Source organism: Papaver somniferum, chromosome 7 (assembly GCF_003573695.1).
Source record: "Papaver somniferum cultivar HN1 chromosome 7, ASM357369v1, whole genome shotgun sequence".
Classification (NCBI taxonomy): domain Eukaryota; kingdom Viridiplantae; phylum Streptophyta; class Magnoliopsida; order Ranunculales; family Papaveraceae; genus Papaver; species Papaver somniferum.
The window spans coordinates 215,188,317-215,260,405 of record NC_039364.1 but is presented as its reverse complement, the minus strand read 5'-3'; the positions used below and the strand labels follow the sequence as shown (position 1 = coordinate 215,260,405).

The following is a 72,089-nucleotide window of genomic DNA, read 5'->3' as shown; positions in this document are numbered from 1 at the left end:
AACCTGACTAACTTGCAGAAGTTAGGGTTTCGCGCCTCGCGCAATATACCAGACCATGCTTATCAAAAGTTCTGCCACAGCGCGGTAGAAGTGTGGCCACGCCCTAGCTTGTCGGCCCCACTTCCCATCGACCAATCAGGTCGCCCTAAATGCGCCACACGCATTCCGAACAAGGCCGGCCCCATGTTACCTGGCGACCCCCTTTACATCGACCAATCAGGTCGCTTTAAGACCGCCACAGCGCACTGGAAGTGTGGCCTCACCCTAGCTTGCCGGACCCACTTCCCATTGACCAATCAGGTCGCCCTAAAGGCGCCACACTCTCACCAGAAATGTGGTCGCAGCTTTTGTTTGGCAGGTTACTCCAAATTTGCCACCATACGTTAAAGGCCAAACACACCTTGGCAACACGCCATGCTACTTCGGCAACATGCCAACATGCTACCTTGGCAACACGCCATGCTACCTTGGCAACACGCCACGCAACCTCTCAACATGCCAACTTCGTGGCAACCTGCCATAAATAGCCACCCGCGACAATTTCTACCCATGTTGCCGTTTACACACTATGGCCTTGCCATAGTTCCTTTGGCATAGTCATGGCGCCATTTGCACAAAAGTAGCGCCATTCCGCAGCCGCACGCCACGTGCGCTGATTAGGGTTTCGACAAACCCTAATTTGAGCAAATTGCTACCAAAGCCAACAACGTTCCCAGAGCAACGGGATTGGCGTGGAAACAGGGCCGATGTTGCCACACCACATGTGGGTCCGACTCCACGGCGCTTTGTCCAGGCCAAATCCTTCCAACGGCACCAAGACTTGTCCGGTCCAAATCCTTCCAACGGCGCCAAGACTTGTCCAGGCCAAGTCCTCCCAACGGCGCCAAGATTTGTCCAGGCAAAATCCTCCCAACGGCGTCAAGACTTGTCCACGATCCAAGGTTAAATCATGATAGTTGGCTTATTGTACCACTGACCGAATTTTCGTACCAAAATATCTTTGGTAGACGGCTATGATTTTGTATCCACTAGTCGAGTCAAGGCCTACATTTGGAACATCAGTATGTAGAGGGGAAATTACTACTATTGTTTGAGTGTCGGTGCCATGGTACTAGATGTGAAATTAAAAGCTTGATGGGACAGAGTATTCTCAAAGTAAGTAAATTAATAGGTGGACTAGTGTCTTGCCCGTGCGTTGCACGAGATTAAATTTATCATGCCAAGTTTGTTTTTACTTTTCCTTCCAAAATTTCCAGGTTCCAGCTGACAATTAGATTTTGGAAACTCTTGGATTCATGACTATCAGAACATGCCAAAACCCACTAAAAATGACATTTACAAATTTATATTTTTCTGAATATTTAACTAAAAAATAACATGAACAATAGAAATTGTTTAAATCTGTGACTAAAAAATGACATTAAACTGAATTGTCCGAATATTAAATAGATTTTTACGTAAAACTTAGACGCTGACTAACATGATTAGCAGCTGATGAAAACCTTCATACCTTAGACATCAGTTCAAATCTTGATTGGCCAGTATAGAACAAAGTCCTTTGCATATTTATGATAAACAATAAAAATTGTCTACACACAATAACTGATCCGGAACTAACACGGGTGTCAAAAAGAATCACACAAACAAAACTCAGATGATGTATTTACTGATACAATGGATACCATTATTTTCTTAATTGTTAACACGGTCAAGTCCTAATACGGTCCCAAACTCTAATTACAAAAGTTTTTGGGACCCAAACTCAAAATTGGTCACAGAGTTAGGACCTAGAGTCCAAATAGATCTAGTTTACTTAATAAATAACCCCACATTATGGAACGAACTAAAAAGTCACATAAAAGCTAACTCATGATTGTAGCTAACTCTTTTATGAAGTTGGCATTTGACATCCAAATCAACTATAGTGTACAACTGTACATAAAATCAAAAGCCATATAACCACAGTGTATGTGAACTCACCATTCTGGCTCTTTCTCCCTTTTCCTCAGTATCTTTATCATCATCTCTATTGCCAACTGCTTTCCTCGACTCCCCTGATCGTTTTCGCTCAGTTCTTTCAAATGTTCTCTCTCTTTTCACTACTATATCATTCTTAGCATAATGAGATAATGTTATTAAATTTATATATTCAAACTACTCGTCCACAATTGGAACAAAATGAAATCTCTAAATAGCTCGATGGCAGTTAAAGTTGGAGGAATGATTAGGGAAGAATATCAAATGAAAAAGAATTGTTGAGGTTGCCTAATTTGTGCATCTATCATTTATTAATCCAGTGAACATAATGTGCTTCTATAACCCAAGTGACATAGTACTTAACTGACACTGGGTTAGTATTTATACATCTAACCATTCCAAAAGCAGTGCGGATCATATCTCATCTTCTTCATAAGCCATTGCCATCTAGAATAAAGTTGTCATTTATCTGCATAAAAGAGCAAGAATGCAAGAAAACAACATGACTTATCATTCCAAAAGCAGTGTGCATCATATTTCATCTTCTTCATAAGCCATTGTCATTTAGAACAAAGTTGTCATTTATCTGCACAAAAGAGCAAGAATGCAAGAAAACAACATGACTAATCATTCCAAAAGCAGTGCGGATCATATTTCATCTTCTTCACAAGCCATTGCCATTTAGAACAAAGTTGTCATTTATCTGCATAAAAGAGCAAGAATGCAAGAAAACAACATGACTTTACACTCAAAAATGTAAATGGCGGAATCTGAACTTTTTTGAAAAGATCAATGGATTACCATGAGTCATGTTTGTGGTTAAAAGTTAAAACTATTACATCCAAAAATGTCATTAGTTACACATACTACTAATATTGATAGTCATATTCCAGCATATATGATCTTAAATACAGTGTATTTGGCATATAGTCCCACCTCCAATGACTAATATAAGAGTTTGTACTGTACAACCCTTTTGGAGAGCTATCTGCTTGCATACAACTTAATATGAAGTTATATAACTCTAATGATCTTTTTAAACCGAAGCTTGTTCATTAATAGATACAAATGGGCAAGTAACCTGTAAATTCCAACTTTGTTTGTTGGGCATACAACATCCGGCAATACTGGGATCATTAGAACCTAGCTGCATGCCAAACAGTCCTGCAAAAAATTAACTGGTTCTGCTAAAAAGATAAAAGAATTATTCAAAAATCTTTAAATAGTTTATATAGTTATAGATGGATTTTTATTAGAATATTCACCTCAGGTCCTCAGTTATGTCCTGTTAACTTATTTCTTTGCTTCAAGCCTGCTTGAGATGGTGCAAGTTATGTCTTGTTAACTTATATCTTTGTTGCAAGCTTAAGATGGTGCAATGCAGTTAATCATTAAGATCACTGATATGTATGCTTGGTGATAATTTTTCCTCACCTATCTCTATAAATGATAAAAGTAAAAAAGATAAAAAAACACAAATTTTTATATAAGAAGAAGAGCCATAGAAAGTGATATTGAACAGAAAACTGAAATATTAAAAAAGTTGAAACCCAAAACTATTGAAAGTGCTCCAGAATGAAAAAGAGGAACTCGCAAAGAATCTTTCTTCTCGCAACGACAAGTATTCCAGATTAAAGAATCAAATCAAGATCACTGTTGCGAACTTTAAGAATGATGCTATGCATTTTCGCAATCAAACTTGAATTTAATCAGAATCTCGCAACAATAGTGCCTCAGCTAAATTATCAACAACACAACACAACAGCGTCACAGAACAATTTCAGAAATGACATAATAAACGACGTCAGCTAAAATCATGAGAAAAATGTGATGGTTCTGCGAAAGTAAGAGAGTTTGCGAGATTAACATTTGTAAGGTTGCGAGAATGTCGCAAGAAATATCCGAAAATAAAGGACAGATTAGCTGTCATCCACTATGTATTCCCTATAAATAGTCGTTCAGTTGTAAAGGAAGAAGATCTTTTTTGAGTGAGAAGCAAGTAAATAGGAGAGAGAAAATCTAGAGCAGTGGTTATTCTTGATTCTTTATCTTTTCTTGTAAGATTGTTCAAAGATTCATCAATAAAATTAAGATTGTTAATCTAAAATGAGTTGAATGTTAATGAAATCTGAGGGGTGTAGTGTAGGATTTCCTGCAACTACATAATGGCGCTAGAAACAGGGAACATTGAAGATTATTCTAGAAAAAATTGAAGATTAATATTGAGATTTGTGAAGATTTGGAGTGATTGATTAAGAATTTTACATAATTCTTGCAATTCGTTAACATTGAAGAAATGGCTAGAAGAAGAAATACATCAGAACAACCAACTACTGTTAGAAGAAGCAAGAGAATTGCTGGAAGGAAAGAAGTGAAATGGGAGAATCTACTAGAATGAGAAATAATGGAGAAAATCAAATTCAACCACCAGTTCAACAAACACTAGTACAAGGAAGGAATACAGATTATGATAGGGTGAGTATACACACTTGGCAATCAAATTCAGCAGAAGAAGTAGAAGAAGAGCAGCAAACCAGAAACCATAGACAGGTAGAGAGAAATCAAGAAGCAGATGAAGGAATAATTCATGGAGATGAGGAAATTGGAGCGTTAGAAACGTTGAGACGAAGAATACATGAAGAAAGAAGAGCTGAGGCAGAAGAACGTGCAAATCTAACAAGGCAAAATCACGAATTGAGGATGGAAAATATGAGACTACAGAGTAGAAGATCGAGAAGTATTACAAAATCATATTCAAGATCGACTAGAGAGATGAGGCGAAACTCACCCACAATTAATGCGGAAATAATATTCAAGAAGAAATATCAAATCCTAATGAAGAATCGCGAAAATAGAGAAAGACTGATGATCGTTACGTTCCACAAAATGAAACTTTTGATGATAGGCAAAATGTAGAAATCAAGAGAATGGACAACGTCAGGGACGAAATGATCAAGATGGCGAAGGGAATCGAGAGGAAGGAAGGAGAATTTTACATGAGAGAGAAACTCAAAGAAATCAACAAACGATTGAAGAAGAAATTGAAAGACATTATGCTGAACAAGCACGTTTAATTTGCGAACGTGAAAGATTGAGAGCGGAAATGGAAGAACAAGAGCTTCAGGAGACAATTCGCCAGAACAATCACGACAATCGAGAAAGAAGGCGTACACAAACCGGAATAACGGTAATATCAATGAAGAGTATGATAGTACAGAGGATGGCTGAAAGACAGCGAATGGAATTAATAAGAAATGAACAAAATCATGAAGGGGAAAATGAGAGACATCATCATATGCGAATTCAAGATAGAGATGAAGAAGAGAATCGCAGAAGAAGACGAGATGAGGATAATGAAGAAGAAATGCAAAATTTCGCGAGAGAAGAAAGACATGAACGCAGAAGAAGGGAGGCGAAATTAAAAAGACCAATGGATCAAAATTCAGGTGTAAATAAACAAATCTTGAAAGAATTAGAAGAAATGAGAGGAATGCTAAATAATAGAGGAGAAGTAGGCAGAAGACAGATGAGCTATAGAAGAAGCTGCGAAAACTCCATTTACAAGGGAAGTACAACTAGGAGGAATACCTCCGAAATGCAATTTGCCCGCATTAACCAGCATTTTTGATGGAACAACTTGTGCAATTCAACACATTAAAGCCTACGTGAGGTGCATGTTGCAATGGGAAAATCATGATGTATTATGCAAGTTTTGCATCCAGCTTAACAGGGGAGGCGTTAAAATGGTTCGAAGGTCTACCAAAGAATACAATAACATCCTTCAATCATTTGCAGACTACATTCCTGGGGGCATATATAAGTAATAATTCTTCGCGACCTGGTATTGAAGACGTGTTTGGATTAAAACAAAGGATTGGCGAAAGTTTGAAGCACCTAACTAAAAGATGGAGGACTATGTGTAGCGAAATGGCTGGCCGTGGATGAGAGATATCTTATCTTATCATTTATCAATGCTATGTTTGCAACCAACCTATTGTATATCCAAATTTTCAGAGTCAAGAATACGATCACAATGACTGAATTGCGAGAACTTCAAGAATATATTGCTCTAGAGGAAAGGCAAAATGAAATGGAATCATACCCAGTTGCGAACACCAGTTCACAAACAGCGAATGCAAGCTTATTACCCAAACTAATAAACACAGTGGCGACTTCGCAAGTACAACAAGAGAAGGTGACGGGTAACAATCAACAGAAACTGGTGGCTATGGGAAGCCGAGATCAAGAGGAGTATGAAAGAGAAAGAAATTTCTACAATCGTGGTGGAAATAAAAGATTCAAAGACTCGATCAGCCGCAAGAAACTTATGGAGGTCAAAGACAAAACTATAATAGAGGACAAGGAGGTCACAAGGTAGTATGGGAAGAAATCAAGATTCCACCTCTAAATGCAAGTGTGGAGAAAATATGGGAAGCTATAATTTTGATGGAGAATATACCAACACCATGGAACATGAGAACGGAACCACCTCCAAACCACAGAAGTCATGAGTTTTGTTCTTATCATCATTTTCATGGACATACTACAAATGATTGCATAAATGTAAAAAGAATTATTTTGAGAATGATAGATCAAGGAAAACTAAACCACTTTTTAGTAGAGTACCCACAATCTCAACCGTTGCCACCACCACCAGAGCATCTCAAAGTAAACACGATGAAAAATAAGGAAACATTCTTCATAGAAGTTGGTGCAAAAGCAAAGAATCTATTCTGTCACTCTATCGTACATTCATACAAGACAATTGAAGATTTTCATGACAATGTTTTGAGTGGAGTGTTCGCAAGAGATAACGATGGAAGAGAAATTATGAATATTGCGAAAATCTCGCCACTAGAGAATGGCTGAAACAGATTATATCTTTTACCGCAGAAGAAATCCCCGAAGGTGAAGAGGTACATGATAATCCATTGGTAGTAAAATTAGAAATTAATCCAAAATCGAAAGAAGATGAGGAAGCTGAAGATTCATGGGCAATTAAAAGGATTCTAATCGATACTGGAAGCTCTGTGAACATCTTATTTTATCATACTTATAAAACTATGGGAGGAAGAGATGATGATCTTATACCATCAACATATAAGATATATGGTTTTAATGGTACTGCCAACAAGCCTAAAGGGGAGGTTACTATGCGAATTCCATTGAAGGGAATATCTTGTGAAATCCTATTTTGTGTCATTGATGTAGAATCACCCTACAATGCATTAATTGGTCGACCTTGGCTACATGGGATTCTAGGTGTAGCTTCAACATTTCACCAGTGCATCAAATTCCTCACCCCAGCGGTGTAGGAATCATAAAGGGAGATTGGGTTGAAGGAAAGAGGTGTTACGAAACTGAGGTAGAATCTGCGAAGGAAGAGCAAACAAGAAGGAAATTGGCGACAAAATCAAAGAGACACAAAGAAGTGAGATTGATGGTGGATGCAATCGAAGAAAAGAAGAAGAGATGTTGCGAAACTAATGCTAGCTCAGAATAAAAAATGTGAACATACCACTACCAAGGAAGCAGTAGCAGAAAATAACAAAGAAGCAGAGGATGGCAAAGGTAATAAAATAAGAATGTATGTGATTAATTGTTGCGACACTCTCGCAATAATAAAATTCTCAAAAATACATTTTATTGAATGACAAAATTGAGATTGCGAAATGCAAATATATATGATGCGAGAATCTCGCAGAGATAATGAATTTACAAAGACAATCAGAAACAATGACAAAAGAGAAAGGGGCGAACCTTTATGGCGTACACCCTAGTTCGCGAATACAATTTCGCAAGAGGCAAATGTAAGACCTAAAGTACGTCATATAAGGGGGTACCTGTTGCATGGCTCAGGGAAAGGCTACACCGCCACCGGAACCTGAGTCATGGAGATTTGGGGTCAATAAAGCCCATCCGGGAGAGGCACCTTGGATTCTCAGCTTAAGCATATGACTTAGGTTGGGCGACTAAGGTAATAAGGACTCTCCCAAGGAGTGCAGAATCTGATCAAGGCGCCGAGGTACACGGTTGAGTCAAGAGTGCCAGGGGCGTTGAGCGTACCTTGCCATTCTTGACAAGTCTTGGCTTATACTGCACTCGGCCCGAAGAAAACCCCACTTAGGGTGCAGTCTCGTAACCATAAACCCTATAGGTAAAAGGGATAAGAGGCTGCGAAAACAACTGGTTGTTGTTAAGACGGATGGGAGGAGCAACCTTGTATGGTAGAGTACGCCTCCTTGAAGGGGCAACCAGGGGGAAGATAAGGGCGGCACCCTCCATTAGGGAGCTGATAAGTGTCTTAAGACGCAAATGTCATGAGGCTTTTTACTCGCAAGGGTATTAAGGCTTGTCATATTTGTGCAACAATCCTGAAGAGGCAATAATACAAAAGAAAAAGATAAGACGAGATCAATGGGTTTTCGCATGAAAGTGCGAAGACGTCCTGCGATTTCGTCGCAAGACGGCAATGTCATGGGGCTTTATTTTCGCAAGAATATTTAGGCCTGTCATATTGTCGCAACATTCCTGAAGAGGCCATAATACAAAAGAAAAAGTTAAGGCAAGATCAATGGGTTTTTGCATGAAAGTGCAAGACGTCCTGCGATTTTGTCGCAATGACAAGAGGTGGCATAATAAGACCTTTAATTAGGAAGGAAAATAAGACCACACAGGAATGAGATTTTGAAAAGAATCAAAATTCACTTCACAATGATTGCGAAATTATACATAAACAACTGCGAAGTTGAGGCACAAAATAAGAAAAATCTGCAAAATCTCTCATTTGGATACAAATAACAGAGGCAAGTATGGGAATGAATGAAATTAGAAAATGTTATTTGTCTCCATATGATAGATTTACGCAAAAATTCAAAAATTAATGATTATTGATTAACCTGTATTGCAAGGAAGAATTGTTTTAATGAATGCAGGTCAAAATGAAAGAAACTCATATATTAAGGAATAGGGAACCAAAAGAATTCGCAAATATACAGAAAGAAGGAATAAATGTACAAGTATTACAGAAGATCAAAGAAAGAAACAAAGACTACTTCTTAGTTGATCCTTCATCATCTTCATCAGACTTGTTCCCTTCTTCGTCTGCATCAGAACTTTCATCTCCATCAGAACCTCCATCACCATCAGATTCTTCATCATCAGCTTCGCTATCAGAAATAGTCAGACTGGGAATGTTCTTTGGGATCTCCTCCAAGAGACAAGGATAATCAGAATGAGGAATACTATGGTCATCACAAACCATTTGAATAGTTTGATTGCGAAAATGCATAGCATCATTCTTAAAGTTCGCAACAGTGATCTTGATTTGATTCTTTAATCTAGAATACTTGTCGTTGCGAGAAGAAAGATTCTTTGCGAGTTCCTCTTTTTCAGCTTCAAGTTCCTCAATTCTTTCGCGATATCTACTTTCAGAATCTGCGAGCAAAAGGCAATCAATTAATAACTTGATGAAAATTCATAAGAAACAAAAGATTAGTGAAGAAGAACAGTTAATAACCTTCTCTGTCAGAAATCATATCTCTAATCAAGGCTGTATGCTCAACTTGGAGACTAACATTTACACCTAAATCTTTTCTGGCATCGTCTAAGATTTTCGCAGCCCAAGCGAATTCATCCTCATTATTTATAAGAGACGAGAACGAATTTGGTTTTCTCTTTCGCAGAGCTCGTATTCTTGCGGTTAGCTTCATCTCGTTCAAGTTGAACTTCAAGAAGGGTCTCTTGGAATTTCGCCAAAGCCTTAGCACCTTGATCAGAGATGCGATCCTTATCATCTATGAGACCGCTAATTTTGGTTCTTACTCATTGATTTTCTCTTTAGAATTAAGAAAGAGACGCTTAAATCGGTTGGCTAAGCCTAAACTAGATCTATGGTCAATCTCTAAGAGGCGAAATTTGGATCTCAGTTCATTCAGAGAAAGAGATGAAATTTATCATTTGAGAAACTATTTAAAGATTTATTAAGACGCTCAAGAAGGGTATCATTATCCAAGGCATTAGGAAATGAACGAAGAATGGTAGCTTCATCAGAAAGACCATAAATGTCTGCAAAAAGGATCTCAAATAAGATAAAACAACAGGATGAATGAATGAAGGGAAAGGAGAAAAGTAACATACCATAGAGTTGATTATTAGCTTGCTGAAGACTAGAGATTTTATTCTTGTACGAAGAAGAATCAATTTCTAGTTGTTTGTTCTTCTCGCGAAGACTTTGACTTCATTTCCAGTTCCTCATTTTTGCACGAAATTGAAGATTTTCTTTTCAAGAATTTCGCGTCTCCTCTCCAGATCTGAGGCAACAGCGAAAGAAGCTTTTCCAGCCTGCGAGAAAATAAAAAGTATTAAAATAGAAAGAGATTTTGAGTTACATAATGAAGAAGTAAAAGACGAAAGCATACCAGACTATTAAGAGAATGCAGGAAGTTGGGAGTAACTGATCTAGAAACTCGCGAAGAGAATTATCACCATCCATAAAGGAACATCGCAAATTGTAGCGAGAGCTTTGCAGGTATTAGCGAATTGACTATCTCCCATTCCTTGCAAGAATCAGAAAAGAGGCCAGAGAGCTTAGCCATAGAAGATTCAGATGGAGAATCTTCATTTGCAGCAAGGTCATCATTATCCTCATCATCCTCATCACTCTCGGAGTTTTCATGAGAAGGAATATTTGAAGGAGAGGAAGAACGGATTTTTCTCTTCTTTGAAGGAGGAGCAGTTGGTTTTTCCCTGCGAAGAGCACCTTTGCCTTTATCACCAGTCTTCGCAACATTGGCAGGTCTTCTATTTCAGCAATAATCTTCACACACAGATAGAAATAAGAAATAGAGGCAACATATACGTTTAAAATCATAAGAGAATATTTCTTACCTCATCTGTGTATGAGCGAAGAGCTAACAAGGTACTAGCCTTCCCAGTCCTGTGATAGCTATCTTTCAGTTTCTGGATCTGTAGAATGTCGCAAGAATCAGCGAACAAAAGAATAAAGACAAATAAAGAAATGTAAAGTGAGCAAAATGGAAGAAACATACCTCTTTCTCCTTCTCGGGCCAAGAGAATACCCAAGGTTGATAAGTAGCGAGATTCTCAGGAAGAACATTTGACCCAGCAATGTAAGGTCCTTTTAGCATTAAGGGAAAAACACACCATTTATCATCTTTGGATTGGCGAGGAGTTGTGTTCTTACCAGAATGCCAATCAATGTATTGCATGAGTATTTTAGCTTCATCAATATTATCTTTCCTTTTCAAGCGAATACCCCAGCGAGTATTCTCTTTCTTCATGGAGATCAATTCATAATTTTCAAAGAAACTCGCTACTGTGTATTTTTCAGCAATTATATCCAAGTCCGCGAATTTAGGATCTGGTGTGATGATTAAAATGCACACAGAACACACTTGCAAGTATACAAGGTCAAGATTTGTAATAAAAGGGTGAGTAGGGGTTTGTCCACAGGGAGAGGAGCATATAAGAAGTTTTCCTAGGCTAATAAGAGTGGCAATGCACTAAGGCAGTGAGCAAAACATGTAAATGGCATGAACCAAAGATGCAAGGTAAAGCAATAAAGAAACAAGCTAGGAAAAGAAGCACAGACAATAACCAAGGCTTGGAAGATAAAGCAGCAAAGAAACAGCCAAGAAAAGCAGCAAATAACCAAGGCTTGGCAGCCAAGGGCAGGGTGAGTTCAGTGCACTGACTTCAGTGCACAGTAGCTACAAAGTGCAAGAAAATGAAAGGCAAGAAAAGTAACTGAAGAAAATGACTGATCAGGAAGCAAACTTAGAACTGAAAATGTAAATTACTAAGAGGGAATTGGTGGGTAAGCCAAGGCTTATGATCCACCTTGTGTCCTAATCAAGTGGCATTTCTAGGTTATGTTCATTCCTAAGCATACAACTAGAAATGGAAGAACACCAACTTGCTCACTAGTCTACCCCTAGCATTGGCTGTCTTTTGACAGTACAGCCAATCACAGGCTCTATGAGCATTGGCATCTCTCATTTGCACAATCAAAAACATACAGGGAAGAACTATCCTAGCTCATTTACACTTGACAGTGCACAAGGCTTCACTGAGCCTTGGCCTGAAGCTGATTAGCTCATGCTAACCATGTAAAACATTCACATTCATCATATGATATAAATTAGACACAATCAGCAACATATCACAAACAAAAAACATATGCACTCCACTGTTAACTGACAAGCACTGAAATTTTAAGTTCATAAAATTGTCTCAAATTCTCTACTGGCTAGTCCAGAGAGGTATACAGTGTCCTCCACACACTTCACACAACACCAATTTATACCCAATACACATTTTGGTTTTCCCCAATTTTCCCCAAATCAGTAGAACTAGGGTTTGGTGAAATTGATTTACCTACTGTTGATGAGTATTCGCTCCATCTCGTCGACCCATTCTTCTATTTCTCTTCCTGAGTCATCTCCCGCTCCAATTGCTGCTCTAACATCAACTTATATCTTCAATTTCTCACCTAGGGTTTCAGTGAGCAGAGATGAGAAATTGAGGAGATTAGTTGATGTAAAACATGATAGTGATGATGGGTATAGGTAGAGTGATTTGGGGAGATAGTGGAGTGATTTGGGGTGAGGTGGTGGTGATGGAGACGGACATGGTGGTGGTACGGAGTATGGTGGTTCTGCAGAGGGGGTGATGGAGGAGATGGTTCGATGGAGAAGGGAAGGGTGCGTTTGTTTGAGGTGTAGGTGCTCGGTCGCTAGGGTGTGAGGCGAGTGTATCGAGTGTGATGATCTGCGACGCTGAGCCGTGGGATAGGGAGATGAAAGATCAATCGGACGGTGAGATGAAGTGAAGCTTGTAGCGACCGCTGGATTTTTTATACAACGAAGTTAACGGCTCTAGATGGGGTTAGGTGTTGTAGTGTAAGGCGGAGATATCAAACGTTGATGAACAGCAAGGGAGAGACCGTTGGATTCAACTACCATCTAATCGAAGGCTTGGAATTTCAGCGCTGTGGTGCTGGCAGAGACTTCAGATTTTGATGCTCTATGAAGGAGCGACCATCGGATGCTTCTGAGACTGATCTGACGGCTGAGAACGGAGGCGCTTTTGTGTGTAGAAAATGAGGTTGTGCGCACCATTCTTCGCGGCTTCCTTGCGTAATTTCTCCCGGCTTTTCACTACTTTTCTGCTCTTTTCGCTCCGCGACTCATCCGAACTTTATTTATTACCTAAAAATGCAAAATTAATTAATAAAAATATTTATTCTTGAAAACAATGAAAATACAGAATATGGGATAAAATGTAGAATTAATGCATAAAAGATGAGTTAAATGCCAACAAAAAGGGATAAATATATACAATATTTGGCACTCATCAAATACCCCCAAACCTGAATTTTACTTGTCCTCAAGTAAAACAAAACTAAGGAAATCCTAACTATACCACTGTCGCTGGTCTCTCGAATGCATTTAGCGTATGCACTAAGCCTTTTAAACCACTAAGTGTCCCTAGTGGACGAGTTGAAGTCTCGTGAAGGTTTGCTTAGAACGTACCTACAAAGTTCTAGGTCAAAATATAAGCTCAGTTCCATCAAATGTGACATGTGCAAAACAGTTAAGCTCACAGCAAAATGGAGATGTCAATCTAGCTATCGAAGGCACAATCCTAGCACTGATAACAAAAAGGACATGTGATAAGAGTGTAAAGTGTATCTACACATGTGTAAAGAAAGATCTGAAGTCATGACTACTAATCACCAAGAGATAGTTTCTCAGGCTAAGAACTGAGGTCGAAATCTAGCTAGCTGTCCGGACTTTACGAGAATTGTGAATGAGTTGGAGGTATTTCACAATTACTCGCGTTGTACATCAATGGCATACACCCTCCTTGCTTATTACAACAAACAACAAAAGACTCTTTACATGACTCTTATTTACATTGACTATTCTCTTTTTATTTTTGGAACAAGAGATGATGGAATTGATAAATACTTGATTTTTTTGTATTTTTCTGATATTTTTTTTTTTTTTTTTCTGAATTATACATCGTTTTTTTTTTTTTTTTTTTTTTTTTTTTTTTTTGAAGGAAACACTTTTGATACATAACAAAAGAAACAAAAGTTACATGACACTTTGCAAGAGGTAGCCCTTTTTGATGCACCCAGTTAAATTCGATGGTTGTCTTTCTTAATGTAACCTCCACCTTCTATCCCAACCAACCAAAGAACAAGCTAGTCAAGTTTCGTTCAGTATTCTAAAGTGATTGGCAATCGTAACTTCCTATCAAACACCTTGAAGATCGAGGCCATACATGTATTGGTAGATCGTGCGCGTGCAAATTTCTTATCACTATGTGAATTGTGCTAGAATCAGGGTGCCTAAATATCTAGACTAAGACTCCTAATAAAAATACATATTTGCACAAGAGTCAACATTTCAAGGTAAATGAGCTCCATTTTTATGATTTTTCATTTTTTTTTTTTTTTTTGAATTTTGATTTTTCAATTTTTTTGGAATTTTTCAATTTTTTCAAAAGAAGAAGGAGTTCGTTTTCAATTATGGCAAATTATCATGGTATCTACTCTATACCCCCAAACCTAAACTAAACATTGTCCTCAATGTTTCAAAATATGGAAAGAATTATAAACAATATATGAAGAGGAACATGCTGAGTAGAGTAAAAGGAGAGAGAATACCCGATTGTACGGTGGTAGCTCGATTAAAACTCCGTTTTTCAAGGCAAAAATCCATCATATTAGCAGTCACAATGGATGAGCACAAAATATTACAAAAGGAAATTTAACTAACACATTATCTACAAGAAAATTTGGTTTTTAATGGGATTGGACTTTTTGGAAAAAATTTGGTTTTGTTGGGATACATTTGGTTTTGATGGGAAAACGAAAATTTTGGTTTTTAGGGAAACATTTGGAAAACTGTTTGGTTATTTAGGGAAAGAGTGGACCAGTTTAGTCCACATAGACTGGGTCCTCCAGGTCGGTTGTTTCAATGTCGGGTGGAAATGGCTCAAGGAATGGCTTTAATCTCTGCCCGTTGACTTTGAAAACGTTCTTGTTGGAGACATCCTCCAGCTCTACAGCTCCATGAGGAAAAACTGTGCGTACTAGGTACGGACCCTTCCATCTGGAACGCAGTTTTCCTGGAAAAAGATGTAATCGGGAGTCATACAGCAAGACTTTCTGACCAGGAGTGAAGGATTTGCGCAGAATACGCTTGTCATGAAATATCTTCATCTTCTGCTTGTACAGCTTGGCACTGTCATAAGCCTCATTTCTCAATTCTTCCAACTCGTTGAGTTGAAGTTTCCTTTGAATTCCAGCTTCGTCCAGAGAGAAGTTCAGCTCTTTGATTGCCCAGTAGGCACGATGTTCTAATTCCACAGGTAGATGGCACGGCTTTCCATACACTAGACGATAGGGGGACATGCCAATTGGTGTCTTATAAGCTGTTCTATAGGCCCACAAAGCATCATTCAATCTCAATGACCAATCTTTCCTGGACGGGTTGACCGTCTTCTCCAGAATGTGCTTAATTTCCCTATTAGACACTTCCACTTGTCCACTAGTCTGAGGGTGGTACGGAGTAGCAACCTTGTGAGTTATGCCATACTTGCGTACTAAAGACTCAAAGTACTTGTTACGAAAATGTGAACCGCCGTCACTGATGATAGCTCTAGGGGTACCAAAACGTGAAAATATGTTCTCCTTTAGAAATGAAAGTACCACCTTGTGGTCATTTGTTCTGGTTGCTATGGCTTCTACCCACTTAGAAACGTAATCAACTGCGACTAGGATGTACAACTTGCTGTCAGACATGGGAAATGGACCCATGAAGTCTATCCCCCAAACATCAAAAATCTCCACAATCAAAATGGGGTTATAACCGGAAAAGCCATCTAGAAAACAGTAGTGACTGTGTCCAGACACACGTTCTAGCATTTGGTCAATGAAAGGGAGCGGGAAGTGATCCTTCCTTGTTACTGTGTTCAACTTCCTGTAGTCGATGCATACTCGCCATCCTGTGATTGTACGAGTAGGGACTAATTCATTCTTGTCGTTCTGAACAACAGTAATGCCTGACTTCTTAGGCACAACTTGAATGGGACTAACCCATTTGCTATCGGGAATTGGGTATATGATACCCGCATCAAGTAGTTTCAGGATCTCTCCTTTGACTACATCTCTCATGTTAGGATTAAGTCTCCTTTGCATTTCCCTCGATGGTTTGGCATTCTCTTCAAGGTTAATGTGGTGCATGCAAATGGTGGGACTAATTCCTTTGAGATCTGAGATGGTCCATCCTAAGGCCTCTTTGTGTTCCTTAAGTACTTCTAAAAGCTTACTTTCCTGTTCCGTGTCTAAACATGATGAAATAATGACAGGTAAAGTATCAGAAGAACCTAGGAATGCGTACTTCAACGTACTAGGCAATGGTTTCAATTCAAGCTTGGGTGGCTCAACAATGGATGGAATAAGCTTGGAATCAGAGAATAGGGGTTGTTCCACTTCATATTTCCTTTCAGTGACGTCCATTTGAGGTACAGATTCGAGCAGAGATAGGACGTCACTACAGTATGCATCATCATAGAAATCAGGGTTAAAGTTCTCCATACATGCTTGAAAGGGGTCAACGGATAGAATGTTAGTCAACGAATCTTGCATTAATCCTTCAATCATATTAACTTCATGCACATCATCATCATCAAGATTCACAGGTTGTTGACTAATATCGAACACATTCAATTCTACCGTCATGTTACCAAAAGACAGTTTTAACACTCCATTCCGACAGTTGATGATCGCGTTGGACGTAGCCAAGAAAGGACGTCCTAAGATGACAGGAATGTGACAGTCTGGGTTTTGTACAGGTTGAGTGTCTAAGACAATGAAGTCTACGGGAAAATAGAATTTGTCAACCTTGATCAAAACATCTTCACCACTCCACGAGGAATCTTGACAGATCGGTCTGCCAGTTGTAGAGTGATAGATGTTGGTTTCAACTCCCCAAGACCTAACTGCTCATAAACAGAATATGGCAGTAGGTTAACACTTGCACCTAGGTCTAATAACGCTTTATTGACCGTGTGTTCTCCTATAGTGCAAGAAATTGTTGGACATCCTGGATCCCTAAACTTGGGTGGAGTTTTGTTCAGAATGATGGAACTCACCTGCTCAGCTAAGAAAGCACGTTTTTGCACATTGAGCTTGCGCTTTTGAGTACACAAGTCTTTGAGGAATTTGGCATAAGCAGGGATTTGCTTGATTGCTTCAAGAAAAGGAATGTTGATGTTGACTCTCTTGAACAGATCTAACATCTCATTGTAATGGGTACTTTTCTGTTGATAGATCAATCTTTGAGGAAATGGGCAACAGGAGATGAGTTGGCAAAGGGACATTCACAGCAGTAGAATTGTCAGATTTTCCAACTTGCTCAGATTCTTTGGTTTTCTGGGGTTGTGGAGACACGTGGAATTTGTATCAGACTCATTAGGTTCGCCTACGTTGTTCTCGATGACTTTACCACTTCGGAGGGTGGTAATGGCATGGATTTGATCAGGTGAGGTTTCAGTGCAGGATGTTGTGCCTGTTTGAAATATCCTCTTTGGATTTTGTTGGGGTTGGCTCGGAAGTTTACCCTTTTCTCTCTCACATATTTGATCCATCTTTTGATCTAGATTTTTCTGACTTTGCATCAAACTCTGGAACATTTCCTCTAGGTGGATAATCTCTTGTCGGTATTGTTGAGGATATGATTGTTGTTGAGAGTTTGATTGTTGTTGAGGGTTTCTCGGGTGTTGATAACCTTGATTGTTCTGATATCCCTGATTGTTTTGATAGCTCTGATTGGGTTGAGATGGTCCTCCTTGAGTGGGTCCTTTTGACCATGAAAAGTTAGGGTGGTTTCTCCATCCTGGATTGTAGGTCTGTGAATAAGGGTTATGCTCTGGTTTTTGAAACATGGCATGTGCCTGTTCAAGCCTAGACTCCTGGACTGCAAGCAAATCTGGACAATTTTGGAATTGATGGTTGGGGTCGTTACAAGCAGCACAAACAGATGAAGCGACATGTTCTCGGAGAGTAGTGGTGGAAGGTTTTGAATTTTTATGTAGTTCTAACTCTTCTAATCTCCTAACTATTGATGCCATGTTTGCTCTACCCTCAAAATCCGCTTCAATCCTAAAAGCCTTTGCTTCGGATGTAGTCTTTCTGGTTTCACGGATGGATTCCCACTGTTGCGTCTTTTCAGCTACTTCAATTAAGAAGTCCCAAGACGCGTCAGCAGTTTTATCTACGAATAGACCATTACACATCGACTCAACCGTTGTTCGGGTGGACACATCTAGACCTTCAAAATTTGCACAAGTCTCCATTTTTCAAAACCATGATGGGGACATTGGAGCAATAATTCATTGAATCTCTCCAGGTATCTAGCTAAGGTCTCACCTTCTAATTGCACAAAGCTATTCAGACTTTGACGAATTGTCGCAGTCTTGTGGTTCGGGAAAAACTTTTTGAAAAACTCCTTTATGAGGTCATCCCATGTCATGATGGATTGAGGCTGTAAAGCATAGAGCCAGGCCTTTGCCTTATCTTTCAGGGAGAAAGGAAAAAGCCTTAACTTCAGGGTTTCGTCGGTCATTTGAGTGAAACGCAGAGTTCCACAAATTTCCTCGAATTCTCTCACGTGGTGGTACGGGTTTTCATTCTCAACACCTCTAAAAATAGGAAGCATCTGTATTGTGCTAGATTTCAGCTCATAATGGCCATTAGCCTCGGGCAGCAAAATACAGAGGTTGACTGGCTCTAGTTGGGTACATATAATCCTTGAGGGTACGTGGTTCTCCCATTGTTTCTGGTTGATCTGGACTGTCTCCCTCAGAACTTAGAATTTCGATAGGTTCGTCTGGGTTAATTCTAACAAGTCTGTTTGTCTGGTCTCTGTAGGTCACAATCATGTCCTAGTAGGTACCTTAACTAACATGTTGGTCAGACAGAGCAATCGGAAACAATTTGGCCCAAGGGTTATGAAGATTTGGTTTTGAATGGGTTTTGGTTTAAAGAAGGGATTTTGTTTTTGGTTTAAAAATTTTGGGTTTTTGAAAATTTTTGAACTAAACCTAGCATAAATTATCACAACTCATAAAAGAAAATAAAAACAATAATAATAATTAAAACAAACCCATAAAAGAAAAAAGAAAAATAAAAGAAAAATAAAGAAAAAAAAAAAATTATTACAATCCCAAATAAAAAAAAGAAAAAGAAAATAAAAATTATTACAATCCCAAATAAATAATTAAATTAATTATTACAAGCCCAAATTTGAATTTAAATGAGGCCCAAGTGGGTTAACTCATGGGTTAGGCTTACTTGTTTTTGGAGGGAAGCCCAAAAATAGGCTTTTAGTCCCCTTTTAGTTGCACAGCCCAGTTGGGCTTTAGGATCGTCCTAGCAGCTCGCGTCCAAGCCCAGCAGCAACAGGTGGAGCAGAGCCCAGCAGAATCTGCAGCGAAGCCCAGGAGCAGAAGTTGGTTCAAGCCCAGCTCAGTTGGTTCAGAGCCCAGCAGCAGAGGATGCACAAGCCCAGTTGACAGCTTCAGTTGGCAGCCCAGTTGGCTTGGCAGCAGGCTTGGCAGCAGCACCAGCAGCAACATCAGGCTTTGGCTTTGGCTTTGCAGCAACAGCAGCAGCAGCAGCTTGGCAGAGAAAGCACCAACAGCAGCAGCAGCTCAGCAACAGCAGCAGCAGGCTTTGCAGCAACAACAAATAATGCACAGCTCCAGCAGCAGTTAGCAAGTGAACAAGATAGCAATGAACACACACAACTAGGCAAGCACAACAAGGCCACAACAGCTATGAAAACTTCAAAAATATGGCAGCCAGCTCCCCGGCAGCGGCGCCAAAAACTTGGTGTGATGATTAAAATGCACACAGAACACACTTGCAAGTATACAAGGTCAAGATTTGTAATAAAAGGGTGAGTAGGGGTTTGTCCACAGGGAGAGGAGCATATAAGAAGTTTTCATAGGCTAATAAGAGTGGCAATGCACTAAGGCAGTGAGCAAAACATGTAAATGGCATGAACCAAAGATGCAAGGTAAAGCAATAAAGAAACAAGCTAGGAAAAGAAGCACAGACAATAACCAAGGCTTGGAAGATAAAGCAGCAAAGAAACAGCCAAGAAAAGCAGCAAATAACCAAGGCTTGGCAGCCAAGGGCAGGGTGAGTTCAGTGCACTGACTTCAGTGCACAGTAGATACAAAGTGCAAGAAAATGAAAGGCAAGAAAAGTAACTGAAGAAAATGACTGATCAGGAAGCAAACTTAGAACTGAAAATGTAAATTACTAAGAGGGAATTGGTGGGTAAGCCAAGTCTTATGATCCACCTTGTGTCCTAATCAAGTGGCATGTTTCTAGGTTATGTTCATTCCTAAGCATACAACTAGAAATGGAAGAACACCAACTTGCTCACTAGTCTACCCCTAGCATTGGCTGTCTTTTGACAGTATAACCAATCACAGGCTCTATGAGCATTGGCATCTCTCATTTGCACAATCAAAAACATACAGGGAAGAACTATCCTAGCTCATTTACACTTGACAGTGCACAAGGCTTCACTGAGCCTTGGCCTGAAGCTGATTAGCTCATGCTAACCATGTATAAAACATTCACATTCATCATATGATATAAATTAGACACAATCAGCAACATATCAAATAACTAAAACATATGCAATACTCCACTGTTAACTGACAAGCACTGAAATTTTAAGTTCATAAAAATTTGTCTCAAATTCTCTACTGGCTAGTCCAGAGAGGTATACAGTGTCCTCCACACACTTCACACAACACCAATTTATACCCAATACACATTTTTGGGTTTTCCCCCAATTTTCCCCCAAAATCAGTAGAACTAGGGTTTGGTGAAATTGATTTACCTACTGTTGATGAGATATTCGCTCCATCTCGTCGACCCATTCTTCTATTTCTCTTCCTGAGTCATCTCCCGCTCCAATTGCTGCTCTAACATCAACTTATATCTTCAATTTCTCACCTAGGGTTTCAGTGAGCAGAGATGAGAAATTGAGGAGATTAGTTGATGTAAAACGTGATAGTGATGATGGGTATAGGTAGAGTGATTTGGGGAGAAGATAGTGGAGTGATTTGGGGTGAGGTGGTGGTGATGGAGACGGACATGGTGGTGGTACGGAGTATGGTGGTTCTGCAGAGGGGGGTGATGGAGGAGATGGTTCGATGGAGAAAGGGAAGGGTGCGTTTGTTTGAGGTGTAGGTGCTCGGTCGCTAGGGTGTGAGGCGAGTGTATCGAGTGTGATGATCTGCGACGCTGAGCCGTGGGATAGGGAGATGAAAGATCAATCGGACGGTGAGATGAAGTGAAGCTTGTAGCGACCGCTGGATTTTTTTATACAACGAAGTTAACGGCTCTAGATGGGGTTAGGTGCTGTAGTGTAAGGCGGAGATATCAAACGTTGATGAACAGCAAGGGAGAGACCGTTGGATTCAACTACCATCTAATCCGAAGGCTTGGAATTTCAGCGCTGTGGTGCTTGGCAGAGACTTCAGATTTTGATGCTCTATGAAGGAGCGACCATCGGATGCTTCTGAGAACTGATCTGACGGCTGAGAACGGAGGCGCTTTTGTGTGTAGAAAATGAGGTTGTGCGCACCATTCTTCGCTGCTTCCTTGCGTAATTTCTCCCGGCTTTTCACTACTTTTCTGCTCTTTTCGCTCCGCGACTCATCCGAACTTTATTTATTACCTAAAAATGCAAAATTAATTAATAAAAATATTTATTCTTGAAAACAATGAAAATACAGAATATGGGATAAAATGTAGAATTAATGCATAAAAGATGAGTTAAATGCCAACAAAAAGGGATAAATATATACAATATTTGGCACTCATCAGGATCCCTAAGTTCTTTGGAGTAAAGAGATCCTTTACCAGCACCACGGTTAGCGAATTCTAGCATCATACGGATGCAATCCTCACTCAATTGGAAGATAGCTCACGAAAATCCCGAGTGAGCGAGAATTTCATAGAACATAGGAATATCTGGGTCATAAAGAGGAATGGGGAGACCTGCGAGAATTTGACCTAGCGAAATTATGATTGATTGATCATCACAATGTTGATAAGAGAAAAGTTTGATAGAAAGAATTGACTTGGCACTTTCACCAGGAATGGTAGAAAGTGTGAAACCTTTCTCAGCAAGATCTTTCTGGACATCTTTTAAGTTTTTCTCATGTTTGTGGCCACTTGGAGGCATATCTGAATATAGGGTATGGGAATGGATAAAAAGTAAGAAGATTGAAGAGGGAAGAATTACAGTAGCAGAACTTACGGAAGAACAATAGAGTTGCAGAGATGAGAGAATAAAAAGAGAAGAGAAAGTAAAAAGAAAATGGAAAGAAGAGTATATAAAGAAGATTTTTTTTACTCGAAGAAATAAACACCATTAAGGCGAAAAGATGTGAGCGGTTGAAAAGCAGCGGTTACAGAAGACGTGTCAAGAAATAAATGGAAGAAAGGATACGGGTGATAAATGCAGAATATGAAGAGATGGACAGTTGCGGCGTTTCTCACATCATTCTCTACTTCGCAGAGAAGATATGAGAAGAGGCAAGATGTAGGATCAGAATCTCGCAACAATAGTGCCTCAGCGAAATTATCAACAACACAACACAACAGCGTCGCAGAACAATTTCATAAATGACATAATAAACGACGTCAGCTAAAATCATGAGAAAAATGTGATGGTTCTGCGAAAATAAGAGAGTTTGCGAGATTAACATTTGTAAGGTTGCGAGAATGTCGCAAGCCATATCCGAAAATAAAGGAAAGATTAGCTGTCATCCACTATGTACTTCCCTATAAATAGTCGTTCAGTTGTAAAGGAAAGAGAGAGATCTTTTTCGGGGTGAGAAGCAAGTAAATAGGAGAGAGAAAATCTAGAGCAGTGGTTATTCTTGATTCTTTTATCTTTCCTTGTAAGATTGTTCAAAGATTCATCAATAAAATTAAGATTGTTAATCTAAAATGAGTTAAATGTTAATGAAATCATATGAGGGGTGTAGTGTAGGATTTCCTGCAACTACGTAATGGTGCTAGAAACAGGGAACATTGAAGATTATTCTAGAAAAAATTGAAGATTAATATTGAGATTTGTGAAGATTTGGAGTAATTGATTAAGAATTTTACATAACTTCTTGCAATTCGTTAACACTGAAGAAATGGCTAGAAGAAGAAATACATCAGAACAACCAATTACTGTTAGAAGAAGCAAGAGAATTGCTGGAAGAGAAAGATGTGAAATGAGAGAATCTACTAGAATGAGAAATAATGGAGAAAATCAAATTCAACCACCAGTTCAACAAACACTAGTACAAGGAAGGAATATAGATTATGATAGGGTGAGTATACACACTTGGCAATCAAATTCCGCAGAAGAAGTAGAAGAAGAGCAGCAAACCAGAAACCATAGACAGGTAGAGAGAAATCAAGAACCAGATGAAGGAATAATTCATGGAGATGAGGAAATTGGAGCGTTAGAAACGTTGAGACGAAGAATACATGAAGAAAGAAGAGCTGAGGCAGAAGAACGTGCAAATCTAACAAGGCAAAATCACGAATTGAGGATGGAAAATATGAGACTACAGAGTAGAAGATCGAGAAGTATTACAAAATCATATTCAAGATCGACCAGAAGAGAGATGAAGCAAAACTCACCCACAATTAATGCCGGAAATAACATTCAAGAAGAAATATCAAATCCTGATGAAGAACATCGCGAAAATAGAGAAAGTACTGATGATCGTTACGTTCCACAAAATGAAACTTTTGATGATAGGGAAAATAGTAGAAATCAAGAGAATGGACAACTTCAGGGACGAAATGATCAAGATGGAGAAGGGAATCTAGAGGAAGGAAGGAGAATTATACGTGAGAGAGAAACTCAAAGAGATCAACAAACGATTGAAGAAGAAATTGAAAGACATTATGCTGAACAAACACGTTTAATTTGCGAACGTGAAAGATTGAGAGCGAAAATGGAAGAACAAGAGCTTCAGGAGACAATTCGCCAGAACAATCACGACAATCGAGAAAGAAGGTGTACACAAAACCGGAATAACGGTAACATCAATGAAGAGTATGATAGAGTACAGAGGATGGTTGAAAGATAGCGAATGGAATTAATAAGAAATGAACAAAATCATGAAGGGGAAAATGAGAGACATCATTATATGCGAATTCAAGATAGATATGAAGAAGAGAATCGCAGAAGAAGACGAGATGAGGATAATGAAGAAGAGATGCAAATTTCGCGAGAGAAGAAAGACATGAACGAAGAAGAAGGAGGGCGAAATTAAAAAGACCAATGGATCAAAATTCAAGTGTAAATAAACAAATCTTGAAATTCAGGTGTAAATTCAGTTACAATTCTATTTTTTCGGGATACTGTTTGACGTATATAACTCCACTCAATTCTTTTTTGAGGATTTTGGCCAGATATATCGATTAAGATGACTCATAATAATAATACCCAGCTACAATAATAAGATCTAACATTAGAAACTTACCTGGAATTCCTACCAGAAGCGCACAACATATGGCATTCTTTGTATTTTCTGTAGATATTTGGACGTTACACGTGTGTTTCCTCTTTCGAATACAATACAATAATGGATATCGATGATTATATGTTCATGTTGGCTTTTTAGGAGGGAAGGAAATTGAAAAAGATTATAAACGACCTTGCTCTTGATCATATTTCTTTTAAAACAATGGGGCAACACTTTTTTAGGTTTGGTTTGGGGGAAAAAACACTCAGGACCGGCCCTGCACTTGGTCAACTATATGCACTAAAAATATGCTTTAAAGGGAACGAGAACGCTGTGTGTACCCTGGGCTTGCACAAGAAAATGCTATGTGTACCCTGCGCTGGCCACAACAGGTTGTCTCGTCTCAACGTAGAACTGTATTTGTATGTATTTATTATTATCGACTTGACTTCATACGAACAAACAAAATCCACTGACTGAAAACTTTAGATATGAATGTCTGGGTTATTATTGGATGGATCATAAAGGCCCATAAAAACCAAGTGAATTTCGTTAAACTGTTGTAAAGGGAAACCACTCGTATTACATAGTGTGCGCCAGTTTGAGAATGTTTCGGTCCCAAAAAACTGTAAGAACTTGTCATAGCCTCTTTAGCCCCTTAACTTGAGCTAAAAAGGTCAGTATATCCGTTAGGTTCTCCAAGGGCACCTTAGTACATTTTCAAGAATTAAAAGAAGAATCTTACTAGATTCACTGAAACTTGAATCGCAACTCTCGAGAGAAAATCGTTTGACAATCATGTAATATTCTTGCATTTGGTTTATAAAAGTTTAAAGTAGGCCATGCCATCTGAGTCTACGGGTGTAAATCTCAGGAATTATTTTTCTGTATACCTTGAGTTTTCGTTAAAAGAGTTACGAGCTTTTGACAATATACAATCACATTGTTGGTGGTCTCACGACTTCCTCTTCGCCATTGATTGCATTTATTAAATTTAGGTTGTCTCCTATCAAGTAAATATTTGCAACCTGTTGTTGTTGCCTGGAGTGCTTGCGGGTGGTGTGTGCCACGACGAAACAACATGCTTCCAATGCAGTAAGTTCCTTAATAAGTTCCTCAAAGATCAGACTACTGAGGTAACCAAAGCCCATTATTAGATTTAATTATCTATTTTCTATTCTTATAAAGGATAAATGAATTAGATTAAGTTGAGAGTTTACATGAGTTTTATTCTCTTCCAATATTTTGATAATACAAATAGAGATGAATCAAGCCATTCCTCTGAAAACAAATTTATCGTAGAATATTTAGCCAGCTAATCAATCAGCAGCCTCATGGGTTATTCTTTTAACATAATTACATTTCCAATATGAAATCTCAAAAGAAATAAGTAATCTAGAAAAACATTGTCTGTGGACCATAAACACTCGATAAAGACCTATTAATGGTTGCAATGACATTCTTACAATTTCCCTCCAGATGTACTTCCTCCAACTGCTTATTCCATAGCTTTTAGAGCTGTTAAAGTCTCTACTTGCTCCTCATCTATTGCTTTTCTAAAGGTGTATTTTCCTCCGTCAAGATTAATACCAACATGATTATGTAATATTAGTTTAATATTTAATTATAGTTTAATACCAGCTACATACTGATAAAGTATATTATGTAATATTAGTTTTTTATTTGTAGCTTTCAATAAAAAAGGCATCAAAATTAAGTCTGAATTCTCCTCCAACCGGTTCCCATCTTGCCTCCCAACTACATCTTCTATGTATTTAATTATAAATACTCTTAATCTTCAATATCGATACTTGACGTGGAAATCAATTTAACACGATGGACCTGCACAATTTTAACAGAACACCTTCAATATGTGATTAAATGTAGGGATCTGATTCATTCCTAGTCGACCCGAACATCAGTGACACCATTTATTTATTTTGTTATCCTAGATTTGGAAGATATTATATAAATTTATAACGATTTCTAATCTAATCCAAGTCCTAGCGACGTAATTAAAAATTTAAAACTGAAACATTAATTCAAGCCCTAGTTTTTGATAAATATATAATCATTAATTGATAAACATTAATTCAAGCCCTAGTTTTTGATAAATTTAAAACTGAAACATTAATTCAAGCCCTAGTTTTTGATAAAACGTAATCATAGCATTCTTTAATAATTAGTTAATAATATATATATAATTAGTTTACAAAATTGAGGAAGACTGCAATCTTCTAATTTGTGAAGTCGAAAGACCAAAGGTCAAATATACAAAAATAATTGTTCAAAATTGATGAAGAATGGGAACATCATAGATTTTTTTTTTATGCAAAACAAGAATCTTGTTACTGTGAAGTTAAAACTATATTGTTTACATCCTCCAATATCGCACTTGCCATAAAACTTGTAGGATATGCAATCCAAATCTTATAAATTTTATAAATCCTAGCATTCCTAGCAAGTTTATCCGCTGACTTGTTATTCCGTCTATTAATAAACTTGTAGTTCCATAAAGGGTGCATGCCTAACATAGTTTTAATATCTAACATGAAAGCTTAGTTTTCCCGAGCCACTTTTGGGAAACCTCCATTTACTGCATCAGTCACTAACTATGCATCAATCTCAAAGGTTACAAATTGCAAGCATAGCTCCTACACATCCCGCATGGCTTGTAGTATCCCTCGATACTCGGCAGCTTATGCATTTATGAGTCCATCAACATAATAACATCTTCCTTGGATGAAGTCCACTGCAAAAATCACGACAACTAGTCCTAAACCAGTGAATTAATAATTTTGAAAGAAGCATCACAACAAATTGAATAATATGGGCTAGTGGTGGTTTCCATTTAGTGTTCAGTCTTGGTATATGTATATTTCTAGCACCAATAACACATTTCTGCAACATCTGCTTCCCTGTAGAAGAATTTGGATTCTGAACTGTGCATATTACTGCAATTGGGTTATGTTTGATATCACAGGAAGATAAAACTGCATCGAGCTTTCCAAATTTCCCATACAGTAATAACCATTTTCACGACCCAATCTGTATCAAGTTTATAGAATTCGTTGGAGAACTAACTAAAGATCCAATCTTGTACAGTCATATCTGCATTCAACATGCTTCTTCATGCACTTGGTATAAAATTTCATACTGCTCTTGAGAATGAGCATTCCCATAGTATATGCCTTGTTTTTTTAACACCACTATTGCATATCTTGTATTCTTCACATCCATATCTCAAGACTCTAGCCACTTTCTTGTTAGATGAAACAGTGTCAGTAAGACATTTCCAAATAAAATGTTTCACTCTTGGCAAGGTGTATGTGTAGATTCCAAATCATCTTCCAAAATTCATCTATCTCATCATCCAATGTAGAGTTATTATTCTTGATTTCCACCAGTATATTATATGCAGACTTAACGGTGAAATTTCCATTTCTTGAGAAAATCCGCACTAACCTATCTTCTAAATTATATGGTATTCTCATTTGCTGAATTTTCACAGTAGCATTTTGTACGAAAAGTTGTTGTACTACACTGACTTTCCATGATCTAGTGTATTGATCTATCAAATCACTGAGTTTGCCACATCCAATTCCGTAGTTGTAATTGGTGGTATCCGCATGCGCATAATCCAGTTATCGTTTTATATGGAAATAATTCTACCATTCTCTACAATCCATAAGATAAATTTGTGTAAAAAATCCATGCTCCCATGAATGCTTTGACATGCCCATGTAGGGTTCTTCTTTTTCTTCGCATGTAGACCGAAAGTGTTGGGAAAATGTTTTTATTTTGAAGCCTTGGACCACATCAGTTTTTCATTCTGCGTCAATCTTCATGCTGCTTTTACTTATAGTACTGCTTGGTTAAAACAAGCTAATCCCCTAAAACCCATTCCACTTGCATGTTTATTCTTGTACATATTTATCCATGAGATAAGGTGAAACCCTTTATTCTCGTGTTTATCCCAACAAAATTTTCTCCTTAGTAGTTTCATCCGGTATCTTGAAAATACCCATATGGTAGGAAGGCATTGCATTAAGAATACTTTTTCTCAAAACTGATCTGCCAGCTTGGTTAATGAATTTCTCCTTCCACCTTGTAAGTCTTGACATTCATATTATCAACTAAGCTTGAGAAATAAATTGTCTTTCTTATATACAGAAAAAGTGGAATACCCAAATACTTTTCATCATCCATTCTTTTATCTTCAGGCTTCTTAGAAAAATTGTTTGATGACGTGGACGAATTTGTTTAGAGAAGTATACAACAGATTTTTGAAAATTAATTTGTTATCCTGACATCTTTATAAAGAAAGCTAAATTTTGGCCAAACGGGACAGATTTGAGTTAAAATAGGGGAAATAAAAAAACCTTGTAAGTCGAGTTAAGAATATTTACAGAACATAAAGAGCAATCTTGAGTTTTTATTTTCTAGATAATCTGTCCCAAATTGAAAAGTCTAATGTTGTTGATCTTTTATGTAAGATATTATCATACACGAAGATGCATTACGATAACACCATCTCAACTTAATAACGACGATGGATACTATCGGATATATATGAAACATGACGCCAACTAAATCTCCACGAGGTTGGCTCATTGGCGGTGCAGATTCCTCTATAGTGAAAAAGCGGGGGTCTAACAACACCACCCAATATTTCGCTTAGCAATTTGTATGGACTAACTCCGAAATACTTTGCTAGAGAATCAACTAGACAGTCAGACTCAATCTAGATAAAATTATCTCAAGGAGTTAATATCTCTCTCTTGATTTGATTTTTACTCAAGATAAAAACAATAGCGAGTCTTTATCAAATACATGGAATACTTGGACGGTACCAAAGACCAATGCCCAAGGATCAATCAATATCAATCAACAACCAAAGATTGGATTTCCAATTGATGATCACGAACGCACAACCTGTATTATTTCAATTATATAAAATATAATGCGGAAAAGAAATAACACAGACACCAGAAGTTTTGTTAACGATGAAACCGCAAATGCAGAAAAACCCCGGGACCTAGTCCAGATTGAATACGCATTGTATTAAGCCGCTACAGACGCTAGCCTACTCCAAGCTAACTTCGGACTGGACTATAGTTGAACCCCAATCAGTCTCCCACCGATCCAAGGTACAGTTGTACTCCTACGCCTCTGATCCCAGCAGGATACTACACACTTGATTCCCTTAGCTGATCTCACCCAAAACCAAGAGTTGCTGCAACCCAAAATCACAGACTTGATAATAAACAGATTTGTCTCACACAGAAAAGTCTATCAAAGGATAAATTTGTCTCCCACAGATAAACCCTAGGTTTTGTTCCGTCTTAAGATATAAAATCAAGGTGAACAAGAACCAATTAATAATCCGGTCTTATATTCCCGAAGAAAATCCTAGATTAATCAATCACCTCTCTACAATCCTTCCTGACTACACAGGAAGTTTGTCGAGGAATCACAAACAGTGAGACGAAGATGTATGTGACTTCTTTATCTTGCCTATCGAAGAACTCTCACGATCTCAAGTCAATCAATCGATTGTACCCGTACGATAGAAGATGCAAGATCAGATCACACAACTACGATAAAGTAGTATCGGTCTGGCTTCACAATCCCAATGAAGTATTTAAGTCGTTCACCTGATTTTAGAGAAGAAAATCAAAGGCTAATGGAGATCGACTCTAACGGGCGCACTAGTAGCACACAGACGTGTGGGGATTAGTTTTGCACAATGCTAGATGTCTCCTTTATATAACCTTCAAATCAGGGTTTTTCCTTAGGTACAAAGCAATCCTTATTCACCGTTAGATGAAAACCTGATTTAGATTCAAGCTAATATTTCTCAACCGTTAGATCGAAAACTTAGCTTGTCACACACACTTGGGTAAACGTTTACTGGGTTTGTGAAAACCATTCCCAAACGCGTACGTGTATGTTGGTTCAACATAGTAACCCAAAAAGGTTAACCATATGAGCATTTCATATCAACCTTGTTCTTCTTCACCATAAATAGTTCAATTGACTCAAATGAACTAGTTAAAGAGTTGTTCAACTGCTATGAGATCTTATGTAACTACACAAGACACAATTGAAACAAAGATGATTCGATTCGATTGAATCGGCTCATGAACATTATAGCCACGGTTTGCATAAAGCATTCCTTAGTAATTTAATGTTTCATGTTCAGAGCACATCTTTAGATCATAACCTCTTAAGTTCACAAACAAGTTCGCGGACTTAAGTTAATCGGTTGAGTTTTCCGAACTCAACAGAAATTATCGGAAAGAGAACTTCCGCCAGTTCGCGGACTGAGTTCGCGGACTTAACACACAAACGAGTTTTGGAAAATCCAGCAGAAATTCTCGGTCGAGAACTTCCGACAGTTCGCGGACTTGGCAAACCAATTCCACAATCCTCCCGATTTCTCTTGATCAACAAAGTTCGAAAACTTTGGTTCAAGGAATACATGGTTATGTAATTTAAACTCTCATTTCAATCATTGAGACATTCTCAGAGGACGCTATGTAGCCGTTATTCACATACCGATTCACGTCAGAGCAATTCTCAAAGTGATTGAAACTTTTCATGACTTTTGTCACTAGGTGAAGATAAACTTGATCAAAGCGAAACGCTTTAGCAACACACGATTTCGAGATAAATGATAAGCAATGAATGATCAGCTCGAAATGTCAAATGTGTATGATCTATTCTATATAGCATACGACTTTTGTCTCATAAGAAGTAGGAGATAGAATAAATAGACTTTTGAGTGATAGATAAGTTCAAGTCTCCACATACCTTTTTGTTGATGAAGTTCCACGGTTCCTTGTATAGATCTTCGTTGTCGTATGATGAATCTCCATGAATTCCATGAGCTCAACTACACTTTTCTATCCTAGTCCGAGACTTAGCTATGTAGGCTAGAAATCAATACTTATAGTTTTGATCACTAACATTGACAAACATGCTTGAGATAGCAACACATGTGAGGTCGACCGAGCTATGCTCTAACAATCTCCCCCTTTGTCAATTTTAGTGACAAAACTATTAATACATATGGAATACAAAAAAGATAAACTTTAGTGGCTCCTATTCCACAGTCTAATCTTCAACGTTCCCTGAAATCTTCGTCCTTCCAAGTAATCCAATGATCCCAAATGTTGTAAGTTTAGCATCACCGTTGTTGAAGATTCGTAGCTATAACAATGAGAGAAATCGAGATTCTCAATCATTATTATACAGCGTCATAGTATTATTATGTAATATCAAAGTCCAATTGTATCACGACTTTAACAATAATACTACGGTGATATGTATCACTCCCCCTTAGTCAATACTCCATCTCAATCATGGAAACCACCCCCCCTTACACAATGATCCGAAAACCATATGTATTTGTAGTGTGAACTACATTATTTCTCCCCCTTTTGTCAATAAAATTGGCAAAGATACAAGAACGGGATCATAATGAAATTTCCACAAGAGACATTTCATAGACTAAAATAAAAATACATACCAACTTAATTTAGATGCAATCATAAAGCCGAATCTAAATGCATTCATCAAGGAGTTTTAAGATACAAGATAACCCCTATAAAATTCCACAGCTGCACACCCCGCAAGATATTACCATTAGGCACAAGTTCAAAAGAACTCTCCCCCATTTGATGTCATTCCCGAAAGAACAACAAGAGCGACCTTAATTTCGAAAGAAAAGAAGGATTTTTTAATTGGAAACCAAAAACCATAGGAATGATTTTCTATATCTAAAGCTCAACCAAATTAATCACAAGTAAACCCATGATTAATTCAATTGAAAACGCAACTAAATCAAACCACAAAAGTGATCAATTTAATTGAAAATGCTCAACATAAGTAAACTTACGGAGCTACGACTAAGGTAATCATACGGAGATGACTAACTTAATCGTTCACATTCTCAACATAAGGAAAACCTTACGGAATATACGACTACATTAACCAATAGAATATGATTAGTATAGTCGTTCATATACTCAACATAAGAATTTGTGGAATATATGAAAACTCAACTAGATTAATTACAAGAGAACCTATAATTAATCTAATTGGAATACAAATAACCAAACTAATCACCGAAGTAATCAATTTAATTATTTTGGGCTCAACATAAGAGAACTTATGGAACCCCGACTAAGTTCATCATAGAATATGACAACCTTAACCGTACATGTACTTGACATAAAAAAGAAAACTTATGGCGTACAAACTAAATAACCAAACTGGTTGATTAATTTAGTTCCTAATGCTCGACATATAGCATATTATGGAACAACCAACAAGCCAATAAGAATAATCAAATTAGTTGTATCGTGCTCAACATAAGACACACAATGGAGCCTTCACGGTAAAACATAATAAAATGGATCAATGAAGATCAATACCGTTGATAACATATAAGGATCTATTCTATTTTCCATCCTAACGATACAATAGACTTTATCCTTGTCAAACAAAAGATATCATCCTATTTTCCATCAAATACATGACTGCATAGGCATAACTTTTGTAATTATCAAAAGTCCATTCGTCCTTTCATCAATACGAATACTAATTCATGAACGACTTTACTTTTGACCGCAATATGGGACCTTCAAGTTCACGGATGCAAACAATACATATCCCATAAAAATATTGCAATATCACAAACCATTAAAATACTGCAATAAACATCATCCTCCAAATATTTTTAGAATTTAATAGCCAATAAACCTAAAAAATAACATAAGAAGATGAAAACAAAAAATAGCTATGTGTAGTCACAATTATCGCTATTCAAAGCACTAGTTATTCTTCCAACTAATCCAAAAAGAAGACATACTAGGCAAACAAAACTTAGTTTTCCTTGATGATTTCATACCTCAGAAATGGTCCATCAAAGTAGGAGTCACGATATCCTTGACCCTGTTGACCGTAGAGACACCATGTTCAAAAGTTAGAACATTGACTTTTCGATCAATAATGCGAGCATAATGACGAGACTTTGCACAGTCAAGGATAACTTTCTTCTGATTTCTGATCAGGATATTCTGAGTACCAAGGATTTTCGCTTGTCCATCAATAAGTTGGTTTATCTGCAATTGAAGGTTATCCAGTTCGTTCTTAACTTCATTCTGAACAAGAAACGGATCCTTGACAGATTCACCAATCCAAGTGTTATACTCTTTTCTTTCAAGCATCTTCTTTCGTATAAACTCTTGACCAGAATCACATCCTTTGAGATCATCCTCAACCATAGGGTTAACTTCTTATTTGGGAACAGTTTCCATAGAGCTTATTTCTGAAGAAAAATGAAACACATATAAGATTTATATATGTTCGTGAATGCCCTGGATATAAACCCTAGATTTCCTTGAGGATATATGAGCATTCACGGGCCGACCAAAATGGCTCTAAAGAGAGATACTGTGCAGCTTCCAAAGCGTTCACCATCCCAAAAGATCAAAAGTGACAGAAAGAAAAAAAGACTAGAGAATATCATTATAACAAGGGATATACAACCTAGAGAAAATATAGCACAATACTTGAGCATCTCTCAAATCCTCATCCTTGTATCTCTCAAGTTAGACACAAGGATAGAACATTCTGCTGCTAGATAGCAGAGGGAGACATAGTCTCACTATAGGTTCTGAGAGAATAGCTGTAATTTTCTCTAGGATATCTTATTCTTGTCCTTATTACCGTAGCTTGCAAGAAAAATGGTGTGTCTCGCAGTCTTTCTGGGAATCATAGGAGAGAAACCTTTCTGATGACAAAGTCTAGGAGCTCTAGAAATAGGTTCTAGGGGATTTTCCGAAACTCGTCTCCACACACTAGACTTAGATTTATCAGATTCGTTCTTATAAGTAAAGGACATACTTGCATTGGTATCACGAGAATTTACAAATGCCCTGTAATGATTTCTAGGAGAGAGGTCATTTTTATAAGATGCCTGGTTTCCTGTGAAAGGGACCTTCACTGTAGTAGTCGTCCGACTATTTACTCCATTGACAGTAGAAAGAAGCAACTTGTGAAGTTCAGAAAAACGTTTCTTTCTAGCAAAACAATGGATAGCATAGTGATTTCCTTTTCCACATAAGGTACATATTCTTGGAAGAGAAGCAACAACTGGTACTTGTTTAAACATCATATCCACCGGAGAAGATTGCAAGTTATGAGAACTTTTCTTGACACAATCTTCTTCTGGAGAAAATTTCATTCTGTACAATAAATCATAAGAATTAATTGTGCAGAATAATTTTTCTTTAAAGCAGAGTTTTCCTTTTCAAAGGATTTGTGCTGTCTATGGGCTAAGACAAGCGATGCTTCAAGTTTCCCCTTCTCAACACGAAGTCTGTCTAGATCGGATAAATGCATCTTGATCAAACAATTTTCTCTAATTGAGCCTTCTTTGACCAGATTTTCAAGATCACAAATCTTTTCATGCTGTATATTGTTTTCTTGAAGAAGTTCCTCAATTTCCTTAGAGAATCACCCTATAATGTTGTAGCGTACTTGTTCACGATCAATAGACTTTTCGAATTCATCCATGAGTTGTACATGATCCTTGAGATCAACAAACTCTGTAGAATTTTTTGAAATTCTGGTGAGCTCCATTTCAGCTTTTGCCATCATGTACAAAGTCTCATTGGAGGAAGAATGACCAACACAGGATGAAACAGTCTTCCTACCTCGGGATTCAGAAGAATCATCTAAGGAGTGACCCTTTGAGGTATTTCCGAGACACTTGACAAAGTTGATAGCTTTAGGAGGCATGTTGGTATGTGTATGAGATTCTGTCCACAGACTCAGATTGCCACAAACACAGACTTGTTAGGTCTTAAACGTGTTTGCCTGCTCTGATACCAATTGAAGGGGGGGGGGGGGGGGGGGGTTCTAACAACACCACCCAATATTTCGCTTAGAAATCTGTATGGACTAACTCCGAAATACTTTGCTAGAGAATCAACTAGACAATCAAACTCAATCTAGATAAAAGTATCTCAAGGAGTTAATATCTCTCTCTTGATTTGATTTTTACTCAAGATAAAAACAATAACGAGTCTTTATTAAATACAAGGAATACTTGGACGGTACCAAAGACCAATGTCCAAGGACCAATTAATATCAATCAACAACCAAAGATTGGATTTCCAATTGATGATCACGAACGCACAACCTGTATTATTTCAATTATATAAAATATAATGCGGAAAAGAAATAACACAGACACCGGAAGTTTTGTTAACGAGGAAACCGCAAATGCAGAAAAAACCCGGGACCTAGTCCAGATTGAATACACACTGTATTAAGCCGCTACAGACACCTGAAGTTTTGTCTCCCACCGATCCAACGTACAGTTGTACTCCTACGCCTCTGATCCCAGCAGGATACTACGCACTTGATTCCCTTAGATGATCTCACCCAAAACCAAGAGTTGCTGCAACTCAAAATCACAGACTTGATAATAAACAGATCTTCCTCAGACAGAAAAGTCTATCAAAGGATAAATCTGTCTCCCACAGATAAACCCTAGGTTTTGTTCCGTCTTAAGATATAAAATCAAGGTGAACAAGAACCAATTGATAATTCGGTCTTATATTCCCGAAGAACAGCCTAGATTAATCAATCACCTCTCTACAATCCTTCCTGACTACACAAGCGGTTTGTCGAGGAATCACAAACAGTGAGACGAGATGTTTGTGACTTCTTTATCTTGCCTATCGGAGAACTCTCACGATCTCAAGTCAATCAATCGATTGTACTCGTACGATAGAAGATGCAAGATCAGATCACACAACTACGATAAAGTAATATCGGTCTGGCTTCACAATCCCAATGAAGTCTTTAAGTCGTTAACCTGATTTTAGAGAAGAAAATCAAAGGTTAATGGAGATCGACTCTAGCGGGCGCACTAGTAGCACACAAACGTGTGGGGATTAGTTTTGCACAATGCTATATGTCTCCTTTATATAGCCTTCAAATCAGGGTTTTGCCTTCGGTGCAAAGCAATCGTTGTTCACCGTTAGATGAAAACCTGATTTAGATTCAAGCTAATATTTCTCAACCGTTAGATCGAAAACTTAGCTTGTCACACACACTTGGGTAAACGTTTACTGGGTTTGTGGAACCATGCCCAAACGTGTACGTGTATGTTGGTTCAACATAGTAACCCAAAAAGGTTAACCATATGAGCATTTCATATCAACCTTGTTCTTCTTCACCATAACTAGTTCAATTGACTCAAATGAACTAGTTAAAGAGTTGTTCAATTGCTATGAGATCTTATGTAACTACACAAGACACAATTGAAACAAAGATGATTCGATTCGATTGAATCGGCTCATGAACATTATAGCCACGGTTTGCATAAAGCATTCCTTAGTAATTTAATGTTTCATGTTCAGAGCACATCTTTAGATCATAACCTCTTAAGTTCACAAACAAGTTCACGGACTTAAGTTAATCGGTTGAGTTTTCCAAACTCAACAGAAATTATCGGAAAGAGAACTTCCGCCAGTTCGCGGACTTAGCACACAAACGAGTTTTGGAAAATCCAGCAGAAATTCTCGGTCGAGAACTTCCGACAGTTCGCGGACTGTGTCTGCGGACTGGGTTCGCGGACTTGGCAAGCCAATTCCACAATCCTCCCGATTTCTCTTGATCAAGAAAGTTCAAAAAATTCGGTTCAAGGAATACATGGTTATGTAATTTAAACTCTCATTTGAATCATTAAAGTGATTGAAACTTGTCATGACTTTCGTCACTAGGTGAAGATAAACTTGATCAAAGCGAAACGCTTTACCAACACACGATTTCGAGATAAAAGATAAGCAATGAATGCTCAGCTCGAAATGTCAAATGTGTATGATCTAGTCTATATAGCATACGAATTTTGTCTCATAAGAAGTAGGAGATAGAATAGATAGAATTTTGAGTGATAGATAAGTTCAAGTCTCTACATACCTTTTTGTTGATGAAGTTCCACGGTTCCTTGTATAGATCTTCGTCGTTGTATGATGAATCCCCATGAAGTCCTTGAGATCAACTACACTTTTCTATCCTAGTCCGAGACTTAGCTATGTAAGCTAGAAATCAAGACTTATAGTTTTGATCACTAACATTGACAAACATGCTTGAGATAGCCACGCATGCGAGGTCGACCGAGCTATGCTCTAACACATAGTACTGGCCTATTTCCAGCGCCAGCTTCCTTCATGGTGCTATCCTATCCCCAACGCTGGCTACTGTTAGCTCCAGCTATACTCGCTTCACGAGACAGCATCAGCCCATCCTGCCTTTGTCATTGGATTAATGCCAACGAATCTAATTTTCTAACACTGGCACTAGATGGTATATTGCTCCATGCCGAGCACTTTATTTTCTGGTGTTAGTCATTGATAGCACCATCACCACATTAAAACATGACTTGATGCAACGACAGGTCTATTTGCATCACGTTCATCATAAGCTCAGACTACTTTGCTTGATATCCTGAGTCGCAAATATTTTACAAGTAAGCCTCTTAGATGAGATCATATGAAACACCATAATTGGTAATTCATAGTACTGAGTACTCAACGTACTCAAATACCCATGGCTGACATCACAAGAGCTCATCGCTCACCTCTCATTGCTTACATCATATTTCTCGGAGCTCGCCGCTCACATCCTATCATCAGAGCTCATCGCTCAAATAATATCAATACATTCTACTCCTAGATTTACTGAAATTTAAGTCACTCCTAAACTTACTATTTTCACTAGACTTGGCACTGATCAGACCACTTAACCACTTCGTGAAGTGTGCAACTTGCCTCATTAATTTAGCAATTTCTTGTTTTAACTTAACCAAAAGTAGTAGTAGTAGTCGTCCATGACTTCACTATTTTCTACTAAACATCAAATATGTCACTTGGAGGGATTATTAATGGGTATTGTCCTGGCGGTTTACAATATAGTTCATTGTAGCAACACATCTATGATGAGAAAGTAAAAAGTATTAGAAACGGTTTAGGGAGTGAGGAGTAGTGATCATACGTAACTGATAGTCTTCCCTGACATAGTGGACACGACTTCACCCTACCTCTGTTGATATCTCAATTTCGCACCCCCAGTAAAAATAAAATTTTACTATCCGGAACCCGATACAAGAGAAGTTATTTAGGAACCCACATCCCAGTAAAAATCATGTCCATACTACTCCATACAAACCATCTTCCACATCCGCCAAAGGAAGTAGAAAAGGGGGACAATTTTTTTTTTATCATAATCATTTTCTTTCCACCCACTTTTATCCAACATATCCTTCTCACACAAAAATATATCGAATTTTCCCCAAATATACTATTCTACTCCATACCAATACACTATTCTACTCCCTCAAATATACCATTGTATTCCACCACTATCACACTCCCTCAAACATATTATTTCATTCCACCCAAGTACGTTATTCAGCTCCACCAAATACACAATTCAACTCACCTAACAAAACAATCTACTCCCACAACCGTATCATTCATCAAGAATTCTAAATAACCGAGCTTTTAAATTAAATTAAAACCAAATAGACACATAATGGGTCTCATAAACCAGGGACCCCAGCAAATCCACCAGGGTGGGGTTCTCCTAATGTGTCTATACGGTTTTAATGTTGTTCAAAACAACGGTTTATTTATAACGACTGATTATTCATTCCTTTTCATCATTCCACACAAAAAAAAAAAAACAAATATTTTTTGATCTCTCCCACCAATTTCATTTACACCATCAATCCATACATTATTTGTACTTAATTCTCACACTATTCCCCACATATCCATAGCCCACTTATTACCTATATAAAGCAACTCATACTCCTTCACCAAAGGACACAAAAAAAAAATCCCTATGATTTTCAATTCCAAAAGTAAAACACTTTTCTATAAAATCTTACTTCAATTTTCACTTGCTCACCTTTTCTTTGTATTATTTTCAAACAACAAAAAATGCTATAAGTACTAAAGTAATCATTGTTTTCTCATTGTACTTAGTTAGTTTGTACTCTATAATTGGTTACTTTGAAATAAGTTATAAGCAATATTAGTAAAAAAACCCGAAAAAATAGTTTAAGTCAATCAAGTATTCGCCTTCAAGTTTTTAAAAGATTAGCATTAAATTGCCAACTACTTTTAGCATATTTATCCAAGGCAAAGAAATCATTGTAAAGATCTTCCCAAGCTCAATATCGCATCCAAGGTATAATAACTAAAGTTCTTCTTTTTTTTGTTGTTGATTAGGGACTAATCAAAAATGGGCAAACAATAGTCTTTTATTCCATGTCGGTGCTATAAACCAAAAAATTGTATACTATATCTCTTTACCAACCAATTGATTAATCCAAAATGTAGATACAAAATGGTCTTCTGCTCCATATTAGACCCGGGCGTATTTCTTCTACCTATTAATGCTAATTAACTCATCTTTATGTGTGTGAACCCGAACACGAGTATAAAATGGTCTTCTAATGTCTCATGAAGGTCACACATACATACTTGACCATTAATTTATAATTTTATCTATTTTTTATGGACGAATTCAAGTGTGGGTAAAAATGGTCTTACATCTCACATTAAGGGTCACACATACATACTTTTACATTAATTGATTATTTCACCTTTTCTTTATGCAGACGAATCTAATTGTGGGTAAAAATGGTCTTACATCTCACTTTAAGGGTCGTGCATACATACTTGCGCATTAATTTATTATTTTATCTTTTCTTTAAGTGGACGAATCCAAGTGTGGGTAAAAATGATCTTCCATCACACATTAAGGGTCGCACATACATACTTGCGTATTAATTTATTATTTTACCTTTTCTTTATGTGGACGAATCCAAGTGTGGTAAAAATGGTCTTCCATCTCACATTAAGGGTCGCACATACATACTTGCGTATTAATTTATTATTTTACCCTTTCTTTTAAGTGCACGAATCTAATTGTGGGTACATATGATCTTCTAACTCACATTAAGGGTCGCACATACATACTTGTATATTGATTTTATATCACTAATTTCTAGAGTTGGCCTAAACTCTAATGTTGTTACAGGAGACTATTAGGTGATACCCTTTCATGCGTAAGATTGCCCTTAATTCTTTGTCATCGTATTTAGAGTTTCCTTAAACTCTAACTTCGAGCCTATATAGTCACACGAGACTATTAGGTGATACTCTTTCATGCTTAGAATTTCCCTTAAGTTTTTGTCGTTACATCTAGAGTTTCTCTAAACTCTAAGCGATGAGTTCATACTTCATAGAAGATTTAAACTCTCATTGTTAACCTTGGTTTTCGTGTGTCTCAAGTATGAAATTTCTTTCCCAGTTTTAGCAATTTTTATGTTCCGAGTCAACAATCACAATAGTGCATATGTACATTTTGATAAGATAAAGTACATGCCAATCATATGATTAGAAGGTTGATGGGTGCCTAACACCTTCCCATCACGTCTAGAATCTCCTTACCCAGAATCTTTGATAGCAGACCATGAATATGTAAGTCATAGCTAGATTGTTATTCCTGAATGAATTCAAACTAGTTAGAAAGGGTTCTGACTCCTCTTAGTCAGGTAGCGACTTCGAAAATATTTAATACATGTGCATTGATATTCACGAACGAATTATCCTTTTTGCACACACTCCACTCTTGTCATCCCTCACTCTTCCACTTAGAAGAGACCGTTGAACCGGGCGGCTCGGGCTAACCCTCGTTCCCGCTCGTTCTCCCTTTGGTTTCTACAATCTCCACTTCTCCACCCCTTTACAACTTTCATAACTTACAAGGAATCAATATGGTTACTACAACTATAAATAGATCATATTTACATTCAGAAGTCTAGCCTTCACATAGTAATTCGACAACTTCACACTGCAAAACATCACACCCTGGTTTCTTAACTTTATGTGTGTCCCACTCTTAAGATCAAACCATCATCTCTACCTTTGTGACCGAACCAGGATCTGAACGACCATTTTTTCGTTTAGGATCGTCCTATACAATTTTGATCTCTCGAATTTAAGTACTTACATTATATTTTTTTTTACCCAAAAACAATCTGAAGAACAAAAAGCATGATGTTAAGAAAAATAAAAATAAACCATATCAAATGGATGATCAAACGAAATGTAAAGAAAAAGAATAAAAGTAAACCAAATCAACCAAAAAGCACAATTACAAAAATAAATTCAGTAAAACAGCAAAAACAAAACTAACCATAAATAAATCGCACAATATACATCATAGAAAATGGTAAATAAGGGAAAGTTATTAGAGTCCAAATTTGTTCACGCTCCTCTAACGAGTGTATATTTCACATATTCTTCTGATTGGTTGATTATATAACTGATGGTCCAATTACCCTTTATGTTTAGAATAACGACCCTCGTTACATAACTCCCTAAATTAAATTAAGGGTAGAGATTGAAATGTGAAATATACACTCGTTAAGAGTGTGCACGAATTCGCACTCAAGTTATTAATCGAGAAAGCAAATAGTGAAAAAAACCAAACAAATCATGAAAGTGAGTTGATCATCACGATTCAGTTGAAACAAAGAAAATCAAAACATAAAAATTAAACGGAAAAGCTGAACATACTTAGCGCCGAAACGATTTTAAAACGAAAACCTAAATTGTAGAGCACCAGCAAAAGCAAAGAACAAAAAGGATATGAAGAAATTGAGTTCGACTTGAAAAAGGAAAAATTTGAACCGATTGAAATCTTCTTGTTTAATATCATCATTATAAGGTGGACCAATTTTTGAAATTCGAAAAGATGACATAATATATCTCGCACGTATAATGGACCTAGGGACATAGTTTTGGTCCAAAATCATGAAAAATGACAAAGGTTAAAACCAGTTTTTTTAAATAGACATGCCAATGAACGGGTACTCAGAACTAAAATAATTACAAGTGGTAATTTATAGATTAGAATTCTTGGCGAAAACGTGTTGATGGCCAAAATTATCATCTAAAAACCTAAATGACATTCGTACATTGGTCCATTACTTTCATGTGAGACCCATCTTAGACGATTTTCATTGCTTTAAATTTGGCTTTCAGATGGCGGGTTGGTAGTCCGCTCGATTTCTCGGAGAGATTTACACGAGACAGTAAAATCAAAATCAAGCCCCGATAAATTAGCGCGTATATAAGCCGTTACGAGAAAAATTGCTAAAATCGTGTCTAAAGTTACGTCGTCTCAGAAACGCGACCGCCTTTCAATTTCCAAAAACCGACCTAATCTATTTAGGAAACAAGAGTTTCATATAATAGAAACTACTGTAAATTAAAACAAAAATATCCTGATTTAGATTCGTTACCTTCTTTCTAATATATCTTCTATATTCGGTATATATATACACAGGTCTTGGCAGAGATCTACATCTACACAGCAGTTTGTTTTCTAGAATCAGGGTTCGTTTATTGATATTTACAGAAAAAGAGAAATCATGGGAAGAAGGAAGATAGATATTGAGAGGATTGTTGATCCAAACAAGAGAATGGTAACTTTTTCTAAAAGAAGAACTGGAATCGTGAACAAAGCTACTCAGCTTCTTAAGTTTTGTACAGATATTGTATTGATTGTATTTTCTCCTGCTGGAAAGCCTTACACTTTCAGTAATTCTTCTTTAGGTGTTTGTGATATCGTTCATCGATTTATCGCCGATCAAACGAAAGACAATAAGAAAATTAAGAATTCTTCGTGTGTTCAACAATGCAGGAAGAAGAATGTTGTTGTTGGAAGTGATCGTGATAGTTTTTGGTGGGATAATATAGACATGGAAAAACTCGATTCCGTGGAAAAGTTAATGTCTGTCAGAAAATCTTTGGCAGTTTTGAAACAAAATTTGACTGCGAGAAAAGAGAAACTTGCATCATCGGCATTATCAGCAGAAGCAGCAGCATCGTCATCTCCCTCTTCAACTATACAAGACTCAATTGTAGAATATACTGCTGCGGAAGAAGCCGCAACAACTTTTGCTCCTACAACCACCAACAAGCACAATGCAGGTTGGAAAGGTCGTGATGAATTGGGTCTCAGTTTTGAGTCGCAGTTCGATGGAAAGGCTACTATGTTGAAGTTGGAGGATGAGGCTGGCGGCAGCGACGAGGAAGTGGAAGGCGGCCCTTCAACAGATTTGGCTTTGTAAATATCTCCAGATACTAATTTTTGATTTTAGAAGGTTTATTTGAATTTTACGATTTTAATATCATAATAAAATTTTGCTTTTTAATCTTTGTAAGATCGGGACAGTCTTTCATCTGTAAGTTCGCTTTTCTAATGAGAGCTAGGCTTCATCTGTATAGGCTGTCAGGGTATAAGGCAAGGCAGTAACGCGCTTCTGCATGAATGTGGCACTTATCATACTATCGTTTCATTGCCATAAAGTTTCTAAGCAAACATTGACAAGATTTACTCAGAACATGTAGTAAAATTGTTGCAAAATAGATGGTTTTTTTCATTGAAGTGTTAATAATGATGGTACAGACAGATGTGATCCGTTTTATACAAATATGTACATTCTAAATAAGAATAGCTAATCCTTCTTCTCTATGAGATATATCGAAGACATTCACCATCCATTGCTTCAATCACCCCATATTAGTTGATATGTGTTCCTGCTAGCAGGTCCACTGATCAGGTTGTTACTCTGCCTCTTCAGCATCTCCTCTTGTGCCTCAACATTACCATCCTTCAATTACGATTACGAAAGACAAGTTAGATTGATAGTTGCAATGAACTCAGATTACAAAAAGAGATAATTATGATCATCCAAACCCCTGTTATCATCATTTTCCAAAAGGTGTTCTTCAATACACATATACTGTTAACTCACATTTTTCATACTTAATATTCAAACATATGGCAGTAGATTCTTGATCGAAGAGAAGCATCAAGAAGAGAAAATAGGATGAGCACTCACAAGGAGAGAGTATGCACGAGCGAGGGACACAACTGTTGGGTACAAATCGAGAACACTGAGAGCAATCTCTTCAGTAACCTGAGGGACCTGCATCAGTGTAATAGAAGTCATTATAAGTCACTCTATGAACTAGAATTGTACAATTGTACCAAGACCAGAAAGACAAAATCAATAAAGTAAAAAACCATAGGCGGCGTATATAGACAGAATAACGAATCACACAGAAAAATTCAACTAAACAAAATAAAGATAAAAAAAGCTTAGTAATGAAGGGAGACCAGCCCATATCTCCCAAAAGCCACGACAGATAGGAAAGACCACACTGAGCCCTTCCCTTCATAGCCCAGGAATCCAGTCAATAAGCAGGCTTCAAGTCAGCAAGGGGAGGATGCTCCTGCATCATATTCCCCGCCTAAGAAGCCTCACTCGAGATTCGTTGCTCCGACACAACATAATGAAAGAATCAAAAAGCCATGACCAGATCAATCGCTTTATTCCAAAGTCCAGGGGTCCGGTTAGTCGAATACAGTTAACATCGTAAAGATGCTCCTGCATCACATCCTGGGGGAAGAAGAAAGATAAGATTTCTTCTGGTCCAGAATGTACATGTTCTAGAGTCTACACTTCTACATGTGTCAGTGAAAGGAGTAAAACCTGCATGAGTTGGATAGCGAATACGTCACTGACTGTTACTTTCTCGAGATCTTCACACTTCTTAATGAATTCATTATAAGGAAGGCAAGTTCCACTGTTTTCTATCATGTCATCGCAAACTTTCTCCATGTAATATTGAGCTATTGCTTGTGTAAGATAACCATATCTTCTTAGGGTGTCCCCCAAGCCAGTCGTTCGGTGAACATCAAAACCTTCCAGAATTTCCGTTGTGAAACAACTGCGAGCAATACAAGAACTCATTCATCAAAAAATTGTTGAAACAAAAAATTGCAACAGGATCCCATTTTGGTATGTTCAGTCAGAGAAAGCTGGTAACTCTTATAATTGAAGTTTAACAAATGTGATTATGCATAAAAGATTTGCCATAGACAGGTGAAGAGATCACGCCAATTTATATAACCAGTGAAACCAACGCGTGATAAACAAACTAATTAACAATCCCATATTGATGCAACTACCCTTAAAAAACCCCAAATCCATTGAAATGTACCAGTCCAATGTACAAGTCTGTAATTAAGACATGCTCTTTCAATCATGCTTGGTACCTTTAGCTTACATCACTAATGTCGAGAATTCCCTGTAACCTTTTTGAAGAGGGATCAAGATAGTTGTAAGAAATAGCATCTGGTTTGTGTTCTTTAAATAGAAAACGAAGACAGAATCAAGAAAGCCACCTCGACTGAGATGTATCTTTGTTTCCAAAACGATAACTAAGCTCTGGCCTACTAATTTTGGTAGCAATTGTAACTTAGCTCTATACCTTGACAATATTAAAACAAAAGAAAGATAACAGACAGGGGTCTACTTCTATGTGTTAATGATTCATGCTTTTGTATCACATGCATATTTAGAAACTACAATTACTTATACTTAATTCCACAGCACCGTAACATTCCGATAAACAAGAAAGCTTACAGTTCAATCAACACTCTGCCACTTGCAGTAGTCAGTCAAGATAGAGGGGAAAAGGGTAATACAACAATCAGTGGAACTATCTTACACCTTCCCTGAGCACATTATACTACTAATCAATCAAATTCGTCTATATAATAATCTACTGAACAGTCTCAATAAATAGAAACACAGTATATCAAAAGCCGCAAGCTGTAAACCGTACAAAAAATTGATAAACACTTACGCTGTTTTGATGGCTTCAGATGCTTCGATAAGATTTGGATCGCCTTCCACAAGATATATAAGTTTTTTAATTCCACATCTCTATAAAAAAAAACTTTTACATGTCAAATTAAAAAGTAATAACAATAGAACCAAACTTTGATAATGCAAAAATAGAGAGCTAACTATATATGGATTGAAATATGAACAATAGTTACACTCTTAAACAACACAGGTCACCTCAGTCATTCTGACATTAGAAATAAAGAGCTCAAAGATATGCAACAGCCAACAGGAGAAAGGTTTGTCGTCAGTTGGGTGATAATCATAATTATCATATCTTAGGGCCTCATACAGCATGGTTCAAAATTCTTTATTTGTTGAAACTCATAAGCTAACAGATACAAATAAGAACTCAAGCCTGCTATTTTTTAAACTCCGCTCCCACAAACAAAATATAATTACAAATACAAATATAATTTATTTGTTGACCAATGGCTAACTTCAGAGAGTAGAAAATTGAACGAACTTTCTCATATAACCGAACTTATCAAACTTTAAGCAACTAGTCTAACACCATGAAGGTTGTAAAGCTACATTTTAGTTGTTTTATTAATTGAAAGATGTTCAGTTTAGTTGTAACTCAGCAATCAATATGTGACTGGCTATCAAAAATTTGTACCATCCGATTTCCAGTACCATAATTCTTATAATAGCTGCAGTTATTTGTTGTCTTCAATATGTAAAAAATCTACAATGTTTATCACTGTATCTGCAAAATATGTAAGGTTATGCAGGACTTCTGTTAACTACAGCTGCAGTTCTACTATTGTCTTCGTCTATATTGCAGGATGTAATGGACATTTGAAGTATCACACTGACATGAATAATGCGCTAGGCTAAGAAACCACTTTGGAAATTTTCCCAAAATACAAACTAATACTCTGGAAAACGTCATTTTTCTTCTTCTTTTTTGATAATAATGAATAAGATTGACTTTCAAAAGACCAAAACAAAGTACTTGTAATCATCACTGAAGGTATTCCAAAATGTACTACGACCATCAGCAGCAACACGTAAATACCGACTCCACAAAAGAAAAAGGCACCCATTATTCAAGTAAGGATTAATACCAGAAGCCTCAGTTTCTGATCTTTATAACGACTGTCTCTGATTGACATGCGTAAATCATCAACTTCCTTCCTCTCAACGATAAAGTCAAGGACAAATTCATTTTCAAGGTGCTTATTCCGAGCTATCCATATTGCATCACCAACAGGTAAGCGTCTAACCTGAAGTAGTATCATACACGAAAACATCATCAGCGACAACCGAAGCAAATTGTCCAATGTAGTAGATACCAACTACAGAAAGTGAACAAACATTTTTACATATTGGCGTACAACAAAATAGTCGGACAGATAAACACTATAAAGAATGGTAAATTCCCTCGTGAAAAACTTAAAAAGACTGACAATGACAAGAAAAAAATATCCAAAAGGTGACAGAAGCAAAAATGCAAAATGAATTTAGGTCAAGCTGCACCATACTAATAATGAAGACCCATAACTTACTAGTGGCAGATGCGGCATTCTTATTGATATTCAGGTGGACAAGCACGGTTTTAATGAAGTATTCGAACAGTTTGATCCAATAAATTTTCTTTGAATATCATAAAACAGATATCATTAGAGTAACTCAATACACTTGTGAATGCTGATGACTATTGACTAAATTATGCTCTTGAATGAATAAAAGATATCTGGGTGTGTGCGTTTGTGCTTGCTCTATATTTGCTTAAAAATGTGTATCTCCATTCCACGTAACATACCAAGTATCAGCTGGTTAAGTTTTGTTAACATATTCTAGTCCACTTATCCTAAACTATGCAAGTATGCACACGCCTCCGAGTCCTTGTGATAACGGACATACATATGTTTTACTTAGATTAATATCCAATTCACCACATGCACACTGTCCCAAATTAATCTACCAAATCCATGTACATATTCTTTACTTTTCATCTAGCTAGCAAAGCAAGTACGAAAACTCATTAGACATTTAAGAAAGTTCAAACTGACAGAAGGTTTTTAAATATTAACATCTGTATAAGAAACTTTCAGTCAACCTGAGCCTGAAGTTTATCGTGACTAACCACTACTTTAATTTTGAACTCAGAGCCTATATTCTGAATAATCTTTTTCGACCTAGCCCTGCAAATCACGGTAAGAGGAAAAGAGTCATATATATACATGCAAATTTAACTCATATACACTGTAATTGCAACAGACAAAGTGTGCAGAATAAACACTATCAAACTGACCCATTTTTACTCTTAGCAAAATGCTCTCGATCATCCAATATCAAGATCACATTATAAACATCCTTAAATCTCTCCCCAAATTTTAGAGGAGGCATCATTAGAGCATTCATATTAGCATCACGACCACCAAAACTGAATGGTTTCTGCAATTAAACAAATTAGTATCTTTAGGGAGAAATCAGTCAACAATAAGTCATATGGAAACAAGTACATATCTAATTGACTGATCTCAACATGTATATTACTCCTTTACACATACAGAAGATGAGCAAGCTTGTAAGGCTAATCTACTCGGTGCTGAATCAACGCGGCATGAATAATCTGGAACACGTGCTACACCTGCACAAGAATATCTCGTTTGATTATTTCCACCTAGGCAGGATTCTAACTGACCGTAAAGTGGCAGCTACAGCCATATGAATCTTTTAGCAGATAAGTGTTTTTTAACTTCATTAGAACTATGACTGAAACATACCCATATCTTCAACAATGCAGGTGCTGGAGGATGGACGGGAAACCTTTCCCATGGTCTGCCTACACTCTGAGAGCAACTCATCCAATCTGCCATTCTACAAAATGAAAGATAAGGAATCAAAACGTTTACAAGGTATTCAGGTAACAACTTGAGCACTCAGACAAACACTGAAGTTAAGTACAAAACATAGGTATTTGTCTACAAGAAGAAAATGACATTTAGCATAGGTTTAAAAGAATATTAGAACATGGATAAGAAAAAGACACAAACAAAACGTCTTAGGCAGTCGAAACAGATGATCCAGCAAATCCAGCATCCAAAATTCCAAATCCTACATAGATGACCAAAATAAAGTTTACCAATTGATTTCTTAGAAAAAAGTTTACCTTCTTGAAAACTTCGTCTATGCCAATTGATTTCTCTTGACTGCTTGAATCCCATTTAACTGCTTCATCAGACAATTTACTATGCCCAATTTCTAAATCCGATGCATCTGGGACATTTTTGCGAGATTCTATTTTGGATGTGCCCAAATCATTGCAATCAACCGAACATCTAGACAAAGGGATGGTTTTTGATAGGCACTCACGGGAAGCTTCCACACCTTCCTGGGTTAACATGTACCTAGACAGAAGGGAAAGTAAAGAGCATTTAGGGAAAGCAAAAAAACAACCAGAGGTTGCTCATTTTACTTTCGATCTTGTATACTGCAGATAAATAGATTGAAGTTTCTTCTTATATGTTGAATCTATCAGCCATAACCAATCTTAACAAATTTCAAACCTTCATATGAACACCAAGGATCATGCCATTTCAAGTTTCCGAAACTCTTAAGACGTAAATTGGAATTGTGGATTAATAGAAGTCTGAGACCCGCAAAATGTCAAAAACGAGAGATAACTGAAATTGCAGACTCAGTTTCAGAGTAATAAGTATTGTAATTCATTTTAATGAAAGTTTAGTAAATTCCTCCAGACAAGATAGAAAGACAATTCGGAACTCTAGCAAACATGTACAAGTACAGATCAGATTGAAAACAAACTCTGCCGATAACAAGTAAGAAAAAGGCAAAGGTGAGACTTCATACTTCGCTGGATTACTCGACTTGACAATTAATCCTCTTTTTATCAAGCCCCCCATGGCGCTCCATCCAGTATACCACTCATTACCTGAATTTCCACCTTGAATAGGTTTGCCTTTTCCCCTCTCTGGCCTACAAGTCAAGTAAACCATTTATTTCCAACCAAACCTAATTCAAGTTTCAAACAACAAACAGATAACACCAATACGTTACTACATACATAGTCGGCGTCCTTGACAGTCCACTGGCCTCAGCGGCATCAATAAGTTCTTGTTTCTTCATGAATTGAGTACCTGTTCCATCTGAAGTTCCTCTGACACATACGAAAAATCATTCAAGGGAACCATTGTAACACAAGTTTACAACAGAACAAACAACCAAATAAACATAAGAATATCAAATAAAATGAGACCTTTGGTACTTACTTATAAAGGGTAATCAATAGTGCATAAGCCACGGAATTCTTTAGCGGTAAATAACGCCTTTTTCCTTTACTTGTCTTTCCTAAAGTTTTACACACAAACCATGAACACATTTTAAACAAAGCCCAGCACTTGGAAACACTAATGCCATGAGTAGAGAAACAAAAAATGTATAGTAATTAATCAAAAAAATATACCTTTCTGGGGGGAACGCTCTTCAGGCTCAACAGACACCGAATCCGTCTTGAAAAAATCTTGACAGAGTTTCAACATCCAGTGCCCCACACCCCTAAAATTACAATGCAACACAATTACATTATACCAGTAAATCAAGAATGAAAAAGAAACTAATCTGTAAAAAAACACTGTGAATGTAGTTTATCTTTTTGAATTCCGATAGGGTTTTGACAGGAGTTTTGGTGTCGCAAAGATTTTTGTATGCTTTGTAAATTGTAGAATCGATATTATCAGAGATCCCTTTAGGTGTTTCCGCCATTTCTTGCCTCTTCTTTTCAATGAATAGCACAAGTTGTTCGTTTTCAGAACAAAGAATCTGTTTTTCAACCCAGTGATCCATCACCGGTAAAACCCTAAAAGAAGTGCAGTCAAGAGTGAGAGAAGAGAGTGGTTACTGGTTCAATCAATATGGAAGAGAAGAGAAGAGAAGAGAAGAGAAGCGAAGATAGGAGAGAGATTGTGAGAGAGATAAAGAGTAATTTGAATTTTGAACCAACAGTCGCTTTTCGCCTGAAATCGGACCCCCCCACCACACACACACCATTGGTTTCCCCCATTAGGTGTCAAATTTTCATCCATTGATCTCCTGGATTGATCAGCAGGGGCCTTTTTGTGTGTTATTAGGTTACAACCACCACTGTATTTTGGTATATTTGGCAAGTCTCATATATTTCAAGATTTGACTAAATCTTGGATATTTGTTAGTTTTGGTATATTTATTATGAGGATAATTAGTTTTTTTATTAGACTTATCTTGTTTAATGAGAATTATATATTCTTTAGGAATGTTCTAGATGTCTAGGTTTAATCTTTGGAGCTATAAATAGCCATTTCCTTTATCTTTGTATTTAGCTTGGATTAGCTCGTTTAATGAAACTATTATTTGGTTTATAACCTGTTATGTCTCTTTGAGAGTTTGATCATTGTTGATCGTTTATCGTCGCTTTGCTCCTGGATTGGAGTTGCTTATCTTCTTTTGGGTCCTATTACCGGAGTGGATTCTCCGCTTGTCGATTGTTTTTCTAAATCGTTTCCGCTGTGCTATATCATTATGAGACCCATAGCAAATATACCCTTTTGAACTTTACAAATACCCCTAAACATAATACATTACTAAAATACCCTCTTTTGTGTAATGTATATACAAAATCATTACCACTAACCACTATTCAACAAAAAAAAAACAAACAAAATAAGAAAACCTCTACTGTCCTCCGTCACCACTGTCCACCACCACCAACGATCACCACAACCACCACCGCTAACCACCACCACTGTCCACGACCGCCAACTGCCACCATCGCCCACGACGACGACCACCGCCGCCAACCACCACCACCTCCAACCGCCACCACTGTCCACCACCACCACCGCCAACCAGCACCACTGTCCACCACCTTCGCCGCCCACCACAACCACCACCACTGCCGCCGCCAACCACCACCGCCAACTACCACCACCGACAACCAGCACCACTATACACCACCGACAACCACCACCACCACTTTCATCCATGGCCACCAATCACCACCAGCAACCACCAACTCCACCGCCATCATCTAGAGGCAACTTGCTGAAAGTTGTCTCCAAATCTGGAGGCAACTTGCTGAAGTTGTCTTCAATAATGGAGGCAACTATCTCAAGTTGTCTCCACATATGGAAGCAACAGGACAAGTTGTCTCCAACTTATGAAAAGTATACACAAAAAATGAACCCGGCGTGAGTCGAACACGCATCATCTGACGTGGAGTCAGTTGTGCTACCGTTGCACCACAGGTTTGTTAATGCAAAATGACATACAAAACCACATCCAAATAGATATACTACAACTACTAATGTATAAAACTACATAGATGTTCATGGTATGTAACATATACATACCTAGTAGTTTGCGCGCATCCAACACAAGTTCATATTGTCTCTCGCAATTACCCCCACCACAACTCAAACCACCACCAGACAACACCATATCCTCCATCTCTGTTACTGCAACTCATATTGAGTTCCTGCTGAACTTCCCAAGCATTTATTTATCCTCTTGACTTTAAAGCATGAGCATCAGCAGCACAACCATCATCAGCAACTCAACACAACAGCTACTCTAAGATATATTTATAAGATAATTTCATATGAATGAATGGGCCCAAAAACATAACCAAGTTGCCTCCAAACTGGAATCAACTAGCTCAAGTTTCCTCCAATCTGGAATCAACTAGCTCAAGTTTCCTTCAAAAGTGAAAGAAACTTTCTCAAGTTGTCTCCAAAAAAAGGGAGCAACTAGCTCAAGTTGTCTCCAATTGCAGAAGCAACTTGGTCAAGTTGTACCTTATAAAGAAAATACTTTACAAAGAAAAAGAGGATCCATACCTCAACAAACTGGCATAAAAACTCAATGCTTCAATATACCTTACAATTAAATAGACTCACCAAATTCAAGTAGGAATCCTTAACTGTAACAACATTTTTCTGTAAAAATATTGACTAAAGATAGACCTTAGATCTTCGGAACATCCGAGCAACAAGATGAATGGTACCAATACTCCTGCACACCTTTCATGAGACAGCAAAATGTATTAAAATACTCATAATTATCAAATGTTTATACCGAATATATCAACAATCCAGTCATATATACTATTTGCATATTGAATATGAAAACGATAGACCTAATTCCAATGTAGACAATAAGGATTTTCCTACTAATCTGCGGGACATCCATTTTAACTGCCAATATTTCGACTGTACTTATTCATTTTCTAATGCACCACGATTTTCATAGAAACATGTTACACTAAAGTAACCACAACAATAAAAGGCTCTAATTGCAACAGGAGCCATGTTCAATCCTTATGCCCAATCAAAGCTTAAATCAATAAAACCAACATAGCAATCAATGGTTTATCATAAAATAGACTCAAGTTTTCTTATGCATTAAGGAATGAGAGGAAGATAACATCATAATAATACATTGAAACATGAAAGACTCCAATAAATATGGTACATGTACGTAGGCTTAACAAGGAATGTCATACTACTATACGTTTAAATCTCTTATTTCATGACGGCGTATCAATTACTGGGGACAGTTGTGCTCTTCTTCCGCCACCACTAGCCTACCATATCCCCCACCCATTCTAACTTTTTCCGTAACCACCCACTAGTATCACATGCAATATATATCATTTTAACAAACTTAAGTATAAATTTGTACACAGTAACAAGCAGAATTACTTCATGCAATATATATCATTTTACCAGCACTGGTAAGACTTCATGAAAGACTTCTTAAATAAATTCAATTTTTATATTACATATCCAACAAAAGTGCTTTCATAAATAACTTCTTATCTAGATGAAGGAACTACAAAAATGTCAACATCTACGGAATATCTAGATCATGCTTAATTTTGAATCCGATTTAATTTCTTACTATTAGTCCACAAATCAAGTCACTTTTCATATGAGCAGGCAAATTAAGGTTTCTAAAGTTAACATATAAATGAGTAAAATACTAAATTCAATCAAGCATTTTTTTAAAGTAATTAAAAACCCCTAATCTGAAATATGAAAACAAAAACAGAAATACCTCCTCCACTGTCGCTGCCACCACCACCGCCGCATCATTGTTCTTACTCCTTGAGCTTCTAATAGTACCCCAAGGAATTTATTTGAGAAACCCTAAATTACTTTTGTGTTTGATTCGATATTTCCACATAGTTTCAAATAATCCTTCTCCACTATCACCACTGCCACCACCTATTTCAATATCAATTTCTTCTAAAAGCACCGTAATAATGTTTGTCACTTTTTTAGATCGAGCAATCAAATTGACAAGACTGTATGTTCAAAGTATCCAACAAAAATCAAAATCACAACTAGTTACCACACTACCATCAGTAACTCGAACCCCTAACCCTAGATTTATCAATTCAACCATTGTTACCACCACTGCCACCACCAAAAATTAAAATAGAGAAATAGAATGCATAATTGAAAACATTAATCTCTCTCAAACTCCAAAATCTTAGTCAAATATTCATTATAATCAAAGAAGAGAAACTTTTCCGACGGGGAAGAATATGATGGTAGTAATAGAGTTTTATTGGATCTGAAACATAACAAAATATGATCGTATCGAAGAAGATGGTGTTGGTTTTGGTGGTAGTGGTGGCGATGGTGGCGGTAGATTCGGTGGTGGTATATAGTTATGGTGGTGGTGGTAGCAGAAGTGGTCGAAAGAAGGAGAGGAGAAAGAAAAATGAAAATGAAATAAACAATCTCAGATCCAGCTTATCATTTGGGAGGGTGAATTTGGAATTAATAATTCCTTTGAGGAGGTGAGGGGTATTATTATAAGTGCTAAGGGTAATTGTGGAGGCTTCTTAAAATTAGGGGTATATATAATATTCCCACTTTTATTATAGCGTGTTTGGATACCGAAATATGTATTATTTTGCTTCACAAACTCGTTCGTATCTAAACGTCACTGTGAAATCGTATACCCAAACTAACTTCTGATTTTTCTGCTTTTAAAAGTCAAACAATTTCTGGAAAAACATCCAAATAGGCTATTAGGTGAATCACTATAGTGCGGATTTTTCTTGACTTTGGTCAGGGCCATAAAAGTATCCAGTGCCGGGCCTGAGGGGGTCCAAGAGGTGCGATGCACATGGCCCATATCAAGACAAGGCCTTTTGTCAAGTGCATAAATTAAGCCCAGTTATCTCACTTATGTAAATTAGGCAACGTCTTCTTTTTATTCTTTTTTTCTTCCTCTATTCAGTCGATCTGTTGGTGGAAAACCTAACCAACCCAGCCAACCCCACTTTTTTCTCAAACAAAACCTAACCAATCCAACCCCATTCTTAATCTTATGTTCGGATAACAGATCGGCCGATAACCAACTTACATATGCTGACCAACTTCTTTATCACATTCCATCAATTAATAGTTGATACTTATAATGAATTCTGACTTCTATTGCTATTGTACTTCCACTCTAAACTGAACTTTTAGTTTTTTCTTCATTGTCATTGTCATCTACTTCAAAATGGGTGACAAGGTCCATATCTGGTATATTCACTTAACAAAATTTTTACCTTTTAATTTTGTATCTTGCTTAATTATTTGACATCCTATTCCTTTTGCTTTTACGTTGCTTGATACCAATTCCTTTGGAACGTCAAACATAAGTCTCCTATCAAAGATGAAAGACGGTGTGTAGCTATGAAAAGGGTTATAGTGGTAGAGTAACGGGACATCGGAACTGGTTCCATAAGATGTTTATCTGGAACATGCTTATGTAATTAGAAAATATTTTGGAGCTCTAACATATCTTACCTCTTTGCAATTTTACACCAGAAAAGAGTGACAAAACTTGAAATATGTGGGGTTCGTTTTGTTTCTCCAAGTGGTTTTGAACAAATACTTAGTATAGTTCCTAAAGCTTTATACTTTTCTAGATGAAAGGTAACTCAGCTTTTCTATACTCGAAAAACTATTATGTTATAACCTTGTGATGATTTACTAAAAAATAAGAAAGCAGGCTATCGGACAAGATACTAATGATTGGTGTGTGAATGTAGAAGTCGGTATGTGCGAAGAGCTGAAGGAAATTTTGTATGTCTTGAAGTTAAAGATCTAAGTGTCGCTTTTTCGTATCTAAAAGTCATTGTGAAATTGTATACCCAAACTAACTTATGATTTTTCTGCTTTTAGAAGTCAAAAAACTTCAAGAGCGACATCCAAATACGTTATTAGGTGAATCACTATGGTGCGGCTTTTTCTTAACTTTGGTTAGGTCCATAAAAGTATCCAGATCCAGGCCTGAGGGGCGCAGGAGGTGTGACGCACATGGACCATCTCAGGACAAGGCCTTTTGTCAAGCGCAGAAATTAAGCTCAATTATCTCACTTATGTAAATTAGGCCATGTCTTCTTTTTATTTTTATTTCTTCCTCTATTCAGTCAATATGTTGGTAAAAAAATTTCTTAAAATTCCCCGAATTTTTCTCAAACAAAACCTAACCAACCTAACCCCAACCCCACTTTTAATCTTTTGTTCGGATAACCGATAAGACTAATCGATCACTTTTATTCAGTGATGTAAGCTAACAATTAATACTCTCCTCCTCCTCTTTCAAAAATTCAAGGTAATCTATTTTTTTTAATGAAAATGTAAGACTAGTAATGGAATTTTAATTTTGTTATTAATTATAATCTAATTTTTCTTTGATGATCTTTTGAATGGTATATATACATGTTTGATGTTAATCTTCTTAACTCTTCCATTTGTATTTTAGTTTTTCTAATAACTTTAGTCTTTATATGTCTTTCAGGTACAAAAATATTGGTTATTAACTAACTCAAAGCAAGAAGAACTTGAGTCATTTACAAGGATGCATACAATAAATACTAGACAAACAAGTCGACAATCTTTTAATCGTCTTAGTCTCATTTTTATCATTATTATTCGAAATTGTCGGGGTAAAAGACATTTTGACCATAAAAGGCCATGTGATTAAGTTCGCAAGGCCCCTAATACGCACATGATCTGCTTTGAAAGTATCATCCATGATGATATATTGCATTTTTCGAGTTTTGGCTTATATTGACGGATATAGAGTTTCCGTCAAAAAAAAATTGTATATATGTTGTTCAAAAAAATATTAGTTGGATATTTTTAATGGTTTGTTATTATATAAAGAATATAATTAAAATAAAAGTCACGGGATATAATAGTGAAAAAATAGGGGAAAAGACAACGATTGTTGGAAGAGAATAATTATATTAACTAGTAGAAAAACAGAAATTAAATGATAAGTGAAGACCGAAACTAAAACCACACTAAAACTGAATTTCGTAGAGTTCACTCTTTTACAGGTCGTCTATTTGTTGGCTAGTTGATGGACTGATGTATTTCTTTCACTAGCTAAGCCAAAGCTTTTGGCTACATCATAGCCTTGAAATGTGTCAAGGTGCTGTCCTTGGATATAATGTAGTTAAATCCAAGCAAAACAATCCACCATAGTGCTTGGTCTTAGGATAAAATGCTAGAAAACACGCTCAATCTCCCACTTACTCGTCAACGAGTCGTTTATAGGACATAATGAGTGTTTTAGTCTCAAATTGGGCATTCAACACGAACGGTGGTGCTACACCAGGTGATACAGGTATGAAAAAATGTTCATTAAGCTTAGTCATTATATTTCGAGAACTAATTATCAAGATAAACTTGACTCGAAATTCTTGTCTATGTATAATAGTCTAATTAGTTATGCGCCATCGTCTCAAATGATTAAAAAAAAGTGAATATAACTTGAGAAATAGGTGGTTCAGTCTTCACTTACCTTTTTTTGATGAAGTTCTCTAAAAGATTCGGTTGATTTTTTCCTTCAAACGGTAGATTGCAATGATGACTGTCGTGATCCTTTGTTTCTCCACTATATTTTTTTATCCTAGTATAAGACTTAACTAATTGTAGACTAGAAATCAAGATATAGTATTGACAACTAAATTTTAGAACAAGCTTGAGATAACAACACTTGTGAGTTCGACCGAGCAATGCTCTAACATTAATCACTTGACACTAATCCTATAGTCAATCGGTCTTGTACCGTAACTATTATCAAGTGAATATCAAGTTGTTGTATTGTATCTACTTTTTCCATTGACGATCACACTTGGTATCGGACTTATAGGTTAAAATAAAAAACGGGGTGTATTTGGGTACCCTAGTAATTTCAGTTCCCTTCATTATTAACTTCTTGTTTATTACATAGTTTTTCTCTTCTGCAATATGGCAACTCAAAAAATTTGAAGATCGATCTATATAGATTCGTTCTTGTTTATTCCATAATTCTTCTTTTCTGCACTAAGACCACTCAAGAACTTTGAAGATCGATCTATATAGATTCAAGGGATTCAAAATTTGTGGATAAAACTGCTGATTAAGTCAATGTTAACAAACTCCGATTTGTGCGGATATCAATAGTGAAATCAAGTTGTTTTGCAGATGTTATATTGAAGGTTTCGAAGATTGAATACTTTTGATGATCATAGATTTAAGAATCTTGGTTTGATTATCTGCTACTTAATTGATTGGAACAACAAGGAGTTCTTTTTTCAAAAACGCGCGTAACAACCTTGTGGATCACAAATAGTCTACTTTCGCAAACATGAGCCATTATATAATCAAGTAGTTTATGTCGATAAAGATAAAACATGATTATCTGATTCAAGGAGTTTAAGATCTGAATGTAACTTGTGGATTCAAATGGTTCAAATATTAAACAGAAGAACCTTGACTGGAAATATTTATCACCCTTTTTTTGTCATCATACTGAGTTGGAATTATACAATTTTAGTTTATTGTTTGATTGAAGTCCTAAAGGAAATCTTAGTTATTTATAAAACAAAAAGAAGATTCGGTCGTTTGGTTGGAGATCGTGGAGTGATAGTTTTTCCGGCGGATGGTGGAGCAACTCTTGAAGGTAATCACCTCCAAATAAAGGATTTGTGCGTGTACACCAGATTGGTTGTAGGCCCAGAGATACTGAGAAAAGAAAGTAACTAGGTGTAACGACCCGAGTTCCAGACCAGGATCAAACCCGTAGGGAGATCCGAATTCGAAGCGTTACGGGTTGGAAAGAGACTTAAAATTATATTTTTATGCTAAACATAATTAAATCTTTATATACATGAGTTGCTTCATATGAATTTACTAAACATCTTTAACAACATTTCAATTAAGATTTACATTTCAAGCAATACAATATAATCACTAAGCTACTCATTCTTAGATTTCGCTGCGCCACTCTGATAAATCTGCAAGGATGTCAATCGGGGTGAGATGACAGCTCAATAGAATGCATTCCCAATTCTCCAAAGATGCGGAAACATAATCATTTTATCAAGAAAAAACATATACCAAGAAACACATTACGACTTCAGCAAATCAATGTTATATTCGACAATCACATTACCAATAATGTTTCTAATAAATTATCTTATCTAGATTCCAATCATGTTATCTACCAATAATAAAAGGCCGATCATCAATCAGATGCGTCAAATTAAATAGACAAGTTTCAGAACCCTAATGATATAAGAATTAAACACAAAGAGAAAAGGAATTAAACATTTTACCTCACAATTGCTACAAACTCCTCTTGATTTTTCTTTATCACATTTCTCTAAAAATCTCTAGCTCCATCTTTTTCTTCTTCTCCTAGCCTTATGTTTTCCAACTTATAAAATTTCTTTTCTAAATTATTTTATTTATCTTTTCATTTTCCCTTAATTTTATTTATTATTGATTATTCTATTTCCACCCTAACTTGTAGCCTTTCTAGTTCAATCCACCCACCTAGGCTAAGGCTAAAGAACAACAACCTAACCCACGAGGTTAAATAATCCGGGTATAACCTGGCCCGAAATAGTAGCTAAAAATACAGGGTATTACATTCTACTACCCTTAAAAGAATTTTCGCCCAGAAATTTAGAAAATACGTATAACATAAAAATTCACATAATATAAAATATTATAGTGAACAACACGACATTTTAATCCAGCGGCAAGTAACAATTCTCATGAGTTTCACAAAGTCAACAACTATATATGATGAAGTAACAAATACAACACTCGAATCAGATAACCATGTATAACAACATGCGAAGCAATTTATTTACGGTCTCATTCAAGATCTAAAGCCTAGAGCTCTGATACCAACTTGTAAAACCCCGAGTTCCAGACCAGGATCAAACCCGTATGGAGATCCGAACTCGAAGTATTACGGGTCGGAAAGAGACTTAAAAATTTATTTTATGCTAAACATAATTAAATCTTTATATACATGAGTTGCTTCATATGAATTTACTAAACATCTTTAACAACATTTCAGTTTTTATATTTCAAGCAATACAATATAATCACTAAGCTACTCATTCTTAGCTTTCGCTGCGCCACTCCCATGAATCTGCAAAGATGTCAATTGGGGTGAGATGAAAGCTCAATAGAATGCATTCCCAATTCTCCAAAGATATGCAAACATAATCATTTTATCAAGAAAAAACATATACCAAGAAACACATTACGACTTCAGCGAATCAATGTTATATTCGACAATCACGTTACCAATAATGTTTCTAATAAATTACCTTATTTAGATTCCAATCATATTATCTACCAATAATAAAAGGCCAATCATCAATAAGATGCGTCAATTTTTTTAATTTTTTTGATAAAAAGAGAGATTATATTAATTAAGCAATATAATACAAAAGATCTACAATTTCACTTTTTCTAAACACATTAGATAGACAAATTAAATAGACAAGTTTCAGAACCATAATGATATAAGAATAAACAAATTTGAAAAAAGTATAACAAAGAAACACAAAGAGAAAAGGAATTAAACATTCTACCTCTCAATTGCTACAAACTCCTCTTGATTTTTCTATATCATTCTTCTCTAAAAATCTCTAGCTCCATCTTTTTCTTCTTCTCCTATCCTTATGTTTTCCAACTTATAAAATTTCTTTTCTAAACTATTTTATTTATCTTTTCATTTTCCCTTTATTTTATTTATTATTGATTATTCTATTTCCACCTAACTTGTAGCGTTTTTAGTTCAATCCACCCACCTAGGCTAAGGCTAACGAACAACAACCTAAGCCATGAGGTTAACTAATCTGGATATAACACGACCCGAAATAGTAACTAAAAAAAACAGGGTATTACACTAGGGGTTAGATTATTTTATCTAAACTACACTAGACCGAAGTTGCATATTAGGGTAGAGTGTAGCAGATTAAATATTCTGAGAGAATGAAAACTCGACTAGGTCCCAGAGTTATTCTGCTAAACAGTTTTCCTTAACAAAATCTTGTGTGTTTGTGTTGTTTAGTATATATTTTCGCATTATATTGTTTATCTTTATAATTAACGGAAAAACACTCATATGTTAATTGTTCTTTATTGATTGTTTGGTTTGTTCATTCTCGAACAAAAATTATATCCAATCGAAAAAAACTGGTAGTGTATTTGATACTCTCATTTTAGTGGAGTCATGCAGTTATTCAGATATCTTAGTGGTACTTATAATTTATGTTTGTTGTACTTTAATGAATCCAAACGTAATCTAATTTGAAATGGAAACCTTACATGGATACCATTTCAATGCACACAAACGTCAATTATAGACTAACATTTGTTCACTTATGAAAATATAATTATATCTTATCAGTCAGTAAATCAAACAATCTTTGCTAACTCTGCAATTATTAATTTGGTTCAGAAAATTTTCTGAGTATCTAGAAATTCAACAATTAAGTCGTTTATACATTAATTTGTTAAGGTATGTAATAACCATATTCAAGAATTCTACGGACTTCGTTCAACTAAAAACTCGCCAACGGTATCATATGAAAAAAAAAATGCTCGTTTTTCAAACTAAAAAAGCTTCATCAAAGATGGTCGAATGAAGCATATTACTCCAAAGGGTTTCAACCCACACAATCCATATAATTTTGATAGGATTGAAGTTCAACAAACGCTTTCAAGTAACAATTTAGCAGATTTCTCCGCGAAAGCTTTACTAATATTAACATTCAAGAAATTAATTGGTTATAAAACTGGAACACATATAACTAATTAAAGATATGTAAACCATAGATTTTGTTGAAACACCATCAGGGAAACATCATTATAAAAGGTATTTTTATCGAACCTATCACGTTATACTTTTCTCCTAGATTCGTCAAAGTTTGATCTCACCGAGTTTCACTTGTCATTATTTTTACTAGGTATGCAACATATTTGTGTACAACCATGTTTTGGTTTTTATAAATTTCAGGTTTTACTTTGTTGAGTTTTCCTGACATATTGTGAAGCCTTAACATATAAACTTTCTAGGGATCTAGGGTGAATGTGATGTAGAAACACAGATTAGCTAAGAAATACTCGAGTCCAACCTACAAATAAAGTTTTTTTTTTTTTTTTTTTGTATTAAGAAAAAAGAAAATACAGCAGAATGATCTATAAATCAAGATTTGATTCTCTGGTATTCTACCCATCAACAATATAATGTTTTTCTCCTTCTCCCAAATTTTCGTGTTCTATTTATTATTCGTAACAAAACGTTGATGTATATTCTTTATGATTTTTGTTAGAGGGAGAGTAAAAGTGGATCTGAGGAGAGAAAAAATCGTATTCAACTAGGTAATTAGGACCGGTTCGAACTATTCTTATGAGTCTGACAAAATTAACCTTACAAACACACACGGAATCTTTGCACACTTAAGAAAAACCATTTGACCTAATGTTGGAGCCCTCTTATCTTAAGACTGCTACTATCGCCAATTCGCCATTACCGCCTCATTTTAATAATCAAACGACTCATCAGATGTATCATAATGCAATCAATCGATGATACTTATTAATATATATAGAACCAATTGCACAAGCTCTCTTCGTAATTAATTTCATGAATATATAAGTATTCTAATAGAAAAATCCATTTTATGCCGGTTAGGATTCTTGATTCAATATAGAATCTAAGATTTATACCATCGGTTTGTCATCAGAAATCATCATTTTTGTTTGATGTTATGTTTTCATTGCGTCATAAAGCTTCCGAAGATATTCAAATCATTCTTTTCTATCATTTTAATTACCCTTCAATGGTATTTAGAAGAATCTTTCAAACGATACAAAAATCAATTGAAGGATTTTTTTAATGAGCTTAAAATGGAAAGACAGAGGATCATCAATAAAGAGATCACAATCTCCTGATAAATTGATAAACAACTTGAAAAGAATAAAATACAAATTTTGAACCTGATTTCAAATCTTTCTGTATAATGATAATTAAACTTGCACTCTTAATAAGATCCACCATAATAATGTTGTCTTAAACTTGCACTTGATCCAACCGAACATTTTTAGACTTAATGGTTATGTTTTTTTCTAGCCCAAATTCTTAAGGTTATAAAGACTTTGCTATAGAAATCGTGTGATATTTCTCCACTACCGGTGTTTGGTTGTGGCAGTGGTAATAGCATGATCACATAGTGGTGGTGATGAAATAAGAACCACACGTTTACAAAAAGAAAAAAAATAGTTTTAGGAGCGTGCCAGGAGTTTGTATTTGACTGAGGTTAATATTGTCTAACTCAGGAAAATATTTTGAATCGGTACTAATTACTGAGCCGGATATGGTTTTTTCTCTCCTCGAATCCACTTTTGCTCTTCCTCTAACAAAAATCTTCTTAACTTTTTTTTAATAGACTAATATGTTTGTCACAAAACCGGTCTCGCATATGCAGCCGTGTGAGTATCAAAACTAGAAGTCATATACCATGTGATGATAGACTTAAAACCCACTGTTGAGTTTTCAAATAATTTAATTTTTTTTTGTGTGTGGAATAGGTCACTTGTAGCGCCCCTAAAGCTAGCGGCTGACTCCAAGAGATCAACTAAATAAAGAGGCACTAAGAATCTAAATCATTCACTTAAACATTCAAATAAGAAATCTACTACAAAACTTAACCCAAAAAATAGCCCCGCTCTGAAATATATATACAAAAACTCCTCTCAAATGATACATATTCAATATTGAGTTGATTTACAAATGGAATACAAATATAGAATAAACATAACGGAAACTAACTAACTAACGTAAATAATTCTTCGAAGCTTTCATCGTCACATTCACATCCTGATCTGTCTCTGAAACTGAAAGTGGGAATGAGTGAGCACATCATCCCTAAAAGGGGTGCCCAGTAAGAATAACATTTAACTAAAAAGTAATCATAAGCAAGATTTGGAAAACAATACATGTTTTCCGAAACATTAAACAGTGACCAAGTCACTGAAATAAACATACAAGTATAGGACAAACTCCTTCAAATAATGTATAATATTGATGTCAATTCCACACCGATTACTAATATTGATGCCATTTCCACACCGATTACACATAAAAGCAGTAGGTATAAATGCGAAGGAGCATATCCTATATACCACAAGTGGAAATCATCATTTCCCATAACAATTCAAGCAAATATTACAAGTACTTTACAAATCATGGAAAGATTAACAGAATCAACAGAATTATCATAATGCAATTTAAACAAAGCATCGAATGCACGAACCGACAATGCATGAGTTTGTTAAGCATAAACTTTTGTAAAAGAAAAATAACGGTTACAAAAGAGTCAAATGTATTCCCACCTCTTTTGATGACAAGCGACGCCTACATCGATATCCACGATCCACTGGTTCATTCTTTAAACCGATCGTTGTTAATACCGACTAACTGTTAATCACAGAAATACTCTAAGAGATTAGCCAAAAGGCTCATACAAGGCTCATACAAGTCTAACTAACGGTTCTAAGCCCATTTATGACTTTACACCTTTTTACTTTCTATCTTTAGCATATTAAAGGTTTACTAATTCAATTAGGTTGATTCTATAGTCCACTAGCTAAGTCTTATGAATATCTACAACTTTGTAGAAGAAATCAAAGGCTAAATCATACCATAAGGGTCTAATTCATCAAACTAGTAAAACTAATCCTAAGCCCAAGTCTACTGAACAAGCCCATTACACAAAGTCTGGGCCAACAAGGTCAATTAATGGTCACTGACGGTCAAAGGGTTCAACTAACAGTACACGTCCAGTCAAGGTCAAGTCCTGGTCAATGGTCAAAGTCAGTCAACTGGTCAAGGTCCACTGAATTAAAGTCTGGTCAACTGAGTCAAACCGATTCAGCTCAGTCAAAAGAACTGAGTTAGCTAAGAACAGAATCAGTCAGATAATCTTACTGAGATGACTAACAGGTTGATAATCAAAACATCTATTGCAGTAACTCAAATCAACTCAAATAACTATATAACACAATCACAATTACAAAATCTAATTACCTTAATTTGCAGTTGCAGACTTCACTAAGGCCACTTCCAAGACAACAACACAATCAACTTCATTCCAAACATCACATAAGTACACTCAAGTTCCAACAACTATAACACTACTAACTTCTAGTATGCAATTCAATATACCTTCAAGTCTTGTAATTTCAACAATTTCTTCTTCACAATTACATGACTCCATCTCAATCTAAGCCTGCAAATTCTCACTCACTGAGATCAATTCGTAACACCTACCTCAATCTTAAATCCACTAAACTGTGCCTCCACAACTACTCCCCCAACTCGACACCAACCACCTGAGCCAACCTACAATCTTGATTCAACTACTAACTGCAATGCCACAGCTACAACCAAACTTTAATAACATTTACAGCTCCATTCACTATCCCATTGCCACATTCTTCTCAGTCATACCCATTTCAGTTAACTACCACTGTAGCTCAACGCCACTAGACATACTTGCAATTCATTCACAGATCCTTAGCATCATTAAATAACCACTATCCCAATCATCTTCAACTAAGTTTAACTCCATGAACCCCCCTGTGTTTCACCATCTCAATTCAGACACCTCCAAAACTTCAATCATTCCCTGCACCTCAGCACAACAGCAAGATCTATTCAAACCATAACAACCCCAAAACTGACACAAACACAAACTTCAATTCAAACCACAATTTTTCTTTGCATCAGACCCAATTCATAACCATGTATGAGCTATCTCAACTCTTTTCAATCCAACAACATCCGCATAAACTCAACTTCATCTCCATACTTACCAACCTGCAGTAGAAATTCCTCTTGCAGAACACTAAACATTCATCTATACTTCAATTCCATCATATATTCATCCACATTCACAATTTATAACTCATTATTTGAAATCAATAACTTTACTAAGTTACTGAGAGAGTAATTACCTCAAGATAATTCTATTGCAGCAATTGAATTACTTTCTTCTTTGTCTTGAGCTGATTCAACACCTCATCAGTAAAATTTAAGAACTTCAAGTTATCCATTTCACCTTGATCTTCATAACCACTGCTCAAACCCTAACTATCCAGTTCGAGTTATTCTTTAACTCTAAACCTTAATTCATCACAAACCCATCTCTAATCATACTTCTTGAACCTCAATTTCATCATCTATAACTCTTTTGAGTTCATCTTATATAAGCCTAATTCTCTGGTTAATCAACTCATCACCTCAACTGTTAATTAACACAATACCCATCTTCAAGCATCCCTCTTGTACATCAAGTCCATCTTCTCTGAGTTTAATCTCATGAAACCCTAAATTGAATTTCAATTCAATTTGCAGAAACCCTAATCCTTTGATTTTTTTCCTGAGTCACCTTCATAACTTCAATACAACTACAAAACTTTAATTAAACTTCAACCCAAACAATCTTCATCCATCAGGAACTCAATTCACTAATTAATTCCACGAAACCTCAATCATCTTCATCATTCTGAAAACCTTATCTTCGATTATAACAACATCTCAAAATTCTTCTTCATAATCAACAGAAACAACTCCTCCTCCTCCTTCTTTAATACATCCTCATGATTTAATTCTCCCAAACTCACAGAAGCAGAAGAACGAGAGAAGAAGAAAAACAAGAAGAATGAGAAAGAAGAAGAAAGAAGAAGAAAGAGGAAAAGAGATCGTGTATATCTTCTCGATCTGGAGATAAGGCCGACTCAATTGACGAGTCACCCGCTCGCTTTGACACGTGCAGCCACAAGGATCAAATCCAAGATTACTATTTTACCCTTTGAAAACAAATTGATAATACTCTTCTTCCTAGGGCTGCACAACGGGTAGGGTGGGTAGGATATGGCCTATACCCGCCACCCTACCCGTTTACCGGCGGTTAAGAAAATCTTTACCCGCCACCCTACCCGCCAAATAATGGATAGGGTAGGATACGGTTAAAAAACTGGCGGGTAGGGTAGGGTTGTCGGGTAGGAGTAGGGTATGTGCACTTCTAGGTAGGGTGGGTAGGATATGGACTATACCCGCCACCCTACCCGTTTACTGGCGGTTAAGAAAATCTTTACCCGCCATCCTACCCGCCGAATAGTGGATAGGATAGGATACGGTTAAAAAACTGGCGGATAGGGTAGGGTTGGCGGGTATGGATAGGGTATGTGCACCCCTACTTCTTCCGTTATCCGAATGACACGTTCGAGTAGTCCATCTCGCACAACTTTTCGAGACCTATTCAGTGATACTAGTTTCGTATCAAGATCTTTGTTAGATTAATTTCTATTAATTAACGTTCATGTCATACTAATCGTGTTATTAGCGGCTAATTCGTCTCTTGATATCTCTAAATCAACTCTTGACCGGTCTAATAACGTTGACGAGCTCGAGGGTCCTTACATCACTGTCTCTAATTTTAATTAATATGAAAATTTGATTACAATAATAAATAACATAAAGATAACCTAGTTGAGACCCTCAAATCTGACGGCAGATTGAATCCCACAATCTATCTCGACTGCGTGGGATCCCACTGGTCTAGTAGGGGCCAGAGATAATTAGTAGGGTCCAGAGATAATTTTTAAGGGAATAATCCCACCCACTGTCTGGTTCGGGATAGTTTAAGGGAATGGTCCCAAACCACTATGTGGTTTGGGATAGGCTGCGGGAATTAACCCTCAATCAGTTTAGAATCTTCGATGTTATAAAGATAACAAAAATTCTCAACGAACCGAGAGAAAAATCACAAAAAAAACGCCTCTCACAAACACACCCCTGCACGTCTCCCGAGGGGCGGTCCCCAGTAGGACCCACAAATTAAAAAAAATATCTGGCAGTTTTGCTTTAGTTTTTCTCCCTCGGTTCGTTTAGAACCACTGTAAAGATAATTCTTGGTTTAAAGGGTATGATTGTTTTTGCACAACGTTTTTCAAATGAGAGGAATTGATTCAGAGCAAACAATACTTTGATTAATCAAGCCTGTTATAGGGGCGGCATTGTAATAGGACAAAAAGGGTCATTACATGTGTTAGAGCATAGCTCGGTCGACCTCGCATGCGTTGCTATATCAAGCATGTTTGTCAATGTTAGTGATCAAAACTATAAGTCTTGATTTCTAGCCTACATATCTAAGTCTCGGACAAGGATACAAAAGTGTAGTTGAGCTCAAGGACTTCATGGCGATTCATCATACAACGATGAAGATCTATACAAGGAACCGTGGAACTTCATCAACAAAAAGGTATGTGGAGACTTGAACTTATCTATCACTCAAAAGTCTATCTATTCTATCTCCTACTTCTTACGAGACAAAAGTCGTATGCTATATAGACTAGATCATACACATTTGAAATTTTGAGCTGAGCATTCATTGATTATCTTTTATCTCGAAACCGTGTGTTGGTAAAGCGTTTCGCTTTGATCAAGTTTATCTTCACCTAGTGACGAAAGTCATGAAAAGTTTCAATCACTTTGAATTGCTCTGACGTGAATCGGTCTGTGAATAACGGCAACATAGCGTCCTCTGAGAATGTCTCAATGATTGAAATGAGAGTTTAGATTACATAACCATGTATTCCTTGAACCGAAGTTTTCGAACTTTGTTGATCAAGAGAAATCAGGAGGATTGTGGAATTGGCTTGCTAAGTCCGCGAACTGTCGGAAGTTCTCGACCGAGAATTTCTGCTGGATTTTTCAAAACTCGTTTGTGTTCTAAGTCCGCGAACTGGAGGAAGTTCTCTTTCCGATAATTTCTGCTGAGTTTGGAAAACTCAACCGATTAACTTAAGTCCGTGAACTTGTTTGTGAACTTAAGAGGTTATGATATAAAGATGTGCTCTGAACATGAAACATTAAATTACTAAGGAATGCTTTATGGAAACCGTGGCTATAATGTTCATGAGCCGATTCAATCGAATCGAATCATCTTTGTTTCAATTGTGTCTTGTGTAGTTACATAAGATCTCATAGCAATTGAACAACTCTTTAACTAGTTCATTTGAGTCAATTGAACTAGTTATGGTGAAGAAGAACAAGGTTGATATGAAATGCTCATATGGTTAACCTTTTTGGGTTACTATGTTGAACCAACATACACATACACGTTTTTGGGCATGGTTTTCACAAACCCAGTAAACGTCTACCCAAGTGTGTGTGACAAGCTAAGTTTTCGATCTAACAGTTGAGAAATATTAGCTTGAATCTAAATCAGTTTTTCATCTAACGGTGAATAAGGATTGCTTTGTACCTAAGACAAAACCCTGATTTGAGGTCTATATAAAGGAGATATCTAGCATTGTGCAAAAATAATCCCCACGCGTCTGTGTGCTACTAGTGCGCCCGCTAGAGTCGATCTCCATTAACCTTTGATTTTCTTCTCTAAAATCAGGGTAACGACTTAAAGACTTCATTGGGATTGTGAAGCCAGACCAATACTACTTTATCGTAGTTGTGTGATATGATCTTGCATCATCTATCGTACGAGTACAATCGATTGATTGGCTTGAGATCGTGAGAGTTCTCCGATAGGCAAGATAAAGAAGTCACAAACATCTTCGTCTCACTGTTTGTGATTCCTCGACAAACCGCCTGTGTAGTCAGGAAGGATTGTAGAAAGGTGATTGATTAATCTAGGATGTTCTTCGAGAATATAAGGCCAGATTATCAATTGGTTCATGTTCACCTTGATTTTATATCTTAAGACGGAACAAAACCTAGGGTTTATCTGTGGGAGACAAATTTATCCTTTGATAGACTTTTCTGTGTGAGACAGATCTGTTTATTATCATGTTTATGGGTGAAAACTATTTCTGCCGGTTTTGGTAATTTGGGGTGTGTGGATGAGAAATGAATCTAAAACCTAAAAAAATACACTGCACGGGAGTGCTTGTGATTCGAGAAATCAATTTATACAACTCTGGCCTAAATCAAGAAATGGTCGTTCCAGACTTGCTTCGGTCACAAAATGAAGGAGATGTAGGGAGGGACGCGAAGAAGGTATTGAGATTGTGGAGGTGTTGGTTGTGTATGACTTGTATCAGAAAGCTGAATTGGCTTGCAGAATGTAAGCTATCAGTTCTGGTGTTTGGATATAGTTGTATCAACACTTGGTTTCTGTTGTCTTGTCCTGGAAATAGGGAGGAGAACCTATTTATACAAGTCATTGATCCTTACCCACGTCTCTCATGGGAAGTGGAGAAAGTGGAGTGATGGAGTAGTGGAGTTGCGTGTGTTAGTGTCACAAGATCAGTCTTGCCCACTTCTCCCATCATCACTAACCGTCCATGTCTTCCTGACACGTTCTTGTGATGGTGCATTGCGCTGCACGCTGTTAACCGCCAGACCAATACCCCATTATGTATCCCCCAGTTTGTGACATGATTAATGTCTCGAGTGTGTGGATCGTGGGACCCACAGAAAGCATGTGATGCTAGGTTAAATAACTAAGTTATTTAGGAAGTCGATATTTATGAAATATCGTGTGCATTTCTATGCATGTAACACATCAAATATATTCAGCGTGTATGAAGCATCGCTGTTTTAAGGCTTAACGGAGTAAGTCGCGGATTAAGCATAGCATCACGTCCAACCATCTTCGAGTGATCGTTTGGAGGCTGTATAGGTAAGCCCTGACTTGGCCGATCACTCTGCGAGGAAGAGTGGTGGATGGTGATTGTGGTGATACCTCACGGGTCGCCTAACTCCTGTCTTAGGATGTCCGTCCAAGCTGGTGAAGTTGGACGGACGAGATGGATTGCGACATATATCTGCGACCATGAGATTAGGGTTTAGGAGGTGCTAGAACACCAACCTTTAGCTTGGTCGAATCCAGGCATGGGACACGTTTTTGGCAGGGCCGATTGGGCATGCGTGTAGACGACATGCTGGTGTAGGTGTTTGTACCTCACTGTCCCATGGAGATGCGATCTAAGCCACTTAATTTGTCTGGAAAAGAGGAGCGGCTGAGATTGATTTGCGACAGAAATTCCATGCCGCAAAGGAATTGAAGACGGCACGTCGTGCCTACTTTGGGCGCGCGTTTCGAGACGACCAACCATGGTCGGTCTTGGCCGATCAGTCAGGTGTGCAGTCGGCAGGCCAGTGTATACGTCCGTACCTCACTGTCCCGTGAATATGTGATCTAAGCCACTCAATTTTTCCGGCAAAGTTGAGTGGTCGAGATCGATTTGCAATTGAAAACGCGCGTCCATGCCTAGTTTGGGCGCACAAATCGAGACGACCAACCATAGTT

At 36.9% G+C, this 72,089-nt stretch overlaps 1 protein-coding gene, 1 long non-coding RNA gene and 1 pseudogene across 3 annotated transcripts; 1 reads left to right on the top strand and 2 right to left on the bottom strand.

Moving 5' to 3' along the window:
- Nucleotides 1–43,111: 43,111 nt before the first annotated feature.
- On the top strand, nt 43,112–43,813 carry LOC113295928 (agamous-like MADS-box protein AGL29). Its single transcript, XM_026544253.1, has one exon. It carries the CDS (start codon nt 43,112–43,114, stop codon nt 43,811–43,813), a length of 702 nt encoding a protein of 233 aa, XP_026400038.1.
- Nucleotides 43,814–44,098: 285 nt separating this feature from the next.
- LOC113299544 lies at nt 44,099–51,395 on the bottom strand (annotated as a pseudogene).
- A 13,065-nt stretch (nt 51,396–64,460) lies between these two features.
- LOC113299543 lies at nt 64,461–67,508 on the bottom strand. 2 transcript variants are annotated; one of them, XR_003335110.1, is made up of 3 exons: nt 65,843–67,508; nt 65,149–65,233; nt 64,461–64,681 (listed from the first exon to the last, which is right to left on the bottom strand). It is a non-coding gene; the product is annotated as an uncharacterized LOC113299543 (long non-coding RNA). The 2 variants fall into 2 exon arrangements; XR_003335109.1 differs by having other exon boundaries at nt 64,461–64,650.
- Between the last annotated feature and the right edge of the window lie 4,581 nt (nt 67,509–72,089).

Coding starts and splice junctions, on each gene's coding strand:
- LOC113295928 (XM_026544253.1), top strand. CDS start 43,112: ATGGGAAGAAGGAAGATAGATATTGAGAGGATTGTTGATCCAAACAAG.